The sequence below is a fragment of the Salvelinus alpinus genome, chromosome 29 (assembly GCF_045679555.1).
Source record: "Salvelinus alpinus chromosome 29, SLU_Salpinus.1, whole genome shotgun sequence".
NCBI lineage: Eukaryota > Metazoa > Chordata > Actinopteri > Salmoniformes > Salmonidae > Salvelinus > Salvelinus alpinus.
Window position 1 is genome coordinate 27,740,253 of NC_092114.1, and position 72,089 is coordinate 27,812,341.

The 72,089-nt window shown below is 42.3% G+C and overlaps 1 protein-coding gene across 1 annotated transcript; it reads left to right on the forward strand.

Annotated features, from left to right (window-relative positions):
* The first annotated feature begins 3,116 nt into the window (after positions 1 to 3,116).
* Positions 3,117 to 24,472, forward strand: LOC139559428 (mediator of RNA polymerase II transcription subunit 10). The gene is made up of 4 exons (XM_071375454.1): positions 3,117 to 3,390; positions 4,525 to 4,608; positions 23,060 to 23,162; positions 23,640 to 24,472. Exons 1-4 carry the CDS (start codon positions 3,269 to 3,271, stop codon positions 23,733 to 23,735), a joined length of 405 nt encoding a protein of 134 aa, XP_071231555.1. The 5' UTR covers positions 3,117 to 3,268; the 3' UTR covers positions 23,736 to 24,472.
* The last annotated feature ends 47,617 nt before the right edge of the window (positions 24,473 to 72,089 follow it).

A 72,089-nucleotide genomic window follows, 5' to 3' on the forward strand; every position in this document is an offset into this window, starting at 1 on the left:
ATGGCCATTAAGCTAAATTTTAGTCTCATGTGACCAGAGTACCTTCTTCCATATGTTTGGGGAGTCTCCCACATGCCTTTTGGCGGACACCAAACGTGTTTGCTTATTTTTTTCTTTAAGCAATGGCTTTTTTTCTGACCACTCTTCCATAAAGCCCAGCTCTGTGGTGTGTATGGCTTGAAGTGGTCCTATGGACAGATACTCCAATCTCCGCTTTGGAGCTTTGCACCTCCTTCAGAGTTATCTTTGGTCTCCTTGTTGCTTCTCTGATTAATGCCCTCCTTGCCTGGTCCATGAGTTTTGGTGGGCTGCCCTCTCATGGCAGGTTTGTTGTGGTGTCATATTCTTTCCATTTTTTTTATAATGGATTTAATGGTGCTCCGTGGGATGTTCGAAGTTTCTGATATTTTTTTTTTAACCCAACCCTGATCTGTACTTCTCCACAACTTTGTCCCTGGCCTGTTTGGAGAGCTCCTTGACCTTCATGGTGCTGCTTGCTTGGTGGTGCCCCTTGCTTAGTGGTGTTGCAGACTCTGGGGCCTTTCAGAACAGGTGTATATATACTGAGATCATGTGACAGATCATGTGATGCTTAGATTGCACACAGGTGGACTTTATTGAACTAATTATGTGACTTCTGAAGGTAATTGGTTGCACCAGATCTTATTTAGGGGCTTCATAGCAAAGGGGTTGAATACATATGCATGCACCTCTTTTCCGTTTTTTATTTTTTTAAATAATTTTTTAAAACAGGTTATTTTTTTCATTTTACTCCACCAATTTGGACTATTTTGTGTATGTCCATTACATAAAATCAATTTAAATTACAGGCTGTAATGCAACAAAATTGGAAAAACGCCAAGAGGGATGAATACTTTTGCAAGGCACTTTATGAAACCTTGCTCTAGATTGACAAGGCTGTGATTTTTTCAATTATAATTCAACAATCTAGCTTTTTGTGTTAAATTAGTAGTTATTTGTAGTGTTTAAAAATATATACTGAATAAAAATATAAACGCAAAATGTAAAGTGTTGGTCCCATGTTTCATGAGCTGAAATAAAAGATCCCAGTGGTCTTTTATGATCCATACACAGAAAAAATAAAAGGCCACTCTAAAATGTGCAGTTTTGTCACACAACACAATGCCACAGATGTCTCAAGTTTTGAGGGAGCGTGCAATTGGCTTGCTGACTGCAGGAATGTCCACCAGAGTTGTTTCCAGAGAGTTGAATGTTCATTTATCTACCATAAGCCGCCACATCCGACTTCTTCACCTGTGGAATCGTCTGATACCAGCCACTCGGACAGCTGATGAAACTGAGAAGTATTTCTGTCTGTAATGAATCCCTTTTGTGGGGAAAAACGTATTCCGATTGATTGGGCCTGGCTCCCCAGTGGGTAGGCCTTGGTTCCCAAGGTGGACCTATGCCCAGGCATGTGAAATCCATAAATTAGGGCCTAATTTATTTATTTCAATTGACTGATTTCCTTATGAACTGTAACTTAGTAAAATTGTTGAAATTGTTGCATGTTGTGTTTATATTTTTGTTCAGTATATAATAACCATTTATGTAAACAGTTATTATATTTTATGAAATTAGATTTATAGTGCTGTTCCACTTCCCCTGAATTGTGCTTGAATAGTGGGACAGGGACCTTTTCAGCTACAAAACAAACCTTTAATCAATTTAAATGTATTTCCCTTCATTAGATATTCTATAAATACACTGAAATATGTTGTTTTAGTTGTTCATAAAATCTCTGAATCGATTTTAGATGCTATATAGTAAATAAACATCATATGATGACGGTTGAAGGAATCAGGGGGATATAATAAGGGTAGGAAAAGAAAGAAAGGAAGCAAGCACCTGACATGTAAGAAATGGAGGACAGAAAAGAGTCTACATCTATGAACGTTGACAGAATTTGGGGGATAGTAGAGGTGTTTCAGGATCAAGTAAAAGCTGTACAGACTCCTTTAGTTAGATTTTCACCAAGAGCTTTGAATGTCTCCAAATACATTTTCTAATGGCATGGAGAGGTTTGTTTTAAACGGTTATTGTCACAAAATTGTAAAAACAGAGTGTGTTATCTACAAGCTTCTACAAAGTCTTATTGATGAGTTCATGACAAGTGTGAGGTCAAGTGGAAGACTAATGTATTTCCAATGAGAAAAATAGTGTCCCAGTTAATTTACTAAAGTGTCCCACTAACACTGAAAGCCATGCTTTAGCAAAAGTATGGGTCTGATGTTCTTTTAGTGGTTGTAGCATCCACTGAATAATACATTTTCAAGTTGTTTGATAAACATTTAGATAAGACCTTAATTGAAATTAGCATCACTAGAGTAGGGGTAAACTGATTTTGATTGTCTTCATAGCGATCTACCAAAAAGTGTCCCACTCATGCCTACTTTACCCTAAACCAAATTCCAATTCCAAAACTGAAATAACTGGTCCTCTAAATTATTTTGTAGCTTATTCATGTCTATGTTCTATCCTAACAGGACAAGAGAGGTGGGGATATATTTAGTGTAGCCTATAGCCTAATGTTAAGGCTATTATATTACAAAGTGGCTTCAAACAGGCTGTCTTAAGTAGCCTACAAAATATCTTACTCTATTTTATATTTTGTATATTTTAATGTTTCACTGCACTGCTTTTATTAATTGAAAACATTTACATAAAATTGTCCACCAAACTATACATAAATGCAGGCAAATTCACTGTATTACACATGCACGGTGAGGATGATACATTTAACAATTAATGTTAGTTGCAACAATGTATCGATATTTCAGAACACGACGCTTTGCGATAATCTTGAGCTGCAGACGGCAGTCTGTCGCTACGGCAACTACACATTCGCCAATGATTGGTTCTCACCCTTCCGGAAAGCAGTATGTCATGGGAGTGTTTGTCACTAGTTACCACAGCCACAAAGTCAAAATTGGCGTTATCGTAAAAATGTATGAAAACAAAATGTGCTTTTTGTTATTCATTTAAGGTTAGACATGAGGTTATCAGTGTGGGTAATGTTGGGGCTAAGGTTAGTTTTAAAATCAGATTTTAAGAAGATACATTTTAGAAATAGGCGGGGTTTAGCCTTAATGATCACCTTGTGGCTGTGGTAACTAGTGACGACCCATGGGGGTCTGGGAAGTGATTAACATTGTGATGAATTGACAAAAGGCTTTGTCTGGTATTTTATATTTCCACAAATATTTTATGTTTATGAGAAATGAACACATAACGTTTTGTTGGAGACATGGCTGAGAAATTTGATAACCTCGAGGAGCATCTCGAGAAGTTCGTTGAAAATATTCGACAGATGGGAATTATCGTTAGCGACTTTCAACCTAGCAGTCAAACAGGACTCAACCAAAAACTGTAAGTGATGCCAGTTAGCTAGCTAGGTGTTTCTAGTATTACTAGCCATCATAGCTAGCCACTTAAATATGTTACTACTAACTCCCCAAGTTATCAATACACTAGAGTTGTTTACAAAAGTAAAATGATGGTTAACCAATGCTAGCTAGCCTCCACATAGTTAAGTTAGCTAGCTAGTTAGTACAGTCAATGTCATAGACCAGGGATGGGCAACTCCAGTCCTCGGAGGCCGGAGTGGTGTCACACTTTATTTAAAAAACGGAAGATCATAATTAGTTGATTAAATGGAGTCAGGCGTGTTAGTTGGGACTGGGGAAAAAGTGACACCAGGCCCCCGAGGACTAAAGTTGCACATCGCGGTCATAGACACACAAAAGGGTATAAAAGACTGCACATAGTTTTTTTCTTTTACGTTTATTTAACTAGGCAAGTCGGTTAAGAACAAATTATTATTTACAATGACTGCCTACCAAAAGGCAAAAGGTCTCCTGCTGGGACAGGGACTGGGATTAAAAAACGCATCACGACAAGAGACACCACAACACTACATAAAGAGAGACCTAAGACAACATCGCGTGATAGCAACACATGGCAACACATGACAACAACATGGTAGCAGCAACACAACATGGCAGCAGCAGAAAACATGGTACAAACATTATTGGGCACAGACAACAGCACAAAGGGCAAGAAAGTAGAGACAACAATACATAACGCAAAGCAGCCACAACTGTCAGTAAGAGTGTCCAGGATTGAGTCTTTGAATGAAGAGAGGGAACTGTCCAGTTTGAGTGTTTGTTGCAGCTCGTTCCAGTCGCTAGCTGCAGTCAACTGAAAAGAGGAGCGACCAAGGGATGTGTGTGCTTTGGGGACCTTTAACAGAATGTGGCTGTCAGAACAGGTGGAGGATGAGGGCTGCAGTAGGTATCTCAGATAGGGAGGTGTGAGGTCTAAGAGGGTTTTATAAATAAGCATCCCCCAGTGGGTCTTGCGACTGGTATACAGAGATGACCAGTTTACAGAACAGGTTAAATGCTGACAGTCATGTTGAGGTAGGAAGTTAGTTGTATGGTAGTTGTGGTTGACGATTTTGCCTGCTAGTTGTTGAAACGTCTCTACTCCTGTGCATTTCAGAAACTACATGATCACGGGACTGCAGGACATTGAGAAATGTCGCCAGCAGCTACATGAGATTAACGTTCCTCTCGAGGCTTTTGAGTGAGTAGATGTTCCAACTTAAACATACACTTTCCTTGTCTAGATCTCTAGTTTACTTTTGAAAGCCTAGGGAAGTTCTCACTCAGGAAGATGATGGAAACTAGTGACACATTGCCACTAGGGTTGGACGATTTTACCAACGAGCACACAGCAGGGCGACATGCCAATTGGCCTATTCCCTTTTTCCCATAGCCTAAATGTTCAATACATATGAGGTAGTTAGAATATTAGCATAATGCAAGAGGACAATGTAGATTGTACAAAGAGAGGAGAGATCCAAAGCAGTGCAAATTGTCAGACGGGGCCTACAGTGGTTTTTCCCCCCTCCAATGTCTGATAATCATGGGCCTTTTACAGCGGACACTCCGTTGTCTGGCTTATTGTTTTAAAATCGTAATTTCCCTTTTTCTCCCCATTCGATTTGAATATGACTTTTTGGCTTAGGCATAACCTACTCTTTCATGATCAACCATCAAATTAACCTATAGGCCTAACAGAGTTCCAACTCAGACAGTTGTTTGAAAATAGCCTAAATAAAAACATACTATAGTTATGAGAGAGAGAACAAATAATTGCAAGATAGACTAATCGAATAGGAAGTATAAACACACATGGTACGTTTCTGCGTTACTTGACCAAAGTGTTTGCAAAGTAAATTGTGCCGTCAGAAAATCCCTCCTTGCAAACCAAACAGCCAATAATATATGCCAACACACAGGCTACTGTCAATAAGTTGCAGTAAATGTTACTTTGACAAGTTAAAATGATAAACTAATATTTGTAATATTGTCAGTGTTTATTATAGTAATATTGTCAGTGTTTATTAATGTCCTTGAATTGCGCAACAGGCAATCAGACATAAGCTCCCACAGCAGCACTTTCAAAAAGTGCGAACAAAAAATAAATGAATGATGAGTCAGTGTCTGAGTTGTCTCAAACATTATTTTCAATAACTTATGAATTGTGCATTCATATAAAAGATAAACAAATTATTATTTAGCTCAAAATCAAATTGTATTGGTCACATACACGTTTAGCAAATGTTATTGCGGGTGTAGCGAAGTGCTTGCGTCTCTAGCTCCAACAGTGCAATAATATCTAACAATTTCACAACAATACACACATCTAAGTAAAGGAATGGAATTAAGAATCTATAAATATATGGACGAGCAATGTCAGAGCGGCATAGACTAAGATACATTAGAATAGAGTACAGTATGAGATGAGTAATGCAAAATATGTGAACATTATTAAAGTGACTAGTGTTCCATTTATTAAAGTGGCCAGTGATTTCAAGTCTATGTGTATGGGCAGCAGCCTCTAATGTGTAACTGATGGCTATTTAACAGTCTGATGGCCTTGAGATAGAAGCAGTTTTTCAGTCTTCCGATCCCAGTTTTGATGCACCTGTACTGACCCCCGCCTTCTGGATGATAGTGGGGTGAACGGGCAGTGGCTCGGGTGGTTGTTGCCCTTGATGATTTTTTTGCCTTCCTGTGACATCTGGTGCTGTAAACGTCCTGGAGGGCGGGTAGTTTGCCCCCAGGGATGCGTTGGGCAGACCTCACCACCCTCTGGAGAGCCCTGCGGTTGCGAGCGGTGCAGTTGCTGTACCAGGCGGTGATACAGCCCGGCAGGATGCTCTCAATTACAATTATGCATCTGTAAAAGTTTGTAAGGGGTTTTAGGTGCCCAGACAAATTTCTTCAGCCTCCTGAGGTTGAAGAGGCGCTGTTGCACCTTCTCACCACACTGTCTGTGTGGGTGGACCATTTCAACTTGTCAGTGATGTGTACGCCGAGGAACTTGAAGCTTTCCACCTTCTCCACTGCGGCCCCGTCAATGTGGATTAGGGGGGTGCTCCCTCAGCTGTTTCCTGAAGTCTACGATCATCTCCTTTGTTTTGTTGATGTTGAGTGAGAGGTTTTTCCCTGGCACCACACTCCCAGAGCACTCACCTCTTCCCTGTAGGCTGTTTCGTCATTGTTGGTAATCAAACCTACTACTGTTGTGTCATCTGCAAACTTGATGATCGAGTTGGAGGCGTGCGTGGCCACACAGTCATGGGTGAACAGGGAATACAGGAGGGGGCTGAGCACGCACCCTTGTGGGGCCCCAGTGTTGAGGATCAGCGACGTGGAGGTGTTGTTTCCTACCCTCACCACCTGGGGGTGGCTTGTCAGGTCCAGGACCCAGGGCCTCGAGTTTAATGATGAGCTTGGAGGGTACTATGGTGTTGAATGCTGAGCTGTAGTCAATGAGCAGCATTCTTACATTGGTATTCCTCTTGTCCAGATGGGATAGGGCAGAGTGCGATGGCGATTGCATCGTGTTAAATGTCTTACTCACATCGGTCACGGAGAAGGAGAGCCCACAGGTCTTGGTAGCAGGCTGCGTCGGTGGCACTGTGTTATCCTCAAAGCAGGCGAAAAAGGTGTTTAGCTTCTCCGGAAGCAAGATGTCAGTGTCCGCAACATGGTTGGTTTTCCTTTTGTAGTCCGTGATTGTCGGTAGACCCTGCCACAAGTCTCGTGTTTGAGCTGTTGAATTGCGACTCCACTTTGTCCCTATACTGACGTTTTGCCTGTAACATTCTTTCTAGCACTTGAATGAACATTGGCTTAGGCTAAAAATGAATGAGCCTATTATCTTTAGGCTATGCCTTTTTCCCTATCGAACTGTAAAAATCCTAAATATACACCTTTTTTTTCTCCGCCATCTACGCACAATACCCCATAATGACAGTGAAAACATGTTTTTAGATTTTTAAAAAATGTATTGAAAATGAAATATCTAATTTACATAAGTATTCACACCCCTGTGTCAATACATGTTAGAATCAGCGATTACAGTTGAGTCTTTCTGGGTAAGTCTCTAAGAGGTTTGCACACCTGCATTGTGTGATATTTGCACATTATTCATTAAACATTTTTTCAAGCTCTGTCAAGTTGATCGTTGTTAGACAGCCATTTTCTCATCTTGCCTTATAGTTTCAAGCCAATTTTAAGTCAAAACTGTAACTAGGCCACTCAGGAACATTCAATGTCGTCTTGGTAGGCAACTCCAGTGTAGATTTGGCCTTGTTTTAGGTTATTGTCCTGCTGAAAGATGAATTTCTCAGTGTGTTGGAAAATGGACTGAACCAGGTTTTCCTCCAGGGTTTTGCCTTTGCTTAGCTCTATTCAGTTTATTTTTTTATCTTAAACTCCCTAGTTCTTGCCGATTTTAAAGCATATCCATAACATGATGCAGCCGACAATCATGCTTGAAAATATGACGTGTGATACTCAGTGATGAGTTGGATTTGCCCCCAAACATAACGCTTTTATTCAGGACATAAAGTTCATTTCTTTGCCACATTTTTTGCAGTTTTACTTTAGTGCCTTATTGCAAACGGGATGCATGTTTTGAATAATTGTATTATGTACAGGCTTCCTTGTCATTCTTAGTATTGTGGAGTAACTACAGTTTCCTCAGTTTTCCCCTATCACACTCATAATACTTTAACTGTTTTAAAGTCACCATTGGCTTCATGGTGAAATCCTTAAGCGGTTTCCTTCCTCTCTGGCAACTGTCGTGTCTGGCTATGCCGGATTAAGTGATATGACATGCTATTCTATAAAATCATTTCTCTGTAATTAATATTACCTGATTTAAGCTAATCAGGTAGATAATTAACTAGAAAGTCGGGGCACCCCGAAAGAATGTTTATAGAGCTGTTATCTTCCGAATAAACTCTTAAAGACCTAGTAATCTTTTACATCTGTAGCAGTCAATATTTAATCCTCACCTTATTTAGTTTCATCTGAAAGTTGTAAATTCTTGGTTATCTTCACAAACCCTGGCTAACAAGTTGAATCAGCAATACAAAATTTGGTTTAATTATGAATAAGAGTTCAAAGTTCATACCAAGTTGCCATGCTATATGCTCATGCTATATTCTGGCTGGTATAATCGAAATTCATCCTTCCGGCATGTAGGTCGTCACCTTCACATTGAAATTCGATGCTAATTTTGTTAAGTTCTCTAAGGTTGGCTTAGTTCTGTAGGTTGTCTTTGTCCTTTCAACGTGGGGACCTCAAGTCCACACGTCCTTGGAACAGCTTATTATCTGAGCCCTTTTAACGTAGGACTGTCGCCCTAACGTCCTCGGAACAGAAAGTTAAATTTTCGTCTAGGGCTTTATATATAGGAGGGGAGAGAAGAGCGTGTTTCATAGTTTATAACCAATGTCTGTTCACATGGGCAGGGCCACTGAGTTGAGCATAGTTCACTCATGAAAACCCAATTCTCTCATTTGGAAGCTAAAATTACATTTAATCTTTTCACAAATAGTTTCATATTTAAACATTTAAATTGCACAACAATTCCATGTGAATCTGATAACTTGAATGTGTAGATTTTCCAAGATACAGTTTGTCGTCCTATCATCAGTAATAATGTCTCAGACGCCAACTGATCTGGCATCATATTCATTTAGTACCAACGCATATTTTCAGCTGGTTGGATTACCGAAATATGGTTCCGTTCCCATCTTTTGATGTCACCGGACTCTCTCTCAACGTTAACCAAGGGATTTTCAATAGTCACATCGGTAGAGTAGAGAGAGGAAAAAGGGGAAAGGTATTTATGGGGGTCATAAACCTCCCCCACTCAGGCCAACAACATCATGACACAACTAAGTTAGGAAGGACGCCTGTATCTTTCTAGTAACTGAGTGTATTTATAGACCATCGAAATGGTCATTTAATAACTTCACCATGCTCAGATATATTCAATGTCTGCTTTTTAAGATGTTTACCCATCTACCAATAGGTGCCCTTTGCGAGTCATTGGAAAACCGCCCTGGTCTTTGTGGTTGGATCAGTGTTTGAAATTCAGTGCTCAACTGAGAGACCTTACACACAATTGTAAGTGTGGGGTACAGAGATGAGGAAGTAAAAAAAGCTGTTAAACACAATTGCACACAGAGTGAGTCCATGCAGTTTATTATGTGGCTTGTTAAGCAAATGTTTACTCCTGAACTCATTAGGCTTGCCATAACAAAGGGGTTGAATACTTGACCCAATACATTTCAGCTTTTGATTTGTAATTAATTTGTAAACATTTCCAAAAACACAATTCCACTTTGACATTATGGGGTATTGTGTGTAGGCCAGTGACACAAAATCTCAATTGTAATCAATTTTGAATGTGGAAAAAGTCAAGGGGTATGAATACTTTCTGAAAGCTGTTAAATAGCCTAAACAAAATAAGTATGAAAATAACCTACATTTGATTTTTTTTGCTTATCCTGCATTGCCTTCATTAAGTATTCAGACCCCTTGAATTTTTCCACATTTCGTATCATTACAGCCTCATTCTAAAATGTATAAAATAATTTTTTCCCTCATACATCTACACACAATACCCCATAATGACGAAGCAAAACTGGTTTTTAGATTTTTTTTGCTAATATATATATATATCAAATGCAATTACATTTACCCAGGTATTCAGACCCAGTACTTTGTTGAAGCAGCGACTACAGCATCAAGTCTTCTTGGGTATGATGCTACAAGCTTGGCACACCTGTATTTGGGGAGTTTCTCCCATTCTTCTCTGCTGATCATCTCAAGCTCTCTCAGGTTGGATGGGGAGTGTTGCTGCACAGCTATTTTCAGTTCTCTTCAGAGAAGTTTGATGGGGTTCAAGTCTGGGCTCTGGCTGGGCCACTCGAGGAAATTCAGAGACTTGTACCGAAGCCACTCCTGCGTTGTCTTGGCTGTGTGCTTAGGGTTGTTGTCCTGTTGGAAGCTGAACCTTTGCCCCATTCTGAGGTCCTGAGCTCTCTGGAGCAGGTTTTCATCAATGATCTGTACTTTGCTCCATTCATCTTTCCCTCGAACCTGACTAACAGACCCTGCCGCTGAAAAACATCCCTACAGCATGATGCTGCCACCACCATGCTTCACCGTAGGGACGTTGCCAGGTTTCCTCCAGACATGACGCTTGGCCTTAAGTCTTTGGGCTGAAATCTTGTTTTCATCAGCCCAGATGATCTTGTTTCTCATGATCTGAGAGTCTTTAGGTGCCTTTTGGCAAACTCCAAGCGGGCTGCCATGTGCCTTTTACTGAGGAGTGGCTACCTTCTGGCCGCACTACCATAAAGGCCTGATTGGTGCAGTGCTGTAGAGATGGTTGTCCTTCTAAATGTTTCTTCCATTTCCACAGTGGAACTCTAGAGCTCTGTCATACTGACTATCAGGTTCTTGGTCACCTCCCTTACCAAAGCCCTTGTCACACGATTGTTCAGTTTGGCCGGGAGGCCAGCTCTAGGAGGAGTCTTAGAGGTTCCAAACTTCTTCGATTTAAGAATGATGGAGATCACTGTGTTCTTGGGGACCTTCAGAAATGTTTTGGGACCCTTCCCCAGATCTGTGCCTCGACACAGTCTTGTCTCGGAGCTCTACAGACAATTCCTTCGACCTCACGGCTTGGTTTTTGTTCTGACATGCACTGTCAACTGTTTTTATTTTTACTATTTTCTACATTGTAGAATAATAGTGAAAACATCAAAGCTATGAAATAATACATATGGAATAATGTAGTAACCAAAAAAAGTGTTAAACAAGTTAATTTGTGGAATTTATTTACTTCTTAAGGCGTTTGAGCCAATCAGTTGTGTTGTGACAAGGTATGGGGGGTATACAGAAGATAGCCCAATTTGGTAAAAGACCAAGTACATATTATGGCAAGAAAAGCTCAAATAAGCAAAGAGAAACGACAGTCCATCATTACTTTAAGACATACAGAAAATGTCAATACAGAAAATGTCAAGAACTTTGAAAGTTTCTTCAAGTGCATTCGCAAAAACCATCAAGTGCTATGATGAAACTGGCTCTTGTGAGGACCGTCACAGGAAAGGAAGACCCAGAGTTACCTCTGCTGCAGTGGATAAGTTCATTAGAGTTACCAGCCTCAGAAATTGCAACCCAAATAAATTCTTCACCGAGTTCAAGTAACAGACACATCTCAACATCACCTGTTCAGAGGAGACTGCGTAAATCAGGCCTTCATGGTCCAATTATCCAATTGAAACCACTACTAAAGGACACCAATAAGAAGAAGATACTTGCTTTGGCCAAGAAACATGAGCAATGAACATTAGACCTGTGGAAATTTAGCCTTTGGTCTGGAGTCGAAACTTTAGATTTTCGGTTCCAACCACTGTCTTTGTGAGATGTGGTGTGGTTGATCAGATGATCTCCTCTTGTATAGTTCCCACCTTGAAGCATGGAGGAGGAGGTTTGATGATGTGGGGTGCTTTGCTGGTGACACTGTCTGGGATTTATTTAGAATTCAAGGCACACTTAACCAGCATGACTACCACAGCATTCTGCAGCGATACGCCATCACAGCTGGTTTGGGCTTAGTGGCACCATCATTTGTTTTCAACAGAACAATGACCCAACACACTTCCAGGCTGTGTAAGGGCTATTTGATCAAGAAGGAGAGTGATGGAGTGCCTGGCCTCCACAATCCCCCGACCTCAACCAAATTGAGGTGGTTTGGGATAAGTCGGACTGCAGAGTGAAGAAAATGCAGCCAACAAGTGTTCAGCATATGTGGGAACTCCTTCAAGACTGTTGGAAAAGCATTCCAGGTGAAGCTGGTTGAGAGAATGCCAAGAGTGTGCAAAGCTGTCAAGGCAAAGGGTGGCTATTTGAAGAATCTCAAATATATTTTGATTTGTTTAACACTTTTTTGGTTACTACATTATTCCATATGTTATTTCATAGTTGTGGTGCCTTCACTATTATTCTACAATGTAGAAAATAGGAAAAAGGGAAAAAAATTAAATGAGTAAACTTAAACTTTTGACCGGTAGTGTAGACAGTTGTGGGCTTTTCCAAATCATGTCCAATCAATGTAATTTTCCACAGGTGGACTCCAATCCAGTTGTAGAAACATCTCAAGGATTTTCAATTGAAACAGGATGAACCTGAGCTTAATTTCAAGTCTCATAGCAAAGGGGCTGAATACTTAAGTAAATTAGGTATTTCTGTGTTTTTTTTTTATGTGCAAAAAATTCTAAAAATCTGTTTTCGCTTTGTCATTATGGGCTATTGTGTGTAACGTAAACTCACCCCATTCCGTACAAATGTGCGTAACCGCGACATTCAAACGAGGTTGCAAAGAAAACTAATGGGACTGTAGCGACTGTGTTGACTTCAAAATCTGGGGTGTGAACTACGTTTCTATCAAGCGTTGATCGACATGGTAATGGCTCTATAGTATTGGAGTTGAAAAAACTGACCCTCCGTTACATCATGACGTGTCATGCCGTAACGTACAGCACGCATAAAGCAAGTATTTCTGTCTTACAATCTCTCTCCACCAGGTGTAGCACTTCTCTCATCGTTTAAAAACAAGAAATGGACAGTGACGGGGGAAGGGGGGATACCTAGTCATTTTTTGCGTCATCACTGCATGTGATCATGACTCTCAAAGCTGCTGTTTACTTCTGAAGATCACTTTAGCACCGCCCTAAAAACCCAATTAAAATTCGACACAAACCTTCAAATAGGTATGTAATGACACATTATATACACTCTTTATAGTGTTTTATTTACATTTTAGAGGCGATAAGGTGATAAGTTGGACAGATCGAGTGGGGAAAAAAGCATTTTTCCCACATCTGTCCTTCTCACTATCACGCATTAGTTTCGCTTCCCCACCCGCCATTTTTAAAAAGACCTGACGGAGCTCATTACCTTGTTGAATTATGCAGAAACGGGCAACGTGGAGCTCATGCCATTGATTTTGTTGGAAAGGGGAGAAATTGTGCTTTACAATGGTATTGACATTACAGTTGATCTGGAAGTATTACGTTTTTGGGCCGCTAAAATAAGGTCAATTGTACGGACCAAGGCGATGTACAAAAGTGAGTGAGTTTACGTTAGATTGCTGAGGATTTTTTATTTTATTTGATCCTGTTTAGAGACGTTGGTAAATGTGTAGAACTGCTGGAAATTAGCTTTAAAACTGTAACGTTGGGAGGTAGGGGTTTGTTACTACGCCGATAAATGAAAATATCCATCCGGACCTTTGCCACCTAGGGAATGTACCCTTTACCCTGATGATCTGTTGGCTATTCTGTAAGTGACTTGGGTCAGGTGTGCTTGCTCACCTTTATCATTCAACCTACATCTGAAGAACTGCCAAACAGGCGAAGATGTGCTTTTCTTTCCCACCAAGTCAGCCATAGTTTTTTCTGATTTATTGTATTGCAGGCTATGCTATAGTGAAATCCCGTCACTTCCTTATTTTTTTTCAGTCTGAAACTGTTTGAAAGTAGCCTAATTGGAGAAAGTATGTCACTTAGTTTTATTTAATTTAACCCTTACTAAGCAAATGCGCTTACCCAGATGATTTAAGATTAAATAACAATAGCCTACACATTATATGGCTACAGTGCATTCGGAAAGTATTCAGACCCCTTGACTTTTTCCACATTTTGTTACGTTACAGCCTTATTCTAAATTGGATGAAAGTATTTATTTTCACCTCATCAATCTACACACAATTCCCCACAATGACAAAGCGAAAACAGGTTTTTATAAATGTTTTCCAATTTATAAAAAATGTAAATAAATTCCTTTATTTACATACACTACCGTTCAAAAGTTTGGGGTCACTGAGAAATGTCCTTGTTTATGAAAGAAAACACATTTTTGTCCTATACAATAACATCAAATTGATCAGAAATACAATGTAGACATTGTTAATGTTGTAAATGACTATTGTAGCTGGAAACGGCTGAATTTATGGCTTATAGGTGTACGGAGGCCCATTATCAGCAACCATCACTCCTGTGTTCCAATGGCACATTGTATGCTAATCTAAGTTTATAATTTTAAAAGGCTAATTTATCATTAGAAAACCCTTTTGCAATTATGTTAGCACAGCTAAAAACTGTTGTGCTGATTTAAAGAAACAATAAAACTGGCCTCCTTTAGACTAGTTGAGTATCTGGAGCATCAGCATTTGTGGGTTTGATTACAGGCTCAAAATGGCCAGAAACAAAGAACTTTCTTCTGAAACTCGTCAGTCTATTCTTGTTCTGAGAATTGAAGGCTATTCCATGCGAGAAATTGAACGAGATCTTCAGTTTCTTGGCAATGCTGTGTACTAATCCCTTCACAGAACAGCACAAACGGGCTCTAACCAGAATAGAAAGGAGTGGGAGGCCCCGGTGCACAACTGAGCAAGAAGACAAGTATATTAGACTGTCTAGTTTGAGAAACAGATGCCTCATATAAGTCCTCAACTGGCAGCTTCATTAAATAGTACCCGCAAATCACCAGTCTCGACATCAACAGTGAAGAGGCGACTCCGGGATGCTGGCCTTCTAGGCAGAGTTCCCCTGTCCGGCGTCTGTGTTCTTTTGCCCATCTTTTCTTTTATTGGCCAGTCTGAGATATGGCCTTTTCTTTGCAACTCTGCCTAGAAGGCCAGCATCCCGGAGTCGCCTCTTCACTGTTGACATTGAGATTGGTGTTGTGCGGGTGCTTTTTAATGAGTATGGTGTATACATATTTTTTGTTAAATTTAAATCAATTTTAGAACAAGGCTATAAAGTTACAATGTGGGAAGAGGGGTCTGAATACTTTCCTAAGGCACTGTATAATATTTGTTTTTAAAAGTTAAGCTATAACTGACATCTGAGTTTTTATGGACAAGAGAAACAGCCCTACCAATTTTTGTAAAACATTCTGCAGTCATGACTAGAAAAGCATTGTTCAGGCCTAGCAATGTGTCCTTTTTATATTGCGTTCTTCCCACCAATTGACCCCTCTGTGCGCAATGGGATGATGTGTCATACCAGACATCGCCCAACCTTAGTTGCCATTTATCAAACCAATCACAGTTTGCATCGGTGGAGAGCCAAATAGAGATTGTGTTGCTAAACTAGTGATGGGCATCATTCCTAGTCTTTTCAATGAGCAGGATCTTTTGGCTCTGTTCACCTAAAAGAGATGCTCATTTGGCTTCCAAATGGGTTCTTCGTTCGGTAGTGCATAGAAATAGATGAAAAACAGCAAATTTAGTGTCAGGTAAAATGTGAGTTAAATTGCATTTTCTACCTGATGAAATTAAATCGCTTGCAATTTTTTTTTTTTTTTTACACACTTCTAAAATGAGCATGGGCCAGAAAGAGGCTCTCACCACACTACCTTTTTGTTCCTACAGTGAGGTTTGAACATCTTCAGATAGTTTTTTTTTATAACTTATCAATCAGGAAGCCATATGAACGCCACTCACAGATGCGATTTGGTTCCCTGCATTTACCAAAATACTAGTTCAAAAAGAGGTGCTCATTCGCGAATTGCAAGGAGATAGTATGCACTTTGTCCGACACGGTAGGAGAAACGACAGGGACAAAACCAAGGAAAAATTCAAAGCAAGGAATACCTCTCTTGAGGGGAAATTGAGTAGTCATGTCTTCTCGGAGTCAATTAAGTGTGAGCTTGAAATCCAGCGCTTTGTATAAGATTACTTATTATAAATATTTGTGAGAAAAAAATATAGGCCTATTTTAACAATGAAAAGGCTTGGTCTAAAATGTAATAAAATGTGACATTGCCTACAAGGATAGACCATTATATTCAAACATTTTATAAAAGTTATGAGCGCTCCCCATAATAATAACAATTTAAAAAATGATATAGACTGGTAGCCTTCACACGTGTAGCTTGTTATTGTCGGTCAATTAAGCCGGTGCTCCATGTGTAGCAAGTGAATTGGGAGATTTCTAATCAATGCAAAATGGAATTAAACTGTATAGAATTAAGTTGGCTAAATAAGAACTAGTCTATAATCCTCAACCAACAGGTAGGCCGTGGTTTCATATGAACGGGCTTATTTACAAGTAGGGGGTGCGCTGCAAAATAGCCTCAATTAGCCTTGCTACTTTAGCTAGCTAGCTACTGTAGTTTGCTAGCTTCTTTACAAGCAATGCGTTTCTATAATTAGCGGGAGTTGGATTTGGCAACTTTTTTCCCTCTCCCTCCCTTGGTGCCGCACACACCGGTTCCTCTCCTCTCTCGCCCCTCTCCCACCAGCAGAAACAAGCAGAGCGTCGCAAGCAAATCTCCATTGAAGTTTTAAACATTTATTTATTTATTTTTATTTCACCTTTATTTAACCAGGTAGGCCAGTTGAGAACAAGTTCTCATTTACAACTGCGACCTGGCCAAGATAGAGCAAAGAAGTGCAACAAAAACAACAACATTGAGTTACACATAAACAAATTTACAGTCAATAGCACAGTAGAAAGTGTGTGCAAATGTAGGGAGGTAGGGCAATAAATAGGCCATAGAGGTGAAAATAATTACAATTTAGCATTAACACTGGAGTGATAGATGTGCAGATGATGATGTGCAAGTAGAGATACTGGGGTGCAAAAGCGCAAGAGGGTAAGTAATAATATAGGGATGAGGTAGTCGGGTGTGCTATTTACAGATGGGCTGTGTACAGGTACAGTGATCGGTAAGCTACTCTGACAGCTGATTCTTAAAGTTAGAGGGAGATATCGGACTCCAGCTTCAGAGATTTTTGCAATTCGTTCCAGTCATTGGCAGCAGAGAACAGGAAGGAAAGGTGGCCAAAGGAAGTGTTGGCTTTGGGGATGACCAGTGCAATATACAGTGGGGAGAACAAGTATTTGATACACTGCCGATTTTGCAGGTTTTCCTACTTACAAAGCATGTAGAGGTCTGTAATTATTATCATAGGTACACTTCAACTATGAGAGACGGAATCTAAAACAAAAATCCAGAAAATCACATTGTATGATTTTTAAGTAATTAATTTGCATTTTATTGCATGACATAAGTATTTGATACATCAGAAAAGCAGAACTTAATATTTGGTACAGAAACCTTTGTTTGCAATTACAGAGATCATACGTTTCCTGTAGTTCTTGACTAGGTTTGCACACACTGCAGCAGGGATTTTGGCCCACTCCTCCCTACAGATCTTCTCCAGATCCTTCAGGTTTCGGGGCTGTCGCTGGGCAATACGGACTTTCAGCTCCCTCCAAAGATTTTCTATTGGGTTCAGGTCTGGAGACTGGCTAGGCCACTCCAGGACCTTGAGATGCTTCTTACGGAGCCACTCCTTAGTTGCCATGGCTGTGTGCTTCGTGTCGTTGTCATGCTGGAAGACCCAGCCACGACCCATCTTCAATGCTCTTACTGAGGGAAGGAGGTTGTTGGCCAAGATCTCGCGATACATGGCCCCATCCATCCTCCCCTCAATACGGTGCAGTCGTCCCGTCCCCTTTGCAGAAAAGCATCCCCAAAGAATGATGTTTCCACCTCCATGCTTCACGGTTGGGATGGTGTTCTTGGGGTTGTACTCATACTTCTTCTTCCTCCAAACACGGCGAGTGGAGTTAGACCAAAAAGCTCTATTTTTGTCTCATCAGACCACATGACCTTCTCCCATTCCTCCTCTGGATCATCCAGATGGTCATTGGCAAACTTCAGACAGGCCTGGACATGCACTGGCTTAAGCAGGGGGACCTTGCGTGCGCTGCAGGATTTTAATCCATGACGGCGTAGTGTGTTACTAATGGTTTTCTTTGAGACTGTGGTCCCAGCTCTCTTCAGGTCATTGACCAGGTCCTGCCGTGTAGTTCTGGGCTGATCCCTCACCTTCCTCATGATCATTGATGCCCCACGAGGTGAAATCTTGCATGGAGCCCCAGACCGAGGGTGATTGACCGTCATCTTGAACTTCTTCCATTTTCTAATAATTGCGCCAACAGTTGTTTCCTTCTCACCAAGCTGCTTGCCTATTGTCCTGTAGCCCATCCCAGCCTTGTGCAGGTCTACAATTTTATCCCTGATGTCCTTACACAGCTCTCTGGTCTTGGCCATTGTGGAGAGGTTGGAATCTGTTTGATTGTGTGTGGACAGGTGTCTTTTATACAGGTAACGAGTTCAAACAGGTGCAGTTAATACAGGTAATGAGTGGAGAACAGGAGGGCTTCTTAAAGAAAAACTAACAGGTCTGTGAGAGACGGAATTCTTACTGGTTGGTAGGTGATCAAATACTTATGTCATGCAATAAAATTCAAATTAATTATTTAAAAATCATACAATGTGATTTTCTGGATTTTTGTTTTAGATTCCGTCTCTCACAGTTGAAGTGTACCTATGATAAAAATTACAGACCTCTACATGCTTTGTAAGTAGGAAAACCTGCAAAATCGGCAGTGTATCAAATACTTGTTCTCCCCACTGTACCTGCTGGAGCGCGTGCTACGGGGGAGGGGGGGTGTTGCTATGGTGACCAGTGAGCTGAGATAAGGCGGGGCTTTACCTAGCAAGGACTTATAGATGACCTGGAGCCAGTGGGTTTGGCGACGGATATGTAGTGAGGGCCAGCCAACGAGAACATACAGGTCGCAGTGGTGGGTAGTATATGGAGCTTTGGTGATAAAACGGATGGCACTGTGATAGACTTCATCCAGTTTGCTGAGTAGAGTGTTATTTTGTAAAATGACATCGCCGAAGTCCAGTGTTGGTAGGATAGTCAGTTTTTCGAGGGTATGTTTGGCGGCATGAGTGAAGCAGGCTTTGTTGCGAAATAGGAAGCCGATTCTAGATTTAATTTTGGATTGGAGATGCATAATGTGAGTCTGGAAGGAGAGTTTACAGTCTAACCAGTCACCTAGGTATTTGTAGTTGTCCACATATTCTAGGTCAGAACCGTCCAGAGTAGTGATGCGGGAGGGTGCGGGCAGCAATCGGTTGAAGAGCATGCACTTAGTTTTACTAGCATTTAAAAGCAGTTGGAGGCCACGGAAGGAGTGTTGTATGGCGTTGAAGCTCGTTTGGAGGTTTGTTAGCACAGTGTCCAAAAAAGGGCCAGATGTATACAGAATGGTGTCGTCTGCGTAGAGGTGGATCAGAGAATCACCAGCAGCAAGAGCGACATCATTGATATATACAGAGAAAAGAGTCGGCCCGAGAATTGAACCCTGTGGCACCCCCATAGAGATTGCCAGAGGTCCGGACAACAGGCCCTCCGATTTGACACACTGAACTCTCTCTGAGAAGTAGTTGATGAACCAGGCGAGGCAGTCATTTGAGAAGCCAAGGCTATTGAGTCTGCCGATAAGAATGCGGTGATTGACAGAGTCGAAAGCCTTGGCCAGGTCGATGAAGACTGCTGCACAGTACTGTCTTTTATCGATGGCCGTTATGATATTGTTTAGGACCTTGAGCATGGCTGAGGTGCACCCATGACCAGCTTGGAAACCAGATTGCATAGTGGAGAAGGTACGGTGGGATTCAAAATGGTCGGTGATCTGTTTATTAACTTGGCTTTCGAAGATTTTAGAAAGGCAGGGCAGGATGGATTTAGGTCTATAACAGTTTGGGTCTAGAGTGTCTCCCCCTTTGAAGAGGGGGATGACCGCGGCAGCTTTCCAATCTTTGTGGATCTCAGACGATACGAAAGAGGTTGCATAGGCTAGTAATAGGGGTTGCAACAATTTCGGCAGATAATTTTAGAGCGGGTCCAGATTGTCTAGCCCAGCTGATTTGTAGGGATCCAGATTTTGCAGTTCTTTCAGAACATCAACTGTCTGGATTTGGGTGGAGAAGCAGGTATCCTGGAAGGGGGTGTGAAGATGTTGGCTGGGGTAGGGGTAGCCAGGTGAAAAGCATGGCCAGCCATGGTAAAATGCATGAAACCAATGCTTTTACGGTTACAGAAGTCAACAAATGAGAGCGCCTGGGGAATGGGAGTGATGCTGGGGGCTGCAGGGCCTGGGTTAAGTTCTACATCACCAGAGGAAGATAGAGATCCTGGTTAAGTAGGATAAGAGAACGGCTAAAGCCTAAAAGAACTGGTTGTCTAGTGGGTTCGGAACAGAGAGTAAAAGGAGCAGCTTTCTGGGCGCGGTAGAATAGATTCAAGACATAATGTACAGACAAGGGTATGGTAGGATGTGAGTAGGTAATCCTAGGCATTGAGTGATGATGAGAGAGGTTTCTAGAGGTCTCTAGAGGCACCATTTTAAGCCAGGTGCGGTAGAGTTGGGGTAGAGGTCGACCGATTTATGATTTTTTTACGCCGATACAGATTATTGGAGGACCAAAAATAACCGATACCGATTAATCGGACGATTTTTATATATGTATTTGTAATAATGACAATTACAACAATACTGAATGAAAACTTATTTTAACTTAATACATAAGTAAAATCTATTTAGTCTCAAATAAATTATGAAACATGTTCAATTTGGTTTAAATAATGCAAAACAGTTTTGGAGAAGAAAGTAAAAGTGCAATATGTGCCATGTAAAAAAGGTTAAATTCCATTTAAAAACATTTAAATTCCTTGCTCAGAACATGAGAACATATGAAAGCTGGTGGTTCCTTTTAACATGAGTCTTCAATATTCCCAGGTAAGAAGTTTTAGGTTGTAGTTATTATAGGAATTTATAGGACTATTTCTCTCTATACCATTTGTATTTCATATACCTTTGACTATTGGATGTTCTTATAGGCACTATAGTATTGCCAGCCTAATCTTGGGCGTTGATAGGCTTGAAGTCATTAACAGAGCTGTGCTTCAAGCATTGCGAAGAGCTGCTCTCAAATGCAGGAAAGTGCTGTTTGAATGAATGCTTATGTATCAGTGTGATGTTGTTCCCCTAGATTATGTACCAAGTTGCACACAAGGACCAATTCAAATAGTCCAGGTCAAGAGGGGATGTTAATAATTTGATAATAATAATAATTCAGTGTGTTTTTTAAATTTAATTACAGCTGCATACCTAATGTTATTTTTTGGTGAACAAACACTTTTTCATATCAATTTTGTACATAACACGTGATTGTAAAAGTTTTGTATATTTTGGTTTGGCCCATCGCGGGTTATCTGTATTTCTGTACCCCCTTATTGTTCTCTTTTGCCTGACCTTTGGCTAGCAAGGTGCCTGAGAGCTGCTTCGTGTGCAGGGCAAATAAAAATTATTCAACCAGCAGACCTCCAGTTGTGGCAGTGTCCTAATTAAAAGTACACAACGCAGAACGAACCACGCTACACTTATGAGCTTGCTGCTGCCTACCACCGCTCAGTCAGACTTCTCTATCAAATATCAAATCATAGACTTAATTATAATATAATAAACCCACAAATTACAAGCCTTAGGTCATTAATATGGTCAAATCCGGAAACTATCATTTCGAAAAACAAAACGTTTATTCTTTCAGTCAAATACGGAACCGTTCCGTATTTTATCGAACGGGTTGCAACCCTAAGTCTAAATATTGCTCTGACATTGCACAACCTTCAATGTTATGTCATAATTATGTAACATTCTGGCAAATTAATTACGGTCTTTGTTAGGAAGAAATGGTTCACACAGTTCGCATTGAGCCAGTCGTTCCTAAATGCTGCATATACCGTGACTCTGCTTACACTGAACGCAAGCAAAGTGACACAAATTCCCTAGTTAATATTGCCTGCAAACATGAATTTTTTTTAACGAATTATGCAGGTTTAAAAAAAATATACTTGTGTATTGATTTTAAGAAAGGCATTGATGTTTATGGTTATAACTTGTGACATTGATGCTACGATTGTGCTTTTTTCGCAAATGCACTTTTGTTACATCACCCATTTGGCTAAGTATTCTGTGATTCGATGATAAATTAACAGGCACCACATTGATTATATTTAACACAGGACAAGCTAGTTAAACTAGTAATATCATCAACCATGTGCAGTTAACTAGTGATTATGTTAAGATTGATCGTTTTTTATAAGATAATTTTAATGCTAGCTAGCAACTTACCTTGGCTCCTTGCTGCACTCGCGTAACTGGTGGTCAGCCTGCAACGCAGTCTCCTCGTGGATTGCAATATAATTGGCCATAATCGGCGTCCAAAAATACCGATTATGAAAACTTGAAATCGGACCTAATTAATTGACCTTGCCGATTAATCGGTCGACCTCTAGTGTGGGGGGTGGAACATAAGGGCTAGCTAAGGCATATTGAGCAGGGCTGGAGGCTCTACAGTGAAATAAGACAAAAATTACTAACCAAAACAGCAATAGACAAGGCTTATTGACATTAGGGAAAGGCATGCATTTTGACTATCCGGATAGCCCAAAAAATATATTATTTGAATAGTGAAGTGCGTTTCAAATGCCCATCCCTTGCTCTCATTCAAATGCAAAATCCAATAGTTAATTTCTCCAGACTTCTAATAGTCAAGTCAACGAGATTAGTTTTCAGAGGATGGCCACGCTAGACTACGGTGAGCATAACGGAAGGACAGTCAACTATGTACCAGCACTTTCTCTCCCTCAGATCTCCACTTGGCCACAGACCCTCAGCCTAACTCAACTGATGTAATGTTTTGTCTTGTGTTGTCAGATACATAGACCAGGGGCGTAACCCCCAGCTGTACACTAAGGAGTGTCTGGAAAGGGCCCTGGCCAAGAACGAGCAGGTCAAAGGAAAGATTGACACCATGACGGTAAGTGGCAGTAGATTCAAGCCTAATAACGGCCTAGAAATTGAAGATCAGTACATTGAGGAAATTACTTGATGACAAATAGTCTTGGTTACACTTTAGTCAAAGCCTTCTGGTACAATGCATTAGGGTGTGATTATAAGGTAGCCTAGTGGGTTAGAGTGTTTGGCCAGTAACCAAAAGGTTGCTGGAATTAATTGCTGACAAGGTAAAAATCTGTCGTTCTGCCCCTGAGCAAGGCAGTTAACCCACTGTTCCCCGGTAGGCCGTCATTGTAAATAACAATTAGTTCTTAACTGGCTTGTCTAGTTAAATAGAAATATATATATATATATATTTATTTTTTTAAATAATGCATTCTAAGATGTGTCCTAAGCATATACAGTATAACACCATCAGAACCATAAAGATCCAGACTAAATAACAGTAAATAATCTACAGCTTCAACCTCTGACCCCTCTGTTCTGTCTTTGGTTGCAGAAATTCAAGAGCCTGCTGATCTCTGAGCTGGGGAAGGTGTTTCCAGAAGAGATGACCAAGTACAAGGCTATCCACGGAGATGACCCCCCCTCATAGTGACCCTTGACCTTTAATCCCCCTGACCCTTAACCCCCTGCTTAAAGCCACAGTGGGGTCTCACTCAGCAGGATCAATGAGTCAACCTGATGACATATATTAATATTCAGGGAATATTCATGAAAAAAGTGGGTTGTTGACGTTGAGAAATAGATTGAGAGCGTGGTAGAGGTAGTTGGAGGAGCAATTCTTTGTTCCGGTGGGAAGTGTAATGTGGCAAGGATGCTTTATGGATGGGTTCCAAAAAATCATAAAAGGAGCTAGAGCTGAGGATTTGATAGGAAGAACTGTCAGCCAGGAACGTATTGCCTTTTTCAAGTTTATTTTAGTTGTATTGGAAATATGACATTTTCTCAATCTGATATCTGGCAAACTGTTTCCTCATGCTGTGTTGAGATCCCACCTACAAGGTGTACATAATGTTTATACTCATACAGAACCTTTTTTATAGAGACTTAAACATCATTGTACAACACTGCAGACCTGGACTGTGACTCCGTTTTGTATCAAGCTCAGGTATCAAAAGGGGTCTTGTTCATGGGCAAGAAACTAGCCCAGAGGTTTGCAACCCTCAATTTGTTTTGATTTTATCTTGTTAGTTTTTGTTTTTGTTGTTTTGCAAATAAATGGGCTTGTGATTGAAAGATTAGTCTGGTATTTACTGCCATGCTAGCGCCTTGTAGACCACAATTCATGAACAGAGACTTACAATTAAAGTTCAATGTATAAGAAGTAAAGGCGTCAATGTCACATTATATTCTTTCACACAAGGGTCAAATCACCAAGGACATTACATTGTAAGAGGTTGTGTTCAGTGGGCATTAAAGAAGGAAAAGGGATATTTTTTCTTTTTAACCAATAGAATTTGTCAGATGGAAATGCTTTTCAATTTCTCTTTTCCATTTGGAAACATTCTCTCCCTACAGTATGTGGCCAAATCAGACCATCACCATGGTGAAGGGGGTACGCGAGCGCATACTTTCTGTGGTGTGGAGTTGTTTTGAGACAGATGCTCCAGAAGCGTGGAGCCTTCAGGACCAGGGAACCGTCATCCGGGTAGGTCATGGCCCAGCATGCCGCCTCCTGCTGGGGAAGAGAGACAGGGACACTCCCCCTGAGCCTGAAGACCAACTCCCTGGGGTGGGGGGGAGCAGGATGTTCCCTATTATTATGTCCAGTGAAGCAGGGGGTTTTATTCATCTTGAAGACTGGGAGCCTGGTCACCGGATTAGGAAGACGAAGACAACGGGATAGAATGGAGACTTTATTGTCAACTACAAGACCTTAAGACAAATCACTGCAAACAATAGGAAAGATTGAACATGCATGCTGTAGCTTCAAGATGTTTGCATCCAATTAAACAAAGCAAAGCATACATTATTTTTGAAATACTTTGCACCAAAAAAGGATGTAATATGTTTGCCCTTAAACACCTTACCCCAGTTGTACACTGAGCAAAAATATAAATGCAACATGCAACAATGTCAGATTTTACTGAGTTACAGTAAATATAAGGAAATCAGTCAATTGAAATACTTTCATTAGGCCCTAATCTATGGATTTCATATGACTGAGAATACAGATATGCATCTGTTGCTCACAGATACAGTACATTGAAAAAAAAAAGGTAGGGGCGTGGATCAGAACCTGTCAGTGTCTGGTGTGACCACCATTTGCCTCATGTAACACGACACATCTCCTTCACAAAGAGTTGTTGTCCCACTCCTCTTCAATGGCTGTGCAAAGTTGCTGATTATTGGCAGGAACTGGAACACGCTGTCTCACATGTCGATCCAGAGCATCCCAAACATGCTCAATGGTTGACATGTCTGGTGAGTATGCAGGCCATGGAAAAACTGATGTTTTCAGCTGAATTGCACAACAATGGGCCTCAGGATCTCGCCACGGTATCTTTGTGCATTCAAATTGCCTTCAATAAAATGGAATTGTGTTCGTTATCTGTAGCTTATGCCCACCCATACCATAACCCCACTGCCACCATCAGCAAACCGCTTGCCCACACAATGCTTTACACGTAGTCTGTGGTTGGAGACACTGCCAAATTCTCTTAAAATGAGGTGGCTTATGGTAGAGAAATTAGCATTGAATTCTCTGGCAACAGCTCTGTTGGACATTCTTGCAGTCAGAATGCCAATTGCATGCTCCCTCAACTTGAGACATCTGTGGCATTGTTGTGTGACAGAACTGCACATTTTAGAGTTGCCTTTTATTGTCCCCCTCATGCTATTTAATCAGCTTTTTTATATGCCACACCTGTTAGGCGGATGGATTATCTTGGCAAAAGAGAAATGCTCACTAACAGGGATATAAACAAATTTGTGGACAAAATTTGAGAACCTTTTTGTGTGTATGGAAAATGACTGGGATCTTGTATTTCAGCTCATGACCTACACATGGGCCCAACACTTTACATGTTGCATTTTAGTTTTGTTCAGTGTAGATGCCTGGTTGCTTAGTAATATGCACGTTAGTGACAGAGACCTCAGTGCTCTCTTCAGACATGACAATGCAATCTGTCCTCAGGGGAACAGGTGGCGTCATATGTGCGGGGGCATCTTTGTTTAATTATCTTCATCTTTCTCCTCATCTTCCTCCCCTACCTCGCTTTGTCCTATACTTGTTATATGCCGTCAGCATTTCGCGCTCCTCCTCTCTTCAGGTGTTTTTTTAATCACCTGCAATGACGCATCATAGGTCAAGCGTAAACCTTTCAGTCAACAAGTGTCGACCTTATAGTGAAATGCTTACTTACAAGCCCTAACCTACAGTGCAGTTTGAGATTTTTTTTAATAATACCTACAAAAAATAAGAATAAGAAATCAAAGTATAATAATTAAAGAGCAGCAGTAAAATAACAATATTGAGACTATATACAAGGGGTACCCGTACAGAGTCAGTGTGCGGGTGCACCGGTTAGTCGAGGTAATATGTACATGTAGGTAGAGTTGTTAAAGTGACTATGCATAGAAGTTCAGGAGTCTTTTGGCTTGAGGGTAGACGCTGTTTAGAAGCCTCTTGGACCTAGACTTGGCCTTCCGGTACTGCTTGCCATGCGGTAACAGAGAGAACAGTCTATGACTAGGGTGGCTGGAGTCTTTGACAATTTTTAGGGCCTTCCGCTGACACCGCCTTGTATAGAGGTCCTGGATGGCAGGAAGCTTGGCCCCAGTGATGCACTGGGTGAGTGGTGCTGGCTTTGTGCATGTGTGAATTACTTGTTTGAGGTAACAGTTTTTCTTCCTCTGTTTCACTCCTCGTGTGCACGCAGGCTAGTCGCCCCCGAATCAAACATTCTCGACCGTTACCTAGGTTACCTACCTCCTCTCTTTTATGATAGCCACATTCCTTTTTCTGTCTGTCTTCAGCATTCCCCTAGGAGTGAGACAGAAAGAGAGCGGGAATGTGAGGTTTCTTGATTGAAATAGTCTTTCTGCTAGAGGTGGATCCCCTTGCTCTTTGTTATATGCAGTTCCTGGCCTTGAGTAACTTTTATAACACTGAATGCTATCTAGTTCAATGAGAGTACTGAAAATAATAATGGTTGTTCCAAACAGTTCCATTTATTAGATCAAGTATAAACCGTATTCCTATTGTAAACTATAGATGGCAAATGTAGAAAGTAGTGTTAAGTAATTAAAGCAACATAATTCAAAATCTTCTCTTTCTGTTTTTGTTACAGCCTGAATTCAAAATGGGTTGAATAGTGTTTTGTTCTCACCCATGTACACATAATACCACATAATGAAAGTAAAAATATGTTTTTAGAAAATCTTTCTAATGAAATACAAACATTTACATTAGTATTACGTAAGTACACCCCTGAGTCAATATTTTGTAGAAGCACCTTCGGCAGCGATTACAGCTGTGCAGAGTATGTGATTGGAGTTGTAGGAAATCCAGCTCATTACTCATTACTCGCTTCTGGTGCCCCATGTCCTTTCCAACCGCTCTGCACTCACAGGGAAAAACTGCTGCTCCAAAACCGCTCCATTCACAATTGAACCAACACCTATCTATTTTTGTGACTACCTGGACCTACCATTTGGTTTTGAAGTATTGAAACCAAACCAAATGATTTGAATGACAAGTATTTGAATAAACATGAAAAGGTGAATGTAAGAACCGCTCACAATTTCAAATAGCCTACATGTCATATTAAACAGCATCTAAACACTCTAAATAGGTCAGGAGCCAGACAGGGAGCCTAAGAAGGAACGGAGAGGCAATAAAATGCAAATTAATTACTTAAAAATCATACAATATGATTTTCTGGATTTTTGTTTTAGATTCCGTCTCTCACAGTTGAAGTGTACCTATGATAAAAAGTACAGACCTCTACATGCTTTGTAAGTAGAAAAACCTGCAAAATCGGCAGTGTATCAAATACTTGTTCTCCCCACGGTATGTGTACAGTACCAGTCAAAAGTTTGGACACATTCAAGGGTTTTTCTTTATTTTTATTATTTTCTACATTGTAGAATAATAGTGAAGACATCAACACTATTAAATAACACATATGGAATCATGTAGTAACCCAAAAAGTGTTAAACAAATCCAAATATATTTTAGGTTCTTCAAAGTAGCCACCCTTTGCCTTGATGACAGCTTTGCACACTCTTGGCATTCTCTCAACCAGCTTCACCTGGAATACTTTTCCAACAGTCTTGAAGGAGTTCCCACATATGCTGAATACTTGTTGGCTGTTTTTCTTTCACTCTGCGGTCCAACTCATCCTAAACCATCTCAATGGGGACGAGGCCGGGTGATTGTGGAAGCCAGGTCATCTGATGCAGCACTCCATCATTCTACTTCCTGGTCAAATAGCCCTTACACAGCCTGGAGGTGTGTTGGGTCATTGTCCTGTTGAAAAACAAATGATAGTCCAAATAAGCGCAAACCAGATGGGATGGCATATCGCTGCAGAATGCTGTGGTAGCCATGCTGGTTAAGTGTGCCTTGAATTCTAAATAAATCACAGACAGTGTCACCAGCAAAGCACCCCCACACCATGACACCTCCTCCATGCTTCACGGTGGGAACCACACATGCGGAGATCATCCGTTCACCTACTCTGCGTCTCACAAAGACATGGTGGCTGTAACCAAAAATCTCAAATTTGGACTCATCAGACCAAAGGACAGATTTCCACCGGTCTAATGTCCATTGCTTGTGTTTCTTGGCCCACGCAAGTCTCTTCTTCTTGTTGGTGTCCTTTAGTAGTGGTTTCTTTGCAGCAATTGGACCATGAAGGCCTGATTTACACAGTCTCCTCTGAACAGTTGATGTTGAGATGTGTCTGTTACTTGAACTCGGTGAAGCATTTATTTGGGCTGTAATTTCTGGTTACTCTAATGAACTTATCCTCTGCAGCAGAGGTAACTGGGTCTTCCCTTCCTGTGGCGGTCCTCATGAGAGCCAGTTTCATCATAGCGCTTGACGGTTTTGTGACTGCACTTGAAGAAACCTTCAAAGTTCTTGCCATTTTCCGAATTGACTGACCTTCATGTCTTAAAGTACTGATGGACTGTAATTTCTCTTTTCTTATTTGAGCTGTTCTTGCCATAATATGGACTTTGTCTTTTACCAAATAGGGCTATCTTCTGTATATCACTCCAACCTGGACACAACTGATTGGCTCAAACGAATTCAGAAGGAAAGAAATTCCACAAATTAACATTTAAGAAGGCACACCTGTTAAGTGAAATGCATTCCAGGTGACTACCTCATGAAGCTGGTTGAGAGAATGCCAAGAGTGTGCAAAGCTGCTATCAAGGCAAAGGGTGGCTACTTTGAAGATTCTCAAATCAAATATAATTTGATTTGTTTAACACTTTTTTTGGTAACTACATGATTCCACATGGGTTATTTCATAGTTTTGATGTCTTCACTATTATTCTACAATGTAGGAAATAGTAAAAATAAAGAAAAACCCTTGAATGAGAAGGTGTCCAAACTTTTGACTGGTACTGTAGGCCTAAAGGTTTTTACGCAAAATAACCCAATCAAAACGGAAAGCTCCTTGTTAAATTGGAATATGCCAGGCATATTGGCCCAAAATCAATTATGACCTATTGTATAGACAATAGAACAGAAATTAAATAAACTTTTAAGAGATCAGATGTTTTTGTTTATAAATACTTTGCTACAAGGACACACTTAATTAGCTACTGACCTTGATCCTTTCTTTTAGCATATGCATGTAGTAAGTACACCATCATGCTTTCGGGATATGTGTCTTTTCAGGTTCCACAATGATTCTTTGTGGACACTACATCACCGCACTCCCTCTCTTGCGCTTGGTCGTCATCTTTGTAAGTCACCTTGATTTTGCACCTGTGTGTTTTATCAGTTTCTTTATGAAAATATGTAGTAAACTCCATGACAGTAACTAAAGCATGGGGCTATAGCAGCACACAAGTAGACTACAGATGCATGCTGGGACGGGCATGCCCTGAGCTCATGAAGTGGGTGCTACTGGAGCACTATTGACACAACATTGGAGCGGGCAAGAAGGCTGACGCTCCAGCCTTTGGAAATACCACTCTGTGCTCCAGTCAAATTGGTTACACTGCTCCAGCTCCGCTCCACTTGCATACTCTGCAGCTGTGAGTCTTTCTGGGTAAGTCTCCAAGAGCTTTCCACACCTGGATTGAGCAGATTTGTCCATTTTAATATTTTTTTTATTCTTCAAGCTTTGTCAAATTGGTTGTTGATCATTGCTAGACAACCATTTTCAGGTCTTGCCATAGATTTTCAAGTAAATTGAAGACAAAACTAATTCAGTCACTCAGGAACTTTCTCTGCCTTCTTGATAAGCAACTCCAGCGTAGATTTGGCCTTGTATTTTAGGTTATTTTCCTGCTGAATGGGGAATTAATCTCCCAGTGTTTGGTGGAAAGCAGACTGAACCAGGTTTTCCTATAGAATTTTGCCTGTGCTTAGCTCCATTCCGTTTCTTTTGTTATCCTGAAAAACTCCCCAGTCGTTAACGATTACAAGCATACCCATAACATGATGCAGCCACCACTATGCTTGAAAATATGGAGATTGGTACTCAGTAATGTGTTGTATTGGATTTGACCCAAACATAAGACTTTGTATACTGGACAAACAGTAGATCAGTGACACAACATCTCCATAATAATAACCCATTTTAAATTCAAGCTGTAACACGTCAGATGTAGAAAAAGTAAAGGGGTGTGAATATTTTCTGAAGGCACTATATATTTTTCCATCAATGTAATTGTCTGCGTCACTTCCAATCGCCCATATATTTTTGGGCATATACAGTATATATATATATATACACACACACACATACATGCATATTTATAATTTTTTTAAATGTATATTTTCCTTTATTACCCTCCAACCCTATCACCCCTCCCCCAATTGGAGCAAACTAGTGAACAACAACGCTTAGGCCTGCATTTCCAGCTTATACATACTATATACATTTTATGGACACAGTCTATTTTACAATAGTTTTATTTTGCTTGTTTTCAGTCCTTCCTCAACCTCTCCCATCTATTTCGGATGTCCATCTGGTTTGATTTCTATTTGCCATATCTTTCAAACTGTGCGCTTCCACAAAAGTTCTTAACCTCTATACTTTTTACCCTATATATGTTTTACGGACACAGTATGTTTTACATTAGTTATCTTGTTGTTATTAGTATACTGTGTGTGTGTTAATACAATGCCCCCCTCCCCTCACACACACACGTGACAGCCATCACCTCCTCAATAAGGGCCAGAAGGCAGTCACAAGCCAGGCCACCTCTTCCTTCTGTCACTCCTGTTACTATGGTAACACCCCTCCCCCTCTCCCTCTCTCCGGTCCCTGTCTAGATGGAGAGACAATAGCCCATGCTGTGTGTGTGTGTGTTAATGCATATTCAGGGAGAAGGCAGTAGGTGTCTGTTGCCCAGCTGTGGTGTGTGTTTGTTATTCATATTAGAGCCCTAGAGGACAATGGAGGCAGCCAATATAATCAGCTTGGATGAGACCGACAAACACACAAACTGCTATTAATTCCCCCAGCCTTAGAACAGAACTTTGTCAGGTCACCTGAGAGGCAGTGAGGATCTCTAGGATCACTTTACCTGTTCAGTAAGCTGTAGTAGAGACAGATAGGATGACAGTTACCTATTACCTCTGTAGGTCCATTTACACACAGGTTGGTAACATTAATCACCAGGGAAAATAACATAACTATCCGGGGGGGGGGGGTTGAGAGAAAGGAGATGAGAGAGATGGGAAAGAGAGAAAGGAGATTGGAAGGAAAGAGAGGGGGATTGAGAGAGAATGGAGATGGAAGAGGGAAAGAGAGTGGGTTTGAGAGAGGGGGAGATGGAAGAGGGAAAGCGAGGGGGATTGAGAGCGATCGACAGAGAGAAAGGGGGAGAGAGCAACTATACCCAGGGGTGTAGCATTGTCCAGTGAGGAGGATGGGACACTAAATGCTAAATGAAACCTATAAATGACCAGTTAGCTGTCATCTGCACACCCAGACTGTCGTCTGCACACCCAGACTCCACTGATAACCCACATTACTTTCAAACTAAGCAATACTGTGTAGGAGAAAGTGACTGATTGCATCTTTATTGTTATAAATTGGATTAATAATTGGAATAATTCTATTTTTATTTCAGGATTGTGCCTGCTTTCATTATTTCTAACAATTTTATTTTTCTCTCCTCCACTCTTATCCTCTCTCTAATCCCCATTCCTCACTCCTCCTTCTCTCCACCCTGCCCAAGGGTCCCCGTTTAATCTACAATCAGACAGATTTGCTGAGGAGCAGTTGGTGCAGGGTGAACCAGAGGAGAGAGGGAGGAGGGGAGTGATAGACAGACAGACAGACAGACACAGAGGGAGAGATTGTAAGATGGGGGAGAGAGAAAGAGAATGTATAAAATAATCCTTTAATTTCCCTCTGGTTTAATTATCTACCTTTGTAGACAGCTCTGCTCTCTCCCTATCTCAGTGTTAAGTGTGTGTTTGTGGGTGTTAGAGGGCTGCTCCCCGTCTTAGCATTAAGTGTGTGTTAATAACACTGAATGGTCTGCGTTTTACAGAACCTGTCATTGCAATCCCACCATACACACACGACTGGATGAATGGAGAGAATAGATCACTTTCATGCTGCTCCAGCGCTTTGTGATGATGCGATCGAATATGCTATTACCATCATTTTGATGATGTATATGTAATCATCTATCTGTAATAATGTCTGGGGAAATGTGGTAGGTATGCATAAAATAACTCTAGGTTAATTCCATGAATTTAAACAATGGCTGTGAATGATAGCAACAATGATTCTCAAGTTCTACTTGTTATTTTGTCTCAGACATTCTGGCTCAGGCTGTTTTTGCCTGTGTGTGTGTGTGTGTGTGTGTGTGTGGAATACTCTTTGTTTGAACATGTGTTTTTGCGTGATGTTAATCAGATAAGTACTGTAGTCTCTACTTTTATGGTGTCCATTTTAGGACAGCTATATACATCTAAGTAAGTTGACAGCATTGTTCCTTCTAAACTGCGCAGGACTGCTACGCAGAAGAAATGCCAGAGACGCAAGATATTGAACTTCACTGAGTTCGCCCCATTAGTTTGCACTATATAGATCAACGTTTTATCTGTTATGGAATCAACATTATATCAGTTCCTTTTCAATGCAAAGATCCAAAACCAATCTTAATTTGCAAAATTGAGTCTGATTTTGTTTTAGGCAGAGCCAGAACGCCACGGAGTACAATTATATTGGCAGGGTAGCCCACGAGCAGTTTTCAGATCAGAGGGTAGAGCCGCGCGTGTGCACATTTGTGGATATTATTTGTTAGTTAGGGAGTTATTAGACCATGTTATTAGTATATGTCAGCAATGGAAAAGGAGTTACTGCTTCCGACAAGAGCAGAAAGCTTTAAATGTAGCCTACACGTTGTCTTTGAAAAGCCGATCAGGTAAAAAGCCTAATTAATGGGGCCGAGTTGTATTTCGAGACAGGCTTGAATATAAGCCAATAGGCAGAGGGGTAGGCTACATTGTCTTATTCTCTATATAGAAATAATAATTCATTTGAATTTGTAAAGTGGTTTCTTGCATCATACAATACAAGGCAATTTATAGTCACCTATTTGCCCATGGTGTTACAGACCAAGTAAAAAATAATTAATGTCAAGACTTTCATAATGTAAAAACGTTTTTAAACGTCTCATGCAAAGTAGGCTTGCATTGAACACCACATATAGGTTACTGTAGGCTATATCGTAGAAATCAAAAACTATTTCCATGTGAAAATGTTATGGGATTTGCTCCAATGGTTTTGTTGGTAGACCTATATTATGCTCAAATAGCCACAATAGCCTATTGGCTACTGTCTAAAACTGTAAGGGTACTGTAAACGCGTGCCGGAAGTTGCACAAAATTCTCACAATGTTCAAGTTTCCACACACAATACCTAAAATTTGCTCAGTGCACCAAAAAAAGGAACATTGGTTGTCAGAGGGGCACCATACTCCTTCCATTCCACAAAACCACATCACGTCTGTGGCCATGAAGGGCTTTGAAAGGCTGGTCACGGCTCACATCAACACCATTATCCCAGACACCCTACACCCACTCCAATTTACATACCGCACTAACAGATCCACAGATGATGCAATCTCTATTGCAGTCCACACTGCCCTTTCCCACCTGGACAAAAGGAACACCTATGTGAGAATGCTATTCATTGACTACAGCTCAGCGTTCAACACCATAGTGCCCTCAAAGCTCATCACTAAGCTAAGGACCCTGGGACTAAACACCTCCCTCTGCAACTGGAACCTGGACTTCCTGACGGGCTGCCCCCAGGTGGTAAGGGTAGGTAACAACACATGCGCCACGCTGATCTTCAACACGGGGGCCCCTCAGGGGTGCATGCTCAGTCCGCTCCTGTACTCCCTGTTCACTCATGACTGCACGGCCAGGCACGACTCCAACACCATCGTTAAGTTTGCTGATGACACAGCAGTGGTAGGCCTGATCACCGACAACGATGAGACAGCCTATAGGGAGGAGGTCAGAGACCTGGCCATGTGGTACCAGGACAACAACCTCTCCCTCAACGTGATCAAGACAAAGGAGATGATTGTGGACTACAGGAAAAGGAGGACTGAGCACGCCTACATTCTCATCGACAGGGCTGTAGTGGAGCAGGTTGAGAGCTTCAAGTTCCTTGGCGTCCACATCACCAACAAACTAACATGGTCCAAGCAAACCAAGACAGCCGTGAAGAGGGCACAACAAAACCTACTCCCCCCAGGAGATTGAAAAGATTTGGCATGGGTCCTCAGATCCTCAAAAGGTTTTACAGCTACCCCATCGAGAGCATCCTGACGGGTTGCATTACTGCCTGGTAAGGCAACTGCTCGGCGTCCGATCGCAAGGCACCACAGAGGGTAGTACAGCCCAGTACATCACTGGGGCCAAGCTTCCTGCCATCCAGGACCTCTATACCAGGGGGTGTCAGAGGAAGATTCAAATTGTCAAAGATTCCAGCCACCCTAGTCATAGACTGTTCTCTCTGCTACCGCACGGCAAGCGGTACCGGAGCGCCAAGTCTAGGTCCTAGAGGCTTCTAAACAGCTTCTACCCCCAAGCCATACGACTCCTGAACAGCTAATTACATGGCTACCCAGACTATTTGCATTGCCCCCCCCTACGCTGCTGCTACTCTGTTACTATCTATGCATAGACACTTTAACAACTCTACCTACATTTACATATGAACTCAATTACCTCGACACCAGTGCCCCCGCACATTGACTCTGTACCGGTACCCCTGTATATAGCCCCACTATTGTTATTTACTGCTGCTCTTTAATTATTTGTTATTCTTATCTCTTACTTTAAAAAAAAAAAAATCTTAACTGCATTGTTGGTTAAGGGCTTGTAAGTAAGCATTTCACTGCAAGGTCTACACCGGTTGTATTCGGTGCATGTGACAAATAAAATTTGATTTGAGATTCTTATGACTTTATGCCTAGCAGTGGAAGCTGCTGAAGGGAGGACGGCTCATAATAATGGCTGGAATAGAGTCAATGGAATGGTATCAACCACATGGGAAACCCATCATTGAGTTGTTTGATACCATTCCATTGACTCTATTCATCTGTTATTATGAGCTGTCCTTCCCTCAGCAGCCTCCACTGATGCCTATGTGTGGGTCCTTTTAGGAAAAAAGGCCTCTGCTTTGCTCTGTAGGTGACCTCCCCATGAACAGAAGGGGTGAATAGAGGGGCGTCCCAAATGGTTGAATAAAATGTTACATTGTCTCAGTAGTAATTCCTCAATAGTCAGCTGTTAGCCCCGCCTACTATTGTCCTCAGAGAAAACATAAACATAAACACACGGACACACATACACACAGCGCGCCACCCGCATCAGTCAGGCCTCACAAAACTGCCCACCACGCCCAGGCTTTGTCTGGCCATGTGGCCCCTGCTGCTGTGCTCATATGTGGCCCTTGGTAGGGACATCACACACACACAAGGGAGACGGCAATACATAGGCACATGCACATTTCGCCAAGAGCCAACCTTTTCCCCAGGCCAGGAGAACGGCAGGCAGGACAGAGAGAGAAAGACACATTGAGAGAGCCGACTGTTGTCTGGGGTGTGTGCTAGCAGTAAGGTTGGGGTTGGATGTAGGCCACTAAGAGTGCAAGGTAGGTCGAGGGTCATGCAAGTGTTCAGGGACGTCACACACCTCGCCATCGGCTGTTAGAGACCAGGGATGGTGGGGGTTGGGCCATGTGGGGTGTGTATGGGTCGTGTCGGGGTCTGTGTGTGTGAGGGGCGGTTTACCCCCTGGTGTAATGGGGCTGTGATGGCCATATTGTTTCCGGCTCATGCTGTGCTCTGGCCCTGGCAGCAGATGTGGTGGTACACACAACATCATTAATCACTGTCTACTGTGTGTGGTTGTCTGTGGGTGTCCATGTGTGATTCCAGTTGTATCTTTGAAAGCAGGTTTTGGTTATTGCAGTGTGTGTGTGTGTGTGTGTGAGAGAGAGAGATCTGTCCCCCTCGGGACTGAAGGGGTGTAACAGGGAACAGCAGTCTAATTTAAAGCATAGCTAGGGGGCCGTTGTGAGCCCACCCTTATAAAAGACACGCACACACACACACACACACTCATAAAAGGCACAGGAGGGTCATTACTAGTCTGAGGCTCTCCTCCTCTCTCTTCCTCTCTCCTCCTCTCCCACCTCCTCCCCCAGTCATTATCTCTGCAGAGGCCATTCACTAAGCAGGGGTCACCACCACGCCTTCAGGCACTAATAGCACACGTATCTGTGCTAGTTTACACCACCAAGCCTTCATAAAGGCTTACATGTGTGGCAGACATGGGGACACTTGACAAAAGGCAAAACGCACATCAACAATTGTGTACTGGTGCTCGGAAAATGTAAAAAGACATGAGAAAAAAAGTTGGAAAAGGATTTGCCGTTTGGGAGCAGGATTTGTTTCTTCTCGTGGTAGAACATAGGATGGGAATACATTTGAAAAGTTGTATTATTAGTCTATTTTGGCGATTTTGTTGAGATACTATAAACTACCATCTAGTCACTGCAATGCCCACTCATGATTCCAACCCATGCTGTTCTATACAGTGGGCTATATACTGTAGTTGTGATCTATACACAAATCCATTTTTATAGAAGAGGATGAAAAAGGTGTCCACAGGCTTGACGTCAAACCCACATGTCTTATTGGCCTACATGGACTTCTATTCTCCTACAGACACCTCTCTCTCTCCTCCCCTTTTAGTACGTCTATCTCCACCCCCCCTCTCTCTCCTCCCCTTTTAGTACGTCTATCTCCACCCCCCCTCTCTCTCCTCCCCATTTAGTACGCCTATCTCCACCCCCCCTCTCTCTCCTCCCCATTTAGTACGTCTATCTCCACCCCCCCTCTCTCTCCTCCCCTTTTAGTACGTCTATCTCCACCCCCCCTCTCTCTCCTCCCCTTTTAGTACGTCTATCTCCACCCCCCCTCTCTCTCCTCCCCATTTAGTACGTCTATCTCCATCCCCCCTCTCTCTCCTCCCCTTTTAGTACGTCTATCTCCACCCCCCCTCTCTCTCCTCCCCATTTAGTACGTCTATCTCCATCCCCCCTCTCTCTCCTCCCCATTTAGTACGTCTATCTCCATCCCCCCTCTCTCTCCTCCCCTTTTAGTACGTCTATCTCCACCCCCCTCTCTCTCTCCTCCCCTTTTAGTACGTCTATCTCCACCCCCCCTCTCTCTCCTCCCCTTTTAGCACGCCTATCTCCACCCCCCCCCCTCTCTCTCCTCCCCTTTTAGTCCACCTATCTCCACCCCCCCTCTCTCTCTCCTCCCCTTTTAGTACGCCTATCTCCACCCCCCCTCTCTCTCCTCCCCTTTTAGTACGCCTATCTCCACCCCACCCTCTCTCTCCCTTCCCTCGCTCTACCTCGCTCCCTTCTCTCTCTCTCTCTCTCCCTCCCCTCTCTCTACCTCGCTCACATCTCTCTCTCCACCCCTTTTAGTCCACCTATCTCCACCCCCCTCTCTCTCTCCCTCCCCTCTCTCTACCTCGCTCCCATCTCTCTCTCTTTCGCTCTCTTCCCCATCCACTCTTTCTTTCTCTCTCTCTCTTCCTATCTCTTTTCCATGTCTGTTTAAATCCTATGGTCAGTGGTATTGCTATGTATGACGATGATGGTGATATTTGTCCAGGTCTGTGTAATGAGTATTGATTTAGTTATTCTACCAGATCTCATTACAATACTGTTGATTCTGGGCTTTACAGATGAGATATACTAAGCACCGTACACTGTAGTGTATGCAGTGTGTGTTCGCCTCTCCGTCTGACCATCTGTCTGTCTAATTGTATTCTTACCAAGGGCACCATCGCTACAATACTGTCATTCACACTGACCTCAGACTGAAGAGATGTGTTTGGAAATAGCCTCCTGTTGTCAGCTTTGTCCCTTGTTTTAGCTAGGACACACACACACACACACACACAGATCTAATGGAGGAGCGTAGGGAGAGAGAAATGCTTGTGTCAGCATGTCACATAACAGATTTGACCGTCTTGTCCAGAAGAACATAGAGCCAAACCATCTCACACACACCCACACACAACCCCGCCTGTGAACCATCTTCAAGGTCGTGCCGACACCTGCTGCCACACACACACACACACACACACACACACACACACACACACACACACACACACACACACACACACACACACACACAAGATAAACATAACAGTCGCTCACTGTTTGTGTGTGTGTGTGTGTGTCTATAATCTGGTATCTTTAGCCCTTATTATGCTGTGTTGTAAGGGTGATGAGCTTAATAGCTAGTCCAGGCTAGCAGGCGGGTCAGTCTGCAGAGGCATGGGGAATAATATACAATTATATAACTTAAACTCTCTGCTCTGGTCTTAACAGGAATACTGTCACGGCGCAACACAGACCAAAACAAGCCAGTGACAATGCTAATTATTTTTTATTTTTTTTCATATCTGAGATCTTGTACGCTGAACTAGAATCTTTGCTGAAGTCTCTGTGACGTCAATGAATGTGTGTGTCCATATATGTGCATGTCCGTGCATGTGTGTTTCTGTGTGAGTGTGTGTGTTTCTGTGTGTGTGTGTGTGTGTGCACGTGTACTTTTATAGAAGTGATGGCTGTGTATTACTGAATCAGTGGAGAGAGCAACAACACCTGTTCAAGGATATGATGGATGCAGAACCCTATTCTCCCTGACAAGCCTAAACTAGGCCTCGATCCCTCCATACCTGCCTGTACCACTTTCTACCAGGCACAAAGTAGGAATACAAGAGTTGTTTAGAGAGAGAGAGAGTTAGAGAGAGAGAATGTATATGCAGTTTATATATAGATATAGATCTGTGTGAGTGTTTTTATTCGCTTGTCGATGAAGTTACATCATATAAACTACGCAAGGGGAAATGTATAATTGTTGCTTAGGCCAGTTGTTATTCCCAAGTGTACCTACTATCTAGGATGAGGTGACAAGGGGGGTAGTTCTAAGTGCAGCGAAGCCGGACAATTTTAGATTGCCGTAAAAGTGCTGACTTTCCTACACAGTCAGCACTTTGTGTGTTCTGTGGAGACGTGCTAAAATTAAGAGAGGGATAGTAAAAAAATAACTATAAAAAGAGAGAGGGAGGGAAGGGAGAAAAGAGGGTGAGCAGGTACAGCAGTACTATTCCCCTTGGTGCAGAACTCCTCTAACTCAGCAGAACCTGAACATACTGTACCTCTAGGTAGATTTATATTTGGCTTACGCAATGGTACAGGTTAACATTATCAGTGTCGTTCGTTTCTTCATCCACCCCTCCATTTATCCCTTTCACTCTAATCTTCCTCCATCACACCCCTCTCCACTCATTTCCCCTATCGCTCCACCCCTCCATCCTCCCACCCTCCCTCTCCCTCTCTCTGATCCTCTCTATGCCTAGACAGGCAAACAGATCTCAGTAAGAATAGGGAGGCTGTTGACAGATCTCAGTAAGAAGAGGGAGGCTGATGACAGATCTCAGTAAGAAGAGGGAGGCTGATGACAGAGCTCAGTAAGAAGAGGGAGGCTGATGATAGACAGATCTCATTAAGAGGAGGGAGGCTGATTACAGACAGAACTCAGTAGGAAGAGGGAGGCTGATGACAGATCTCAGTAAGAAGAGGGAGGCTGATGACAGACAGATCTCAGTAAGAGGAGGGAGGCTGATGACAGACAGATCTCAGTAAGAAGAGGGAGGCTGATGACAGACAGATCTCAGTAGGAAGATGGAGGCTGATGACAGACAGATCTCAGTAAGAAGAGGGAGGCTGATGACAGACAGATCTCAGTAGGAAGAGGGAGGCTGATGACAGACAGATCTCAGTAAGAAGAGGGAGGCTGATGACAGACAGATCTCAGTAGGAAGAGGGAGGCTGATGACAGATCTCAGTAAGAAGAGGGAGGCTGATGACAGACAGATCTCATTAAGAGGAGGGAGGCTGATGACAGAGCTCAGTAAGAAGAGGGAGGCTGATGACAGAGCTCAGTAAGAAGAGGGAGGCTGATGACAGACAGATCTCAGTAAGAAGAGGGAGGCTGATGACAGATCTCAGTAAGAAGAGGGAGGCTGATGACAGACAGATCTCTCAAGCCTGTCCGGGGTTTCCAGGGGTTCCAGTATAGGGTTGGGATACATTCCATTTAAACTAATTCAGTTAATTTGCTCAACCTGGGTTGGGGTCAATTCTCTATCAATTAATTCAGTCCATTTCAATTCATTCAACTCCACCTTCGATTGACGATACCAAAGAGCTATACAATAAGCTGCTTCACAGGCCTGTCACTCAGGTCCCATCCATCCCTGTAGGTTGTGTTTTGCCTTCACCTTTCTGCTAGGACAGGCTGAATAATTCTCTTTGCTGTGAAATGGAACACACTCATACACTACCAGTCAAAAGTTTGGACACACCTACTCATTCAAGGGTTTTTCTTTATTTTACTATTTTCTACATTGTAGAATAATAGTGAAGACATCAAAACTATGAAATAGCACATATGGAATTATGTAGTGATAAATATATTTTAGATTTTAGATTCTTCAAAGTAGCCACCCTTTGCCTTGATGACAGCTTTGCAGACTCTTGGCATTCTCTCATCCAGCTTCACCTGGAATGCTTTTCCAACAGTCTTGAAGGAGTTCCCACATATGCTGAGCACTTGTTGGCTGCTTTTTCTTCACTCTGCGGTCCAACTCATCCCAAACCATCTGAATTTGGTTGGAAAAGGTTGGGTGATTGTGGAGGCCAGGTCATCTGATGCAGCACTCCATCACTCCCCTTCTTGGTCAAATAGCCCTTACACAACCAGGAGATGTGTTGGGTCATTGTTCTGTTGAAAAACAAATGATAGTCCTACTAAGCGTTAACCAGATGCGATGCCGTATCGCTGCAGAATGCTGTGGTAGCCATGCTGGTTAAGTGTGCCTTGAATTCTAAGTAAATCCCAGACAGTGTCACCAGCAAAGCACCCCCACACCATCACACCTCCTCCTCCATGCTTCACGGTGGAAACCACACATGTAGAGATCATCTGTTCACCTACTCTGTGTCTCCCAATGACACGACGGTTGTAACCACAAATCTCAAATTTGGACTCATCAGACAAAGGACAGATTTCCACCGGTCTAATGTCAATTGCTCATGTTTCTTGGCCCAAGCAAGTCTCTTCTTCTTATTGGTGTCCTTTAGTAGTGGTTTCTTTGCAGCAATTTGACAATGATGGCCTGATTCACACAGTCTCCTCTGATCAGTTGATGTTGAGATGTGTCTGTTACTTGAACTCTGTGAAGCATTTATTTGGGCTCCAATCTGAGGTGCAGTTAACTCTAATGAACTCTAATAAAGAAAAACCCTTGAATGAGTAGGAGTGTCCAAACCTTTGACTGATACTGTACCTATGCATGGAAGCAAGCACACTCGCATGGTTAAAGTGCACACACACACTTGCAGGCAGGCAGGCACACACATTCACACTCACATGCATGCTTAAAACGCGTGCACACACATTTTCAGCCCATACAGAAGCCCATACAGGGATTTCCTTCAGATGGCTCCCTTTTTCATTCTTCACCCTGTGGAGGTTCCTGGAGCCATTGAAATGAGCGGATACGTGGGAAGAACAAAGTGATGTGCGTGTGTCACCATAACAAGTGTCCTCCTTCATCCCCTCATGTAATATGTAACTGAAGGTTGAGGAGGAACCTTTCTTCTTTGAAAATCAATTCAGACGATGAGTCACTTGTTGCCTAACCCTCTGAGTCGGTTCTCTTCTGAGTCTCACAGAGAAGGAAGGTAAACTAACATTGTCTGGGCAACAATCTACTATAGTTGTTACAATCAAATAGTTACAATCCTGCTTCTCCACATCCACCCTTTGTAAAAGTGAGTCAATTTCAGAATTACACTTTGATGTTAATCATACTCTTATTTGTTTCATAGCAACGTCCCAAAGCCCTAAAACGTCACCAACATCAAACAATCTGTACAATGTTAGCTAGAACCCTCCCAACACAGTCTGTACAAAGATACGGGCTGAGTCATACATACAGTGGTGCACCCGTGGATGTGTTGACGTCTAAAGCCGTCACACACGGGCACATGCCATCCTGATGTCATAACGTTGTCTTTACGTTCTATTCTAACCTCAGAAGACCAACAATATCCTAAGATAGGTCTTATGTTGCCTTAGATGGCCTGCCCATGGAACTGTATGTGCAAGGTTGAGAACAAGTGGTCTACATGTAGATGGCACCACTAACTTCCTGCTATCTGCCTCTGACCCAAGGTAGAGTGTGTGGTTGTCTACTGTGTAAATCCCCCCACATGAAGATTGGCTGTCCCCAGCTAAGGCCTTGTCAAACAAACCTTTTAAGGTTGCATCAGACTTCTGCAGTGTAGCAAAATGTTGTGGAACATCCCATTGCACCTCTAACCCAGACACATCAGCAACAGGTAGAGGGGTCCCCACATACTTCTCAAGACACCACTGGCGGCGTGACTTTCTGGGCCCTTTGGTTCCCCCCTCACACAGAGTATCACACAAGTCAGGCAGAGGTTGTAAACCAGCTTTGGCCTGGGCACGAGTGACAACTGAGCATGACACATAAACATCAGACCGGCAAACTGACTGCTCATATAGCTGACCCCCCACACTTCCCAACAGATCAGAGAGTACAGGCACATCCCTTCCCAAAATCATCTCAAAAGGTAGCTTCTTCACTACCCCAACTTTGAGGAGGTATTTCTGACCCTGAATCTCAACTGTGAGTTCAGCTGTGGCTTCTTGGGTATTCTTGGGTATTTTCTCCCATTCTGCTCTACAGATCCTCTCATGTCAGGTTGGATGGGGAGCTTTGCTGCACAGCTATTTTCAGGTCTCTCCAGAGATGTTCGATCGGGTTCAAGTCCGGGCTCTGGCTGGGCCACTTAAGGACATTCAGAGGCTTGTCCCGAAGCCACTCCTGCGTTGTCTTGGCTTTGTGCTTAGGGTCGTTGTCCTGTTGGAAGGTGAACCTTCGCCCCAGTCTGAGGTCTGGAGCAGGTTTTCATCAAGGGTCTCTGTACTTTGCTCTGTTCATCTTTGCCTCGATCCTGACTAGTCTCCCAGCCCCTGCTGCTGGAAAACATCCCCACAGCATGATGCTGCCACCACCATGCTTCACCGCCAGATGTGACGCTTGGCAATCAGGCCAAAGAGTTCAATCTTGGTTTCATCAGACCAGAGAATCTTGTTTTTCATGGTCTGAGAGTCTTTAGGTGCCTTTGGCAAACTCCAAGCGGGCTGTCATGTGCCTTTTACTGAGGAGTGGTTTCTGTCTGGCCACTCTACCATAAAGGCCTGATTGGTGGAGTGCTGCAGAGATGGTTGTCCTTCTGGAAGGTTCTCCCATCTCCACAGAGGAACTCTAGAGCTCTATCAGAGTGACCATCAGGTTCTGGGTCACCTCCCAGACAAAGGCCCTTCTCCCCCGATTGCTCAGTTTGGCCGGGCGGACAGTTGTAGGGTTAAGTCTTGGTGGTTCCAAACGTTTTCCATTTAAGAATGATGGAGGCAACCGTGTTCTTAAAGACCTTCAGTGCTGCAGAAATCCAATCAAGTTGTAGAAACATCTCAAGAATGATCAATGGAAACAGGATGCACCTGAGGCCAATTTTGAGTCTTATAGCAAAGGGCCTGAATACTTATGAAAATAAGGTATTTCTGTTTTACATTTTTTATAAATTAGCTAAAATTACTAAAAACCTTGCTTTGTCATTATTGGGTATTGTGTGAAGATTGATGAGGATTTTTTATTTACTTAATCCATTTTAGAATAAGGCTGTAATGTAACAAAATGTGGAAAAAGTCAAGGGGTCTGAATTCTTTCTGAATGCAATGTATATCGGATTATATACAGTATTTTATGCACACACACATTCACACATTAACAAACACTTACGCGCACACACTCACTCATGCATACACACACACAAACACGTGTTCACGTCTTTAGAATCTGCTCTGTTAATTGATTAAATGTACATTTGTCTTCAATCATGATCATCAATCAACCATTGGTACCACTCTGCTCTGTATCTCTGTCACTGTGATGTATGAAGGTATCTTCTCATCATTACCATGACATGTCTATAACTTCCCTCTGATTACAATACGCTGTTGAAGTGGTGTGTGTATATTTGTGTGTGCTTGTGTGCATGAGAGTGTGTGTGTCAGAAATATTTTTATATGTCAACAGTGAGATCATTTGGCTGTTGATTGATACACTTGTGTGGACATGCCTGCTGCAAGAACAGTGTTGATTAGGCTTCCTAATTATACCAGCCAGATCGCTCTAGATTGACTTTGAAATTGGATGTCTGTCCATGTCCTGAGGACGTCGAGAAATGCACTCTAAACTGGACACTAGGGGAAATGGTGAGTGCTAACATCAAATGTTTTATTACCTTATCCTAAATCTTAACCCTTAATCATTCGGAATGAATGCCCAAATGTAATGTTTTAACCTTATCCAAAAACTTAAAGGGGATTTTCACCCTGGCTCTCCCACAGCATATAGTCATTACATTTTTGTCATAAACATCAACATTATCCAAACCACAAGCTAGAACGAGTGCATTTTAATTTCACTGGTAGAATCGGGAAGTTTCAACTTCTTTTGAATTTGTTTGCTCATTATGAACCAATAAGTCCAGCGTTCATAGTGAATGCAGATACCGCCCAGCTAGGAAGGTGGGGCATGCCCACAAACTTGGTTCATGGCGTTGTTTACTTCGAACGACCAACACACAGTAATCTCAGAAATCTAGGGGTCTCTTTGTTTTTCACTAACGTTTGTCATCTTACCCGTGTGGTGTTCTGTTTGGCTGTGTTAATTACAAACAAGTTATATTTTACCGTACTACCTACAAGAGATTTACCCTGTTGCTGTTAGTGGTTTGCAGCTAACAAGAAGGATGTTTGTTGTGATCAAAGATTATCAGAGAGATTTTCAGGCTAAACGGATGGGGAATCCATTTAGATGACAGCTGAGAATTGATGCGATACCATAGTTTTCGCCCTTCATAACAAAACGGAAGGTTCTCGATTAGAGGTAACATTAGCTGGACTAGGTAAATTAGCTATGTTACCTAATGTTACAGTCCTTTATTGAGCTGTGAATACCATCAGCTATATTAAAAGGCTAGCTATCTTTTGGATACACACTGCTAAACTGGTAGCTACCTTCAGCAGAGTAAACATGTTTGTCTGTTCGTTCTATCTTTGACTAATGTTAGCTAACGTAAGCTAGCTAACATTAGCAAGTAAGAGTATCTAAATCTGGTAGCCATAAATTCCACCCGGGTCTGGAAAACACAAAAAATAAAATTGTCAATATAGCCAACACTATATTGGTAGTAATGGTGAATGTGTATAAATTGTCTATGTTTGGTTAGTTAGTTCTCAGCTGGCTAGCAATCTTGTTTCCAATTTAGTGACGTTAACTAGCTAACAGCAAGCTGACAATATTTAAATGTCCAGGTTAGCTGTGCTAAGCTAGCCAGTCTAATAGAGATCAATACAATTAGTTGGGTGGTTAAATTGTGCATTGTTTTGTTATTGGGGGTATATAATCTGATTCCACCAGCATGTGTTTTCAACCCCTAGCTCTGAACAAGGTGAAGGTTTGTTGGCAAAAATATTTACAGGCTAAGATCAATTTAAGGTAAGCATGGCATAAACAGGAATTGGGTAGTGTTTGTATGGGTTTGTGTTTGTGTTTGTGTTGTGGGGTTACAGGGGGTTAGGTGTAGTTACTGGTGGTTAGATGTAGCCTGAGGACCACAGTACCTTCCAGACCATGTGATCAATTTAGTCTACTCTTTTTCTCTTTTTCACTTTTCTCTTTATAAAACTCAGGCAGTGGTGAAAAAAGTATTCAATTGTCATACCTGAGTTAAAGATACCTTAATAGAAAATGAAAGTCACCCAGTAAAATACTACTTGAGTAAAAGTCTAAAAGTATTTGGTTTTAAATATACTTAAGTATCAAAGTAAATGTAATTGCTAAAATCTACTTAAGCATATATATAAAAAAAAATAAACAGTACCAGTCAAAAGTTTGGACAAACCTTCTCATTCAAGGGGTTTTCTTTATTTTTACTATTTTCTACATTGTAGAATAATAGTGAAGACATCAAAGCTATGAAATAACACATATGGAATCATGTAGTAACCAAAAAAGTGTTAAACAAATCAAAATAGATTTTATATTTGAGATTCTTCAAAGTAGCCAACCTTTGCCTTGATGACAGCTTTGCACACTTGCCATTCTCTCACCCAGCTTCACCTGGAATGCTTTTCCAATAGTCTTGAAGGAGTTCCTACTTATGCTGAGCACTTGTTGGCGGATTTTCTTTCACTCTGCGGTCCAACTCATCCCAAACAATCTCAATTGTGTTGAGGCCAGGTGATTGTGGAGGCCAGGTCATCTGATGCAGCGCTCCATCACTCTTCTTGGTCAAATAGCCCTCACACAGCCTGGAGGTGTGTTGGGTCATTGTCCTGATGAAAAACAAATGATAGTCCAACTAAGCGCAAACCAGATAGTATGGCGTACACTGCAGAATGCTGTGGTAGCTATGCTGGTTAAGTGTGCTATGAATTTCATAGTTTTCTACAATGTAGAAAATAGTAAAAATGAAGAAAAACCCTTGAATGAGTAGGTGTGTCCAAACCTTTGACTGGTACTGCATATATATATATATACACGTATATACAGTGGGGAGAACAAGTATTTGATACACTACCGATTTTGCAGGTTTTCCTACTTACAAAGCATGTAGAGGTCTGTAATTTTTATCATAGGTACACTTCAACTGTGAGACGGAATCTAAAACAAAAATCCAGAAAATCACATTGTATGATTTTTAAGTAATTCATTTGCATTTTATTGCATGACATAAGTATTTGATCACCTACCAGCCAGTAAGAATTCCGGCTCTCACAGACCTGTTAGTTTTTCTTTAAGAAGCCCTCCTGTTCTCCACTCATTACCTTTATTAACTGCACCTGTTTGAACTCGTTACCTGTATAAAAGACACCTGTCCACACACTCAATCAAACAGACTCCAACCTCTCCACAATGGCCAAGACCAGAGAGCTGTGTAAGGACATCAGGGATAAAATTGTAGACCTGCACAAGGCTGGGATGGGCTACAGGACAATAGGCACACAGCTTGGTGAGAAGGCAACAACTGTTGGCGCAATTATTAGAAAATGGAAGAAGTTCATGATGATGGTCAATCACCCTCGGTCTGGGGCTCCATGCTAGATCTCACCTCGTGGGGCATCAATGATCATGAGGAAGGTGAGGGATCAGCCCAGAACTACACGGCAGGACCTGGTCAATGACCTGAAGAGAGCTGGGACCACAGTCTCAAAGAAAACCATTAGTAACACACTACGCCGTCATGGATTAAAATCCTGCAGCGCACGCAAGGTCCCCGTGCTCAAGCCAGCGCATGTCCAGGCCCGTCTGAGGTTTGCGAATGACCATCTGGATGATCCAGAGTAGGAATGGGAGAAGGTCATGTAGTCTGATGAGACAAAAATAGAGCTTTTTGGTCTAAACTCCACTCGCCGTGTTTGGAGGAAGAAGAAGGATGAGTACAACCCCAAGAACACCATCCCAACCGTGAAGCATGGAGGTGGAAACATCATTCTTTGGGGATGCTTTTCTGCAAAGGGGAAGGGACGACTGCACCGTATTGAGGGGAGGATGGATGGGGCCATGTATCGCGAGATCTTGGCCAACAACCTCCTTCCCTCAGTAAGAGCATTGAAGATGGGTCGTGGCTGGGTCTTCCAGCATGACAACGACCCGAAACACACAGCCAGGGCAACTAAGGAGTGGCTCCGTAAGAAGCATCTCAAGGTCCTGGAGTGGCCTAGCCAGTCTCCAGACCTGAACCCAATAGAAAATCTTTGGAGGGAGCTGAAAGTCCGTATTGCCCAGCGACAGCCCCAAAACCTGAAGGATCTGGAGAAGGTCTGTATGGAGGAGTGGGCCAAAATCCCTGCTGCAGTGTGTGAAAACCTGGTCAAGAACTACAGGAAACGTATGATCTCTGTAATTGCAAACAAAGGTTTCTGTACCAAATATTAAGTTCTGCTTCTCTGATGTGTTACATACTTATGTCGTGCAATAAAAGGCTAATTTAATTACTTAAAAATCATACAATGTGATTTTCTGGATTTTTGTTTTAGATTCCGTCTCTCACAGTTGAAGTGTACCTATGATAAAAAATTACAGACCTCTACATGCTTTGTAAGTAGGAAAACCTGCAAAATCGGCAGTGTATCAAATACTTGTTCTCCCCACTGTATATATATATATATATTTATGTATCTCTGTCCCTGTCTCTCTCCTTCTCCCCTACCTTCCCTCCCCCTCTCTCAAATGATAAACTGTAGCTTTATGTCAGTCTGTGAGGTTACAGTGGCATGGTCCTGACCTGCAGTAGGGTCTACCAGCTCACACACTCTAAACACTGGTGGTTCTGTCTCTGTTCATATTTAGCTGTAGAGGACGGTGACACAGCCAAACACAAACTCCATGTCATCACATCACTAGGCTATTACTGGTGCTGTCTCCCCCCTGGCTCATTAATCTGCTTTCCTACGTTGGCACTTTTGCTGTGTGTGTGTGTGCGTGCGTGCGTGCGTGCGTGTGTGTTTGCATTTGCTTGTGTGTGTGCTTATGTACGTACGTCATGTATGTGTGTGCTTATGTACGTACGTGATGTATGTGTGTGCTTATGTACGTATGTGATGTATGTGTGTGCTTATGTACGTACGTGATGTATGTGTGTGCTTATGTACGTATGTGATGTATGTGTGTGCGTAATGTACGTACGTGATGTATGTGTGTGCTTATGTACGTACGTGATGTATGTGTGTGTGCTTATGTACGTACGTGATGTATGTGTGTGCGTAATGTACGTACGTGATGTATGTGTGTGCGTAATGTACGTACGTGATGTATGTGTGTGCGTAATGTACGTACGTGATGTATGTGTGCGTAATGTACGTACGTGATGTATGTGTGTGCTTAAGTACATACTTTTCTGGAGTAACTTGATAGTTCTAAAATCCACATATGATTCTATAGAATGGAATAGAACATATTTCAACATTCATCTTGGTGTGTTCCTATGTGTGTGCTGATCACTGCAGAAAAGGGAAGCTTAGAGACACAGTGGTGGAGGAGGGCACTGTGAATATGAAGTAGTGGTAAATTACCTTGCATCACATCAAACAGCCTGCAAGACCAGGGTTATTATGCTGACACACACACACACGCACCAGAGCGATCATGCTGAGAGCCAATTCGACCCCATTTTCCTCCTGATTATCATCTGATTATCATATCATTATTCCTAACATGATAGGTAAGCGTCTGCAACAGTCTATAAGGATAACATCTAGTCTAGACTAGACTCTAGAGATTATGACATATACTTTATCTCTGTAGGATGTCTTAGCTTCTCATACAGAATCAGTATTCTACCACCTCGTTCTGTCTGCCTGTCGTGCTCCTTGGAGAGATAAAGGGCGGGAGAGGAGAGAGGAGAGATAGAGAGTGTGTGTACAGTATGTATGTACAGTGGGGAGAACAAGTATTTGATACACTGACAATTTTGCAGGTTTTCCTACTTACAAAGCATGTAGAGGTCTGTAATTTTTATCATAGGTACACTTCAACTGTGAGAGAAGGAATCTAAAACAAAAATCCAGAAAATCACATTGTATGATTTTTAAGTAATTAATTTGCATTTTATTGCATGACATAAGTATTTGATACATCAGAAAAGCAGAACTGAATATTTGGTACAGAAACCTTAGTTTGCAATTACAGAGATCATACGTTTCCTGTAGTTCTTGACCAGGTTTGCACACACTGCAGCAGGGATTTTGGCCCACTCCTCCATACAGACCTTCTCCAGATCCTTCAGGTTTCGGGGCTGTCGCTGGGCAATACGGACTTTCGGCTCCCTCCAAAGATTTTCTATTGGGTTCAGGTCTGGAGACTGGCTAGGCCACTCCAGGACCTTGAGATGCTTCTTACGGAGCCACTCCTTAGTTGCCCTGGCTGTGTGTTTCGGGTCGTTGTCATGCTGGAAGACCCAGCCACGACCCATCTTCAATGCTCTTACTGAGGGAAGGAGGTTGTTGGTCAAGATCTCGCGATACATGGCCCCATCCATCCTCCCCTCAATACGGTGCAGTCGTCCTGTCCCCTTTGCAGAAAAGCATCCCCAAAGAATGATGTTTCCACCTCCATGCTTCACGGTTGGGATGGTGTTCTTGGGGTTGTACTCATCCTTCTATTCCTCCAAACACGGCGAGTGGAGTTTAGAGCAAAAAGCTCTATTTTTGTCTCATCAGACCACATGACCTTCTCCCATTCCTCCTCTGGATCATCCAGGTGGTCATTGGCAAACTTCAGACGGGCCTGGACATGCGCTGGCTTGAGCAGGGGGACCTTGCGTGCGCTGCAGGATTTTAATCCATGACGGCGTAGTGTGTTACTAATGGTTTTCTTTGAGACTGTGGTCCCAGCTCTCTTCAGGTCATTGACCAGGTCCTGCCGTGTAGTTCTGGGCTGATCCCTCACATTCCTCATGATCATTGATGCCCCACGAGGTGAGATCTTGCATGGAGCCCCAGACCGAGGGTGATTGACCGTCATCTTGAACTTCTTCCATTTTCTAATAATTGTGCCAACAGTTGTTGCCTTCTCACCAAGCTGCTTGGCTATTGTCCTGTAGCCCATCCCAGCCTTGTACAGGTCTACAATTTATCCCTGATGTCCTTACACAGCTCTCTGGTCTTGGCCATTGTGGAGAGGTTGGAGTCTGTTTGATTGAGTGTGTGGACAGGTGTCTTTTATACAGGTAACGAGTTCAAACAGGTGCAGTTAATACAGGTAATGAGTGGAGAACAGGAGGGCTTCTTAAAGAAAAACTAACAGGTCTGTGAGAGCCGGAATTCTTACTGGTTGGTAGGTGATCAAATACTTATGTCATGCAATAAAATGCAAATTAATTACTTAAAAATCATACAATGTGATTTTCTGGATTTTTGTTTTAGATTCCGTCTCTCACAGTTGAAGTGTACCTATGATAAAAATGACAGACCTCTACATGCTTTGTAAGTAGGAAAACCTGCAAAATCGGCAGTGTATCAAATACTTGTTCTCCCCACTGTATGTGCATGTGTGTGTGTGTGTGTGTGTGTGTGTGTGTGTGTGTGTGTGTGTGTGTGTGTGTGTGTGTGTGTGTGTGTGTGTGTGTGTGTGTGTGTGTGTGTGTGTGTGTGTGTGTGTGTGTGTGTGTGTGTGTGTGTGTGTGTGTGTGTGTGTGTGTGTGTGTGTGTGTGTGTGTGTGTGAGTTTGCTTGTCCGTGTGTGTGTGTCTAAGATATCATGCATCATGACTTCACAGACACAAGGCTTATCCAAACCTGAGGCTTTGTTTGCTGATGATCTGGTGCTTCTGTCACCAACCAATGAGGGCCTACAGCAGCACCTAGATCTTCTGCACAGATTCTGCCAGACCTGGGCCCTGACTTTATATCTCAGTAAGACCAAAATAATGGTGTTCCAAAAAAGGTCCAGTCGCCAGGACCACAAATACAAATTCCATCTAGACACCATTGCCCTAGAGCACACAAAAGCTATACATACCTTGGCCTAAACATCAGCGCCACAGGTAACTTCCACAAAGCTGTGAACAATCTGAGAGACAAGGCAAGAAGGGCATTCTATGCCATCAAAAGGAACTTAAAATTCGACATACCAATTAGGATCTGGCTAAAAAATACTTGAATCAGTTATAGAACCCATTGCCCTTTATGGTTGTGAGGTCTGGGGTCCGCTCACCAACCAAGAATTCACAAAATGGGACAAACACCAAATTGAGACTCTGCATGCAGAATTCTGCAAATATATCCTCTGTGTACAACATAGAACACCAAATAATGCATGCAGAGCAGAATTAGGCCGATACCCGCTAATTATCAAAATCCAGAAAAGAGCCGTTCAATTCTACAACCACCTAAAAGGAAGAGACTCCCAAACCTTCCATAACAAAGCCATCACCTACAGAGAGATGAACCTGGAGAAGAGTCCCCAAAGCAAGCTGGTCCTGGGGCTCTGTTCACAAACACAAACAGAGCCCCAGGACAGCAACACGATTAGACCAAATCAAATCATGAGAAAACAAAAAGATAATTACCTGACACTTTGGAAAGAATTAACAAAAAAACAGAGAAAGCTATTTGGCCCTTAACAGAGAGTACACAGTGGCAGAATACCTGACCACTGTGACTGACCCAAACTCAAGGAAAGCTTTGACTATGTACAGACTCAGTGAGCATAGCCTTGCTATTGAGAAAGGCCGCAGTAGGCAGATCTGGCTTTCAAGAGAAGACAGGCTATGTGCACACTGCCCACAAAATGAGGTGGAAACTGAGCTGCACTTCCTAACCTCCTGCCCTTTAACCATTTGTACATCGTTACAACACTGTACATATATATATATAATATGACATTTGTAATGTCTTCATTCTTTTGGAACTTCTGTGAGTGTAATGAGAGAGAGAGAGAGAGAGAGAGATGCCTTTGTTCAAAGAAAGATAATTAGAGGAAAAAGGACAGTGGCCGTGTCAGAAAGCTGTCTTGCTTACTACTAACTAAACTACACTGTCTACCTATCGTACTACATACTATTTAGAACACACTGTTTAGTAAAAACAAATGCAGTAAGAACCAAATATCAACATACTAGGCTCATCCATACTGAGAATATGTCATTTAATGCACAAATGTGTGGATTCCGGCCATTCGTTCATTTTGGTAGAGTGCGTCACCTTATGTGATTATCAGGATTCTCTTCCTCATTAGTGTGCAGTGAATTCTACTAGATGAAAAGCCAAAATGAGTATGTCATCCTGGCATTTAAAGCATACACATTTTTCTAAATTTCACATACTGTAAAACGTTCTATTTTCGCGTACCCAAAGTGCTTGCTATTTAGAACGCAAGTACGGTTATTTGGACATGGCCAGTTTAAAAAGCCACAGAGAGAGAAGGAGAGTGAGAGAGAAATAAAGGAGAGAGAGAAATAAACAGAGATCTGTAGTCATTTAGACAAGTTACCTTGACTTTCTTAAGCACTGGGCCTATGGTGGTCTGCTTGAAACATGTAGGTTTTACAGACAGGGTCAGGGACAGGTTGAAAATGTCATTGAAGACACTTTCCAGCTGATCAGCGCATGCTCTGAGTACACGTCCTGGTAATCCATCTGACCCCACGGCCTTTTAACTTGTTTAAAGGTTTTCCCCACATCGGCTACGGAGAGCAAGACCACATAGTCGTCCAGGAACAGCAGTTGCTCTCATGCATGGTTCAGTGTTGCTTGTCTCAAAATGAGCATAGAGGGCATTTAGATTGTCTTGTAACCTCGTGTCACTGGGCAGCTCACGGCTGGGTTTACCTTTGTAATCCGTGATAGTTTGCAAGCCCTGCCACATCCGACGAGCGCCAGAGCTGGCATAGAATCCTATCTTAGTCCGGTATTGATGCTTTGCCAGTTTGATGGCTTGTCGGAGGACGTAGCGGGATTCCTGACGTAGTCAGGATTAGTATCCAGCTCCAGCGGCAGCTCTAGCGTTTAGCTCAGTGTGGATGTTGTTTGTAATCCATGGCTTCTGGTTGGGATATGTACAGTAAGTACTGTCACTGTGGGGATGACGTCGTCGATGGACATATTAATGAATCCGCTGACTAATGTGGTAAATTCCTCAATGTTATCGGATGAATCCCGGAACATATTCCAGTCTGTGCTTGCGAAACTATTTACATGCTATTCAAATTACAGCATTAATATATGGGAATAATGATGCCACACCATAGGTGGAGAGAGAGATGGTGTAATAAAAGGGGTGAGGAAGGGAAGAAAAACTGTTCAATAAAGCAATGATTAACGTCTTATTGCGTGTCTGTCATACAGTTAAACTATTAATGTACCAAACAGACGGGAATCTGTATTAAACTTTCATTAATAAAGTGTTGAATATAGACCTCTGGTCCTCTGTAGCTCCGTTGGTAGAGCATGGCACTTGCAAGTTGCAACGTCAGGATAGTGGGTCCAGTTCCCGGGACCATCCCTCCCACCCCCCTGAATCAGCTGTGTAGTGCTAGGGCAAAACCAAAACATGCACCCAGGGTGGGCCCCAGGACCAAGTTTGGGAAACCCTGCCCTAGGGAGTTAATACTGTATGATAATAAAACGATCTGGAGAAATGAATGAGGAGAACCATGTAGCTGCACTGTGGGGGGTAGGGAAGGACGAGAGAGAGACACAGAGCGAGAGACAGAGAGAGAGAAGGTGAGAGATCAAGAAGAGGAGGAAGAGAAGAGAGCAGTTTGTGGTGATGTATTTCGTTCTCTCTTCAGATGGAGAATCCTGTAGTAATAAATCATATTACAGATGAATCCTCCTGATAAACAATTACTTTCATGGAAATAAACTCATAACTGCCAGTTTATCACACACTGTCAACAATGGGAGTGAGAGATGGGCACCAAAACAAAGAAATAATCATGTATTCCATTGCTCCTACACTAACATTACCACCTTATTGGAAATGCAAACAAATTACACAATCAACTGCTGGTCAAAAACTAGTGGACAGAAACATTACTATGCAGCATAGAATGTACTTTTCTTTCAGGAATAAATCTGTGGTAGAAATCAAGTGTTCCAGGACGAATGTAATTCTCAGAAGGGGAAGTGTGTTGTGATTTCTCTGCTTTTTACTTTTAATGCCTTTTTCTTTACCACCACTCCTTCATTTTTTTCTTGTTTGACAATTTCTTTCTACTTTTCTTCTCCTTTTTTCACGTCCACTAGCAGAGATCTCGATAGAGAGACTCATCCCTTGCGACAGGCGATCAGGCGATCTGTTTATTCTGCTTCCATAGATCCAGACTAGACTTCCTCCCATGTCCCTCTCTTCTCTCTCTGCCTTTCTCCTCGCTTCCTCTCCTCTGCCTGCCTTTCTCTTCTCTACCTCTTCTCCCCACTGCTTCTCCTCCCTCCATCTTCCCTGCCAAGCTCTCGCCTCCCTTCTTTTACTCCACCACACCCACTCTCATCTACCTCTCTCTATTCCATCTCTCTCCTCAATCTCCCTCTCTCCTCTCCCTGGCTTAACCATGTAGCTCCTACCATTTGGAATAAGGTATGACTTATTTATATAGCTAGACTGATAAAGCACCATAAATATCCTCTAACTGTTCAAGCTTCTCTCGTCTTATAGTGGTGCCTCTCTAGAGGGGGTTGATGGGAAATCTATTACATCATCCAGAATCTCTGGTACCATGATCTCACGAGCGTCTTCTCCTCGTCTCCTCATCTCCTCTCCTTCACCCAAACTGGGCGTAACATTCCTAACATAACATAACATAACATTCCTAACTAGTCAAGAAAGTATCAAATCATTAATCTATACTATATGACAGGAACTTGACAGGCGTTCACATGAGACCAGACGCAGAGCAACAGTAGAGACTCAAGCCAAAGGGTAATGTGAAAACAATAGGAATCTCGGACCACACTAATTCTGGTTCCTAAGCAAGAAATGGTTGTATGGAAGGGGTTCTACAGCAGTGGTTCTATGGAAGGGGATCTACGGCAATGGTTCTGTTTTAGCTGTTGAGTGTCAGTGGTTCTATTGAGGTCTGGCAGGTTCGGCGGGGGTTATGGTTCCCCAGTGTGTGTTTCAGACAGTGGTTCTACCAGAGATCGATTCTCTCCTGTTGTGTGGGAGCGAAGGAAGGAAGGGGGAGGGGAGTGAGGGTGGGGAGTGAGGGTGGGGAGTGAGGGTGGGGGTGGGGGGTGGTAGAAACACTTCACTGCACATTTTAATGATTGGCATATGTTAGTCTAATGATGAGGTGAGGGGTATGTGAGAGAGGAGAGAAAGGGTGAGGAAGGATGAATCCTGCTGTGTTTGAGTGAAGGAGTGAGGGAGGAGAAACACTGTTGCTCATTTTGATGAATGTCAGACATCATCCGATGGAGAGGAGGGAGGTGGAAGATTATTATGTTATACTGTGTAATGAATTTATCAATATAAAATTGCATGGATTAGAAAATATATTAGATACACTACATGACCAAAAGTATGTGTATACCTGCTCGTTGAACATCTCGTTCCAAAATCATGTGCATTAATAAAACACTAGTCCCCCCTTTGTTACTATAACAGCCTCCAATCTTCTGGGAAGGCTTTCCACTAGATGTTGGAACATTGCTGCGGGGACATGCTTTCATTCAGCAACAAGAGCATTAGTGAGGTCGGGCACTGATGTTGGGTGATTCATCCCAAAGGTGTTCGATGGGGTTGAGGTCAGGGCTCTGTGCAGGCCAGTCAACTTCTTCCACACCGATCTCGACAAAACATTTCTGCATGCATCTCGCTTTCTGCACGGTGGCATTGTCATGCTGAAACAGGAAAGGGCCTTCCCCAAACTGTTACCACAAAATTGGAAGCACAGAATCGTCTATAACGTCATTGTATTCTGTAGCGTTAAGATTTCCCTTCACTGGAACTAAAGGGCCTAGCCCGAACAATGAAAAACAGCCCCAGACCATTATTCCTCCTCTACCAAAGTTTACAGTTAGCACTATTCATTCGGGCAGGTAGCGTTCTCCTGGCATCCGCCAAACACAGATTCATCCGTCGGACTGCCGGATAGTGAAGCGTGAGTCATCACTCCAGAGAACGCATTTCCACTGCTCCGGAGTCCAATGGCGGAGAGCCGACGCGTGGCATTGTGGATGGTGATCATAGGCTTGTGTGCGTGCGGCTGCTCGGCCATGGAACCCCATTTCATGAAGCTCCTGACGAACAGTTCTTGTGCTGACGTTGCTTCCAGAGGGAGTTTGGAACTCGGTAGGGAGTGTTGCAACCGAGGACAGACGATTTTGACACACAATGCACTTCAGCACTCGGCGGTCCCGTTCTGTGAGTTTGTGTGGCTTATCACTTTGCGGCTGAACCGTTGTTGCTCCTAGACATTTCCACTTCACAATAACTGTTGACCGTGGCAGCTCTAGCAGGGCAGAAATTTGATTAACTGACTTGTTGGAAAGGTGGCATCCTATGACGGTGCCACATGCAAAGTCAAGGTAAGGCCATTCTACTGCTGATGTTTGTCTATGGAGATTGCATGGCTGTGGGCTCGATTTTATACACCTGTCAGCAACAGGTGTAGCTGACATAGCCAAATCCACTAATTTGAAGGGGTGTCCATATACTTTTGTATAGTCTATGTTAGATATTGGATTGTGTGGCTGTGTCCTGCCTTGACTGTGGGAATAAAGGGAAGAAGAAGAGTGAATTAATAATACTGAATACATTATCAAGAGAGGGCGAGAGAATGAGACACAAAGAAGGAAAGAGAGAGAGAAATAGAGAGAGCGAGAGTAAAAGAGAGAGAGAGAACAAGCACGAGAGAAAAAGGAAAGAAAGAGAAATAGAGAGAGAGAGAGAGAGTAATAAAGCGAGCGAGAGAGAGAACAAGCATGAGAGAAAAGGAAAGAAAGAGAGAAATAGAGAGAGAGAGAGAGAGAGAACAAGCATGAGAGAAAAGGAAAGAAAGAGAGAAATAGAGAGAGAGAGAGAGAACAAGCATGATAGAAAAGGAAAGAAAGAGAGAAATAGAGAGAGAGAGAGAGAGTGAGAGAGAGAGAGAGAGAGAGAGAGAGAGAGAGAGAGAGAGAGAGAGAGAGAGAGAGAGAGAGAGAGAGAGAGAACGAGCAGGAGAGAAAAAGAAGGAAAGAAAGAGAGAAATAGAGTGAGAGAGAGTGAGAGAGAGAGAGAGAGAGAGAGAGAGAGAGAGAGAGAGAGAGAGAGAGAGAGAGAGAGAGAGAGAGAGAGAGAGAGAGAGAGAGAGAGAGAGAGAGAGAACGAGCAGGAGAGAAAAAGAAGGAAAGAAAGAGAGAAATAGAGTGAGAGAGAGAGAGAGAGAGCTGAGTAGTATGAGTAATAGTGTATCTATTATTAAGGATAAAATAAGTAAATCTTTTATGTTTTCTGAGTAAAAGCTACCCTGGGTTCATTTAAATGTCTGGTTGAAAACTGACTGGGAATCATGTCTATTCTAAATCATTGGCTTCAACAAATCATATCCTATGAGCCTTGTCTTTCGCTAATTCTTCCACCACATTGGTAATGGCTCTTTAGTCAACCAAGAATTGGTTGTTAGAAGTAGCAGAAGAATCAGATGGAGGAGGAATAGAACTAGGTCCCTACTGTGGTGTGTTGGTGTGGCAGTTTCTATAGTTTGTTTCTGTAACAATACTACAAAATGAAAGGATGCTGTTGTTGTATTTGTACATTTCAGGTACAGGACGTCCTTTGAATGTCCCAAGAATCTTGACAGTTCTCAGAATTTCTAGCGGAACTGCGAGAGGAACTGCATCGGGAAAACAACCTCTATGTTCTCAGAAAATGTTTCAGCCTCCGCTTGTTGTCTCATTGAACTCACTCAGTAACTATGTGATGCATAGTTGTCCTTCCTAGTCTATGAGCCGGTCAGTACAGGTGCATCAAAGCTGGGACCGAGAGACTGAAAAATAGCTTCTATCTCAAGGCCATCAGACTGTTAAATAGCCATCACTAGGTGGCTACCACCCGGTTAAGCAACCCTGCACCTTAGAGACTGCTGCTCTATATACATAGACTTGGAATCACTGTCCACTTTAATAATGAAACATTAGTCACTTTAATAATGTTTACATTCTGCTTTACTCATCTCATATGTATATACTGTATTCTATTCTACTGTTTTTTAGTCAATGCCACTCCGACATTGCTCGATCTAATATGTTTTCTATGTTTCTTAATTACATTCTTTTACTTTTAGATTTGTGTGTATTGTTGTGAATTGTTAGATACTACTGCACTGTTGGAACTCTCTATTTCCACTGAATATCTTTGCAGTTTGAACAGATTGAAAGAACAGTAATTATATTGAGTGTAGATTATTATCTGCCCTAGCCATTGACTTGGCTGATGACCTTGGTGATAAGCATTGTTGGAAGAAGTACTCAATTGTCATACTTGAGTAAAAGTAAAGATAACTTAACAGGAAATTACTCAAGTAAAATTGAAAGTCACCCAGTAAAATACTACTTGAGTAAAAGTCAAAGTATTTGGTTCTAAATATACTTATATTTATATTATTTATATTTATCAAAAGTAAATGGAATTGCTAAACTGTACTTAAGTATCAAATGTATAAGTATAAACCATTTCAAAGTCCTTATATTAAGCAAACCAAATGGCACAATTTAAAAATATATTTTTATTGACGGATAGCCAGGGAAACACTCCAACACTCAGACATAATTTACAAATGAAGCATTTGTGTTTAGTGAGTCCGCCAGATCAGAGGCAGTAGGGATGATGTCACGACTTCCGCCGAGGTCGGTCCCTCTCCTTGTTCGAGCGGCGTTCGGCGGTCGACGTCACCGGTCTTCTAGCCATCGCCGATCCACCTTTAATTTTCCATTTGTTTTGTCTTGTTTTCCCGCACACCTTGTTTGCATTCCCTCATTACTCGTCTTGCATATAACCCTCTGTTTCCCCCCATGTATGTGTGTGGAATTGTTATATGTAAATGTATGTGTACTCCAGGCTGGTTTGCGCCGGGTTATTGTAACCCGTGTGTGTTTAGTTTTCTTAGTACCGTGTTTTGTTTGCCTCAATAGAGGGCTCCGTTTGCTACCCATTTCTGCTCTCCTGCGCCTGACTTCCCTGCAGCCAGTTACGCACTCCTTTGCAGATGACCAGGGATGTTCTCTTGATAAGTGTGTGAATTGGACCATTTTCCTGTCAAATTGTAAGAAGTACTTTTGGGTGTCAGGGAAAATGTATGGAGTAAAAAGTACATAATTTTCTTTCGGAATGTAGTGAAGTAAAAGTAAAAGATGGCAAAAATATAAATAGTAAAGTACAGATACCCCAAAAAACTACTTAAGTAGTACTTTAAAGTATTTTTACTTAAGTACTTTACACCACTGGTGATAACCACAAACCTATTCAGCAGATATGGAATAACAAGGGCTGTATTCAAAATCACTCCCTATTCCCTTTATAGTGCACTTCTTTTGACCAGGGTCCACAGGGAATAGGGTGTCATTTGGGTGTCTTGACACTCAGAGAGTCAAGAAACATTCAACTGAACCTTAAATAACAATGTCTTCACTTCTCGTGAAAGCTGACACATCATTGTTGTATTTGAAGACTGAGTCAATGTGATTCAATTAAATATTCATTATGCGTTTCATGGACCTAGTGTGTGTGTGTGTGTGTGTGTGTGTGTGTGTGTGTGTGTGTGTGTGTGTGTGTGTGTGTGTGTGTGTGTGTGTGTGTGTGTGTGTGTGTGTGTGTGTGTGTGTGTGTGTGTGTGTGTGTGTGTGTGTGTGTGTGTGTGTGTGTGTGTGTGTGTGTGTGTGTGTGTGTGTGTGTGTGTGTGTGTGTGTGTGTGTGTGTGTGTGTGTGTGTGTGTGCGTGCGTGTGTGATTGAACTCTAGCTGGTCCTGACTGTCTGGTGTCAGCTGTAGCCAATCTCTCTCTCATTGGTTGGTCTCCCATAGCAACCACCAGGGCCCACAGGGCCAAACCAGGCAGGGGAAGGTACTAAACCCTGCTCGGGGTAATGTAATAAATGTCGCACAGGGGGAAGGTAATAAACGATACGCACCATGACCTTTTACTTCCTGGTGGAGGGGAACTAGGTTGTGATGAACAGAGGATATGGGGAGAATGAGGGAGGAGTAGAGGAAAGAGGGATATTATATAGGGAGAGGGGAGAATGAGGGAGGAGTAGAGGAAAGAGGGAGAGGATATAGGGAGAGGGGAGAATGAGGGAGGAGTAGAGGACAGAGGGAGAGAATATAGGGAGAGGGGAGAATGAGGGAGGAGTAGAGGAAAGAGGGAGAGGATATAGGGAGAGGGGAGAATGAGGGAGGAGTGAAGAAAGAGGGATATTATATAGGGAGAGGGGAGAATGAGGGAGGAGTGAAGAAAGAGGGATATTATATAGGGAGAGGGGAGAATGAGGGAGGAGTGAAGAAAGAGGGATATTATATAGGGAGAGGGGAGAATGAGGGAGGAATGAAGAAAGAGGGAGAGGATATAGGGAGAGGGGAGAATGAGGGAGGAGTAGTGGAAAAAAGGGGAGAGGACAAAGAGACAGAAGAGGAAGTTGAGGGAGAGATGTGTGAGATGAGACAGTGAAACTGTTTTATTTTTTATCAGTCATTGAAATGACTTTAGAGAGGACAGAATGTACCTAAGAACCTGACTGACAGTAGCTGCTTGGTATCTGTTGATCAGGATGAGGAGCCAATCTGTAGGGGGTTTTATCTGAGCATCAGTAAATGAAATGTCCTGAGCAGCCAGTGGACCTTACAGGAATGATCCATATCTTCTCCCTCACACCACAGATGTGCATCAGACACAGTGTGTGCGTGTGTGTGCTTGTTTGTTTGTATGTGTGCGTGGTTAGTCAGCTAAATGAGCATTGATTCTCTCAACTATCTGTCTTCCTCACAACAATCTGCTACCCAATCAGCCTTCACCACACAATAGAGAGAGAGAGAGAGAGAGAGAGAGAGAGAGAGAGAGAGAGAGAGAGAGAGAGAGAGAGAGAGAGAGAGAGAGAGAGAGAGAGAGAGAGAGAGAGAGAGAGAGAGAGAGAGAGAGAGAGAGAGAGAGAGAGAGAGAGAGAGAGAGAGAGAGAGAGAGAGAGAGAGAGAGAGAGAGAGAGAGAGAGAGAGAGAGAGAGAGAGAGAGAGAGAGAGAAGGAGAGTCTGTGTCTTTTAAATGACATTTGTTTCCCTGGGCCCTACCTCTGATGGTCAGAGAAGGGGGGTGTTGTCCAGTCCAGACTGAATACCACCCTGTCCCTGAGATCCTCTCCATAGAACATTACTGTTGGTCAGGTCCTGCTCTTCTACGTACAGAGCCTTAACCATGGTGTTCTCATACACAGAGCCTTAACCATGGTGTTCTCACACACAGAGCCTTAACCATGGTGTTCTCACACACAGAGCCTTAACCATGGTGTTCTCACACACAGAGCCTTAACCATGGTGTTCTCATACACAGAACCTTAACCATGGTGTTCTCATACACAGAGCCTTAACCATGGTGTTCTCACACACAGAGCCTTAACCATGGTGTTCTCACACACAGAGCCTTAACCATGGTGTTCTCATACACAGAGCCTTAACCATGGTGTTCTCATACACAGAGCCTTAACCATGGTGTTCTCACACACAGAGCCTTAACCATGGTGTTCTCACACACAGAGCCTTAACCATGGTGTTCTCATACACAGAACCTTAACAGAGCCTTAACCAGATAAAGCAGCCTTGACCCTGGACAGACAGACGAGCTGGTTGGCGGGCAGACAGACAAACATACAGAAAGACAGACAGGCAGGCAGGTCCCTCTCTCCATGCCAGTCAGCCCTTTACCCTGACCCACTTAACACAGAGGAACAGGGAGAACAACCAGGTAAATTGTGTTTTCCTATCCTCTAGGCATTTTTGTAGCTATTTATCTCTCTCGTCTTTGTGTCTAGCATACCTGTCACTACCCGCCTGCTAATGTTACTACTAATGCTACACCCAGGGAGGGAGCTAGCACTACCGCTACACACACACACACACACACACACACACACACACACACACACACACACACACACACACACACACACACACACACACACACACACACACACACACACACACACACACACACACACACACACACACACACACACACACACACACACACACACACACACACACGGACGGACGGACGGACGGACAGACACTCTAAGTGAGGTGTGATTTAGAGGCTGTGGAGGCGGCATTGGGCTCTTCTTCTCCCCTTTGTCTCTGTGTTCTCACCGGCTTTTAGGTCAGAGGTTGGTTTCCTGGTTTCCTGCGGTGATACCCCGACACCTCATTACTCTTCAAGGACACCACATACACACACAAACACACACACACACATAGGCACACACATACCCCGATAGCAGGAGGAACTTATCTGGACATTGAGAAAATGTCACATAATAAGTCACTCGATAGGGCCCTACTGGTGTGTGTGCATCCGTGCCTGCCCCTGTGTGCCGTCTTATAATTGTTACTGTTACTATATTGCTGGCTCGGTTACAGTACATTTGTCCACAGCGTGTGTGTTTCACAGTTCCCAGTGCAGAACTCCACAGTTCTAATCATTATATTACCATAGTTACTACACACTCTAGGGTTTCTTCCCAATGGAACCTTTACAGGTCAAAAGTAGTGCACTATAGAGCCTTAGGGCTCAGGTCAAAAGTAGTGCACTATAGAGCCTTAGGGCTCAGGTCAAAAGTAGTGCACCATAGAGCCTTAGGGTTCAGGTCAAAAGTAGTGCACCATAGAGCCTTAGGGTTCAGGTCAAAAGTAGTGCACCATAGAGCCTTAGGGCTCAGGTCAAAAGTAGTGCACTATAGAGCCTTAGGGCTCAGGTCAAAAGTAGTGCACTATAGAGCCTTAGGGCTCAGGTCAAAAGTAGTGCACTATAGAGCCTTAGGGCTCAGGTCAAAAGTAGTGCACTATAGAGCCTTAGTGCTCAGGTCAAAAGTAGTGCACTATTGAGTCATAGGGCTCAGGTCAAAAGTAGTGCACTATAGAGCCTTAGGGCTCAGGTCAAAAGTAGTGCACAATGGATCCTTAGAGCTCAGGTCAAAAGTAGTGCACTATGGAGACTTAGGGCTCAGGTCAAAAGTAATGTACTATAGAGCCTTAGGGCTCAGGTCAAAAGTAGTGCACTATAGAGCCTTAGGGCTCAGGTCAAAAGTAGTGCACTATTGATCCATAGGGCTCAGGTCAAAAGTAGTGCACTATAGAGCCTTAGGGCTCAAGTCAAAAGTAGTGACTATAGAGCCTTAGGGCTCAGGTCAAAAGTAGTGCACTATAGAGAATAGATTGCCATTTGGGATGCACACTAGAATCTAGGTCAGAGGAAGTCTAAGGCTTTAATATCTTAATTTCAGGGATTTTATCATAATAGAATAATTCATATTCACCCATCGTTCAATACCATTATATTCCTTTATGCAAAACCTATCAATTAAAGCAGTATCTGAAATATGGCACATTAATTTGAATTGAATCTCTCTTTATTGGCCAGAATAATGATATGTGGTTTTCATGGTTAAAAACTTTCCTAATTTCAATAGAAATGTAATTTCTCTTTCAGTTCTTTCCGGCCTTGTCTGAAGAGGACTCATGCACTACTTGTATAGATTCTGACCCTGTGTCTGGAACATTGTAAAGTGTTCTCTGGTTTTATTAGAAAGCATTCAATCTGCCATTCAACAGAACACCTTTATAGCTCTACCATGATTGATTAATGATATGAAATAGGATTTGGTGGGAGACACACACACAGCGCATGCGCACACACGCACACGCACACACACATATCAAAGGAGTAATCAACATAAATATATATCACATGGTCTAACAGCCAATCTCATAACCCATAATGTCTGGCGCTTGAACAACCCTCCTGAACATATCAGTGGCGTGTATTCATGGATGCCAAGGGAAGCCAGGCTTCCCAAAATATTTGACCAATATAAATATTTGATATTTTATCTCTCTCTGTGTTTTAATAATTTGCAGTCAATTCATAAGTGGCTGAATCTCACTGGAGAAATGATCAGACGGGGGGAACAGCGACCCTCTGTCTCATTATGTATAGCCCAGGTATCTGATGCTGTCTGGACCAAAAGATGTTCATATGTTGCCGTCGTAGCATTTCATGCCAGCAAGCATTTGGCCTCCCTTGATAAAAAAAGTATAAAATAATTAGCCAATCAGTGTTGAGCTGAGTTCAACTGTGGGCTGTCCTGGTGCAGCAAAATGCCACCCAAGGGTGAACAGTTTGGATTTGGCTTCAGACCAATCAAATCGCTTCCTTTGCAAAACGCCATTTTCAGAAAAATGTGTCTGTTTCTGGTCTGCTTGTGTTGATGTCCTGCAGTAGATAGCTTACTAAATCATCCCTTTCCTAAACCATGGATGGCGATGGGGATTTGGACTTGTGGTAATTGAGATTTGGATTTGTGGTTTTGACTTCATTCTCTGTACAGGCCAATGATTATGACGGGGATCTAACCATAAATTCATATGTTGTGCCACTGGCCAGAGAGAATTGAAGTTCAATATATAGCCTAGATGTAGGCTGACATTAAATAGCTAGCTAGCTAGCTGACTTAGCTGTTTCATTGTTGTCCATACAAGAAAATCAGGCTAGCAAGTATTTAGCTAGGTAGCTAAAAAACTAAAAGTGTACTTACTGTATGACAGAACCATAGACCGTTTTGCCAACATGATAGAGAGGAGGATGGCATTGGTGTTCAACTAGTCTACAAATAGGGTGAGTCCCAAAAAAAAGTGATCTGGTTTTGTGATGAAACAAACTAATATCTAGTTGAATTTATTCCGCCACTGTGTGACTGTTGTCTTTTTGTTGTCATGGCCTTACTGTATATCACGGTGGCGTATGAATGAATGGGTTATTGAGCAAACAACGCAATAGTCACAACATAGGTTTTAATATGGCTTTGTTACTGGCTTGGCTTGGCTTCCTCAGTGATTTTCCCCATGCACCACTACTGTATACATTGTCTCATAAAGGTTCAAAACAGAAAACAATATGCTAAAATCAGGTCCAGTCATGTATAGTTTGTTCCAGATTTATTGGCACCATTGATAAAGATGAACATTTTGTATAAAATAAATAATACAAATACTGAGCTGTACTGCATATCAGACCTCAGGATGAGATCCAGATGCAGACAGTTTGAATCACAGAAGTTTAGTAACAAAATAGGGGGCAGACAAAACGACAGGTCAAGGGCAGGTCGGTAATCCAGTGTAGAGTCAGAAAGGTACAGAACGGCAGGCAGGCTCAGGGTCAGGGCAGGCAGAGGTCAGTAATCCAGTGTAGAGTCAGAAAGGTACAGAACGGCAGGCAGGCTCAGGGTCAGGGCAGGCAGAGGTCAGTAATCCAGGGCAGAGTCAGAAAGGTACAGAACGGCAGGCAGGCTCAGGGTCAGGTCAGGCAGAGGTCAGTAATCCAGTGTAGAGTCAGAAAGGTACAGAACGGCAGGCAGGCTCAGGGTCAGGGCAGGCAGAGGTCAGTAATCCAGGGCAGAGTCAGAAAGGTACAGAACGGCAGGCAGGCTCAGGGTCAGGGCAGGCAGAGGTCAGTAATCCAGGGCAGAGTCAGAAAGGTACAGAACGGCAGGCAGGCTCAGGGTCAGGGCAGGCAGAGGTCAGTAATCCAGGGCAGAGTCAGAAAGGTACAGAACGGCAGGCAGGCTCAGGGCAGGCAGAGGTACAAACCGGAAGAACTAGAAAATAGGGACTAGAGAGAACAGGAGTATGGGGAAAAACACGCTAGTAGGCTTGACGAGACAAGACGAACTGGCAACAGACAAACAGAAAACACAGGTATAAACACACAGGGGATAATGGGGAAAATGGGCAACACCTGGAGGGGGGTGGAGACAATCACAAGACAGGTGAAACAGATCAGGGTGTGACATTGTATGCTATTTTTTGGGAGGGAAATTATATTATTTTATGCTAATACAATTTCTTTGAGAAAGAGATTTTGTTTAACAAGTAATAAAAAAAATCTAAAAAGAGGGTCTAAAAATTTAAAAATAAATAAATATTATTGTCACTCCTGTTTTCAATACTCCACCACTCTCCTGTTACAAGGACAATGACACTGAGCCTTTTCCTAAATTGTTTTATGAGATTGGAGAACACATTGGGAAGGATGTTAGACCATTCCTGATTCCTCCATACAGAATCTTTTCTTTCCAGATCATTGATATGCATCTGTCTCATGGACTGCCCTCTTTAATTCAATGGGGTTCAACTCCGGAGACTAAGATGGACATTACAAAATAGTTTTTTGGCTAAAATGTCCTGGTACTTGGTAGAGTTCATGATGCAGTTGACCTTAACAAGGGCCCCATGACCAGTGGAAGAAAAACATCCCTATAACATCAAAGATCCACCACTGTCTTTTACAGTGGGTATGAGGTACTTTTCTGCATATGCTTCCATTTTTTGACGCCACTGGTGTGCGTGGCCAAAGAGCTCTATTTTCATGTCATCTGATCATAGCACCGGTTCCAATCCAAGTGACAATGCAGTTTAACAAACTCCAGGCGGTGCTATGGTCAGATGAAGGGTGCCAATCATTTTATAACTTTGGACCTGGCTGTATACCTGAAGCACTAAATAAATATTGGCATTATTTGGATAGGATATATGCTTAAATATTACAATTATAATAGATATATGCTGTTCTGTTCTGTTCTATTCTATTCTATCATCCCCTACATACTGTAGTGATTATAGGGCATGATATTGTGAGTCATACTGATTCTCTATTGGTGTTGTTCTTCAACAGGAAATGTCTCTCCTCTCCTTTCATTTCCTCTACTCTCCTTCATCTGCATTAGTGATTAGATATATTTTACCTGACTGACTCACCACCCCCCGTAATCCTTCCACATGGTGCGATCTGAGTCACCCACTCACTTGATTTGTGTTAGATAAGACCATAAACAGGGGGAGGAGAGGAGACATACATTACGCAAAAAGGACCCTACCTTCACATCAGCCCCATCCTTTATGCAAGGGTTAAGCTAGTGTGTGTGTGTGAGTGTGTCTGTGTGTGCGTGTGTACATATTTCAGACTGATCTACCCACCCCAAGGCTAAGGGAAAGGAAAACAGAAAGGGGGATACCTAGTCAGTTGGACAACTGAATGCATTCAACTGAAATGTGTCTTCCGCATGTAACCCAACCCGTCTGAATCAGAGAAGTGGGATGAGCTGCCTTAATCGACATCCACGTCATCGGCTCCCGGGGAGCAGTGGGTTAACTGCTGGATGCTCTCCACACTGTAGCACCACTGTAGTTATTAGTGTGTGTTTCTAATTGTCTTCTCATTACGGTGACTGGAGGAGGGAGGAACCTGATAGCGTAGCATAGCTAGCCCCAGGCACTCAACACACGCAGCTGCTAACCGCTAACACTAATCACTAGTCATCGCCAATCACAAAGACATTAGTCACACACTCACGCATGTACACACACACACACAAATTAGTCACACATTAGTCACAGTCACGCAATTTTTATTTCATAACAGAATCAAATTTGTATTTCTTGTTTTTATCAAATTGATGATATATTGGTTGAACCTTTCCGTAATGTGTTTTAGTACAGGCTTTATTACATCAATGTCACTCCATTTGTTCCATTCATAAAACCATGAGATAATGAAAAGGTCAAATCATTGTCACCAACAGTGACACACAAATAGACTACAGTATACACATCAAGTGCTGTACTGCAACTCAGAGTGGTGCTGATCTAGGATCAGGTCCTACCTGTCCATGTAATCTTATTCATTGGGTTCTAAAAGACACAACTGATCCTAAAACAGCACTCCTACACTGAGATGCTTTTTACCTTCCCATAAGAAGGACCATCATGGGACATAACAACATAAATATGACCAGGGATATAAAGCCATAACAACATAACTATGACCAGGGATATAAAGCCATAACAACATAAATATGACCAGGGATATAAAGCCATAACAACATAACTATGACCAGGGATATAAAGCCATAATAACATAACTATGACCAGGGATATAAAGCCATAACAACATAACTATGACCAGGGATATAAAGCCATAACAACATAAATATGACCAGGGATATAAAGCCATAACAACATAACTATGACCAGAGATATAAAGCCATAACAACATAACTATGACCAGGGATATAAAGCCATAACAACATAACTATGACCAGGGATATAAAGCCATAACAACATAACTATGACCAGGGATATAAAGCCATAACAACATAACTATGACCAGGGATATAAAGCCATAACAACATAACTATGACCAGGGATATAAAGCCATAACAACATAACTATGACCAGGGATATAAAGCCATAACAACATAACTATGACCAGGGATATAAAGCCATAACAACATAACTATGACCAGGGATATAAAGCCATAACAACATAACTATGACCAGGGATATAAAGCCATAACAACATAACTATGACCAGGGATATAAAGCCATAACAACATAACTATGACCAGGGATATAAAGCCATAACAACATAACTATGACCAGGGATATAAAGCCATAACAACATAACTATGACCAGGGATATAAAGCCATAACAACATAACTATGACCAGGGATATAAAGCCATAACAACATAACTATGACCAGGGATATAAAGCCATAACAACATAACTATGACCAGGGATATAAAGCCATAACAACATAACTATGACCAGAGATATAAAGCCATAACAACATAACTATGACCAGAGATATAAAGCCATAACAACATAACTATGACCAGAGATATAAAGCCATAACAACATAACTATGACCAGAGATATAAAGCCATAACAACATAACTATGACCAGGGATATAAAGCCATAACAACATAACTATGACCAGAGATATAAAGCCATAACAACATAACTATGACCAGGGATATAAAGCCATAACAACATAACTATGACCAGGGATATAAAGCCATAACAACATAACTATAACCAGGGATATAAAGCCATAACAACATAACTATGACCAGGGATATAAAGCCATAACAACATAACTATGACCAGGGATATAAAGCCATAACAACATAACTATGACCAGGGATATAAAGCCATAACAACATAACTATGACCAGGGATATAAAGCCATAACAACATAACTATGACCAGGGATATAAAGCCATAACAACATAACTATGACCAGAGATATAAAGCCATAACAACATAACTATGACCAGGGATATAAAGCCATAATAACATAACTATGACCAGGGATATAAAGCCATAACAACATAACTATGACCAGGGATATAAAGCCATAACAACATAACTATGACCAGAGATATAAAGCCATAACAACATAACTATGACCAGGGATATAAAGCCATAACAACATAACTATGACCAGGGATATAAAGCCATAACAACATAACTATGACCAGGGATATAAAGCCATAACAACATAACTATGACCAGGGATATAAAGCCATAACAACATAACTATGACCAGGGATATAAAGCCATAACAACATAACTATGACCAGGGATATAAAGCCATAACAACATAACTATGACCAGAGATATAAAGCCATAACAACATAACTATGACCAGGGATATAAAGCCATAACAACATAACTATGACCAGGGATATAAAGCCATAACAACATAACTATGACCAGGGATATAAAGCCATAACAACATAACTATGACCAGAGATATAAAGCCATAACAACATAACTATGACCAGAGATATAAAGCCATAACAACATAACTATGACCAGAGATATAAAGCCATAACAACATAACTATGACCAGGGATATAAAGCCATAACAACATAACTATGACCAGAGATATAAAGCCATAACAACATAACTATGACCAGGGATATAAAGCCATAACAACATAACTATGACCAGGGATATAAAGCCATAACAACATAACTATGACCAGGGATATAAAGCCATAAGGACATAAAGGAATCAATGGCATGAGGGTCATAAGACATGAGGTGAAATAGACAACATTAGCATAATGTTATAACAGCACCAGGACAATGACATCTATGGATCAAAGGCAGAGGGTACACATGGAGGTGAGATATTGACATAAGGACGTAACACTGTGTAATGTCTTTAGCTCAGACGCAGCTGATGTATATGCACTGCTGGTCCGTGTGTATGTGTGCGTTCGTGTGTGTGTGTGTGCGTGTGTGTGTGTGTGTGTGTGCGTGTGTTTCTAGACCACAGCTGACTGACTAAACCCTATTTTAAAAGTGCCTGGTCAATGGGAGGAGAAAGAGAGAGAGAGAGTGTGAGGGAGAGCGAGATTGGGTAAGATGTCCTCTAGGTCTATTGTCTATAACATCCCCTCCTCTTTTATTCCCCCTCTGTTCTCTTC

Coding starts and splice junctions, on each gene's coding strand:
- LOC139559428 (XM_071375454.1), top strand. CDS start 3,269: ATGGCTGAGAAATTTGATAACCTCGAGGAGCATCTCGAGAAGTTCGTT. Junction 3,391..4,524: donor ACAGGACTCAACCAAAAACT/GTAAGTGATGCC, acceptor TGTGCATTTCAG/AAACTACATGATCACGGGAC. Junction 4,609..23,059: donor GTTCCTCTCGAGGCTTTTGA/GTGAGTAGATGT, acceptor TTGTGTTGTCAG/ATACATAGACCAGGGGCGTA.